At 36.9% G+C, this 72089-nt stretch overlaps 1 protein-coding gene across 1 annotated transcript; it reads right to left on the reverse strand.

The window, feature by feature from the left end:
- Positions 1–4297: 4297 nt before the first annotated feature.
- LOC148938446 (uncharacterized) lies at positions 4298–53723 on the reverse strand (the record flags this gene model as incomplete). The annotated part of the gene is made up of 4 exons (XM_089107785.1): positions 53682–53723; positions 19588–20433; positions 10300–10419; positions 4298–4478 (listed from the first exon to the last, which is right to left on the reverse strand). Coding segments are annotated over exons 2-4 (1135 nt in total), but the record flags the coding sequence as incomplete, so codon positions are not given.
- Between the last annotated feature and the right edge of the window lie 18366 nt (positions 53724–72089).

Here is a 72089-nt window from a genome sequence, read left to right on the forward strand (position 1 = left end):
CTAAGAAATAGTATTTATACACCTTAGCTATAAAAACCCAGGCTATATATTACGGGATACAGGCGATAATTTGAATGACGTTGCTAGCAGTATTAATTTTTAGCCTTGAAATAAACCATAAAGTTTTATTAACATATAATTGCAATTTTTGAAAGTAAACCATAGAATCAAAGGTTTAAATTCAATTATGATATAAATTAAATATATGTAAAATTCGCGGTTGCGAAACCGCTCGCTGTTAAACCACAAAATCATAATATTCCTGAGTGACAAATGTAATTAGCTGTTTCTCCTTTTTTAATTTATAGTCTCCTTTGTATGTTTATACTACAGTTATTTTACATTATAATCTCTTCTTTATAAGTTAATAAATTAAAAGTTTGAGCTGAACTATTCCTGGTAGCTTACAAATTAATAATGGGATAATGATGACTCTAAGAAAAGAATACAGCTTTGGGTCTATCATAAACTTTTTTACCGTGAATGTATTATTGTACTTTTAGTGATGGGGCAAAACAACTGAACTTTGGATCTATCGTATGCTTTTCGGCCCTGAAAGTATCATTCTTCTACTGAATGAAACAATTAAGACCGTATCCCCAGGGGGGGGGGGGGTCAGAGTTTGAACCCCTCTCCGAAATTTCTGTCCGACTTTTAAAAACATAACAAAAATACATATAATCAAATTTTTTATGTGTGTTTTTTTTTATTATAAGCCCCCCCCTCTCCCCGTTGTCACTGCGGACAACCCTTACTATGGACAACCTTACAATGATGAGTATAATCACGAATATCCAAATAATAGGCCCTTTGGGGCAAATCAGGGAAATTTCCTTGATTCTGATTTAAGTTTCTAAAGTAGGTATCTCCCCCTCCCAATTAAAATCCAAAAAACAATAGTTTAAATATCTTAATCGCAATGAGAACTACTCTTTGCATTCCAATTCTTAATAGTGGTGCCTTAAAATAACCAGTCTGGCGGGTATCTATCCCGGTATCTGCAGCATCTCCAGTTTGAAATTCCATATTCAGTATATAAAAGAGTTTTAATGCACCTGTACACCTGTTTTTCCTGATTTTTTTCAGAGTTCGAGAATTTCTAGATTTTTATATTGGAGTAAATGCATCCATCAAAATTAATTTAAATATCTACTTTAGGGTCAATACCCAGAGTTATTCCTGGAGGAGGGGCCTAGACTGGCAGAAAACCTTATCTTTATCCAGTTTCTAAAAAAATTCCCCACTTTTCTTAGAATTTAGAACTGCCTTATGTTGAATATAGCCTCTCCGAAATGTTATGACCCTCTCCTTTAAATAAAGGCCCATGTACGTGCCTCAGAAGAGGATTGCATTTCGGGATTCTAGGATTCCATCGAAAGATATCCTAGATTTTAGCCCCTTTTCCGTATATCAAGTTTAGCTTTTTTCACCTTTGATAGAACAAAAAAAAAAAAAAAAAAAAAACAATCCCAATTATTGAAAATTGACGAGCAGAGTAAACCCTTGGACGACAGGAATAAAAAGGGAAAGCCGCAGCATATACTATCTTGTGAGGACGGAAGTCTACTAGTTTTATAATGAGAAATGGTCGTTTGGCTTCAGGTACCCGTCGTATAACATCACATGGTGGTTTTCAGATTAGTCATTGGCTAGGAATTAGGAATACTTGCTATATAAAGAAGGATATTGCATTAGATCAGATAAATTTTTCAGACTTTTTCCTTTAAGTATGCCGATGAGGGTTGCTAACCCTAGTGATTTATCGCTATTTATAGTGATTTTTTACGTTGCATAAACAAAAAATCACTAAATATGCCCATAAATCATTAGACTATTGAAGAAAATTATTAAATCAACCAGAAAATCACTAAAATCTAGTGATTTTTTTGTCACTCGGGGGCAACCCTAACGCCAATTATCTCGTCTCCGCTATAAGGCTGCTTCCTGCCCAAATATATCCTCTACCGACATACCGTTTCCTGACAACATCTTAATATTGTCTATATCCTTTTAACTTTAATCTGTTCCGCTATACAATGCTGCCTGTAGCTGAATTGTCATTAGTACTTTTACATCTTTTAATTATATTGACGATTTAAGTTCATGAAATTCAGTTCCAGCTCAACTGACAACAGTGCGGAAATTGCAGTTAAACACTGTTGCCATGAATCCATCTTTTTTCTCACCATCGTAACTGGTTAAGCTCTTTAATAATTAATTCATATGACCAAAGACAGACTTTACGTAAAAAACATAAACCTTCAATTTTTAATAGATAGATACTTCAACTATTATGCAGGGGTTTGGAAACGCCACTGCAATTTCGTTCCTACCAGATTTCTACTTCTCTTGATGAATAACAAAGAAGACCAGTTTCCAGCCAACAACTTGTGAAGTTTTGAACTCATGAATAGGCTCGAATCTGTTGTAAATTTAAGCTGTGATTTGAGAAAGACTGGTGAAAACATTAATGTATGCGGTCAATATTGATCACGCCGGCGGCACGCCGCCGACATCTTACCGGCGGCGCAGCGCGCTGTTTTTGGCCTTGCCGCCGCCGGTGTTTCCTCATCGGCACGGCACCGGGGTCTAGTCATAAGGCATCGTAAATTGAAACTTGTTTTTTTTCTACAAACTCAACCTTTATTGCCTGAATATCTGGAGAATTGCTGGTCTTAACGTGGCCATCGGTGATTGGAAGAACTTGTGATGTCTCACTGCGAGTATTTGTACCTTTATTCATATACTCCTTGAGTTCGGAGAGATATTTTGGAAGCATTTCTAATTACTGTAACAAATAAAACTTGAACACGTCTCTTTGATTCTGGAAAAAAGTCAAATGTTATTTTTGAAAAATCACACGAGAGTTCTAAAGCAATTCAGTAATCTTAAGAACAGAAATAATTCCTCAAAGTGTTAAATTAAACGCTCGTTTTGTTACATTTTATGTTATTGAATATTATTTATCCAAATATTTTAGTCCCTTTCTTGACACGTTAGAGATTGTGATTAGTCAAGCTGTTGTGTTTTGTTTGCGACACATAAGAGTTTTGTGACGCTATTATAAACATTATTAAGGACGACAGTGAGGTAAGATCATAGTCAAACACAGGGGCATATATATATATATATATATATATATATATATATATATATATATATATATATATATATATATATATATATATATATATATATATATATATATATATATATATATATATATATATATATATATATATATATATATATATATATATATATATATATATATATATATATATATATATATATATATATATATATATATATATATATATATATATATATATATATATATTATATATATATATATATATATATATATATATATATATATATATATATATATATATATATATATATATATATATATATATATATATATATATATATATATATATACCTCAAGGTATAAAAAACATCAATCCAGAAATGATCCTAACTTCAACAACTGTAACTTATTCACGGTTAGAGTGAAGCCCTATTTACAGCTTGCACATAAATCCACGCTTAGTAGACTTCAATGATAGGCTTAGGAGAGGACACTGGCTTCTCAAAGGTGTACCTGGGGTTCCCCAAGGTATAAAATTCATTAATCCAGAATTGATCCTAACTTCAACAACTTTAACTTATTCACGGTTAAAGTAAAGCCCAATTTCAACTATAGTTTTTTCCAACGAAGTCAGCCGAGTGGAAACTGCTTTTCGTTGACAAGATTTTACATTACCTGAAAAAAGGCAACTACAAATAAATCTGATTTGCTTCTGATCCTTAAAAAGCACGAAATGGTACCGGAAGTGCCAGAAAAAGTAAAAAAGCATGGATGACTTCGGTTGAAAAAGCCATGATGGTGACATGGCTTCACTGTAACTATAAAGCTTCAATTTTAACAGGCTCAATTTCAATTTAATAAATTAACACTCCTTTGCCACAGGTTTCATGCATAAACTCGCGGGGCTGCATTTTTTAGGCTTTTCGAATATCCTGGTGAAAACTACCTCACAATCCTGCCAGATGCCATACAGGGCCTCAGAGCATCAGAGTGCCCAGCCACACGGAGGGTAGCTGGGAACTCTGATCCATTTTCTTTACTTAAAATGGACGCTAATTCTTACTTTCTACGATGGCCCTCGCTCAACTTTCCACGATCATCATCCATTCTACTTAATAAAGCTAAATAAAAAGTAATATCTAGTAGGCCCTGCTCTTTATTAGGTCTCAGTCATTGCCTTAATGGAAAGAAGCTGCAACTTACCCGACATTTTTGAGTTAAGAAAAGCTTGGTAAAGGTCAAATAACGACAAGCCGATCTCTTGAGATAGCGAGGGTGTTATTGATTCAGTCACTTCGTTGATCAAATCCTCCAGCCTTAATTTATGAGCCTCGCCCAGTCCAAGTCTAGGCAATACCGCCAAAGTAACATCCCGTATGGCTTTCTAGAAAAAAAAAACTCCAAAATAAATTTAAATAGGGTCAGAAAAACCGACCCCTAACCCAGTATCCTCTTTACTTTATTTTTTTTTATCCTTTTCCAAAAAAAAATGTGTTCCAAAGAAAAATAGAGAGTTATATTTAAATTAAGGTTTAATATCCCGTATGGCTTTCTAAAAAAAAAACTCCGAAATGAATTCAAATAAAAGGGTCAGAAAAACCAAACCCAAACCCGGTATCCTCTTTTGTTTAATTCTCTTTTTTATCGTTTCCCCCCCCCCCAAAAAAAAAAGGTTTCCAAAGAAAAATAGAGAGTTATATTGAAACTAAGGTGTAATATCCCGTATGGCTCTCTAGAAAAAAAAGCACTCCAAAATGAATTCAAACAGAAGAATCAGAAAAACCAACCCCCAACCCGGTATCCTCTTTTCTTTAATTCTCTTTTTTATCGTTCCCCCCCCCCAAAAAAAAAACGGTTTCCAAAGAAAAATAGAGTTATATTGAAACTAAGGTGTAATATCCCGTGTGGCTTTCTAGAAAAAAACTCCGAAATGAATTCAAACAGAAAGGCCAGAAAAACCCACCCCCAACCCAGTATCCTCTTTTCTTCAATTTTTTCTTTTTTGTTTTCCAAAAAAACGTGTTCCAATGAAAAAAGAGAGTTATATTTAAACTAAGGACGCGCAGTAAAAGAAAATTGTATAATAACTCAATCTTAAAACGAACATAAATTTACTATGAACGAATAAATGAGAGACAAAACCGAACAGAAATTAAGATGAACAATCAAGTCAAACTTAAAACGAACAGAACTTACCGCAAACAGGAGTAGGTCTAATGCCCCATAATGAGCGTCATTTACGCTTTACTGAAAACAGAGTGCCTTTTAAACACGTTCTCTTCGATAATATTAATATATAAAAAATTGCTAGCTTCCAGAAATGGATATCATTCTATATTAAACAACCATTCTACTTTCATTAGTTCTTTTCAGTAATCAGTTTATTATGTTGATTTTTAATTCTTTTTTGTTGTTGTTATTTTGACTAATTTAAACCACACTGTCCAAAATATATATGGAAGTGATGATCCAGCTATTTAAAGGGCTCGAGAGGGAGATTGGGGAAGTGGGTAGCACCGCCCTTATTTGTAAACTTTGACCGGGATCATTTTTTTGTGTGTTGTTATTGATGATATGACAAATAAAAACACACTGCTTGAAATACTAATCATTTTCGGTAAAGCGTGCCTTTCCACCGTCATTATTCAACACCCACTTGCGCTCCGTCTCCTACAAGTAATATACTCCCTTAGAGTTTTGATTTGCAAAAATCAAAATCTTTTGATTTACTCAGGTATTTTGAGACCTCAAAGTTTACTCTTGAGAAATTTTGGGAGTCTTAGAAAAGCGATCAATCCTTGAGAGCTCGGTCGAAATACAATTGATCAGGAACAAAGAGCTATTTGGCACAAATTCTAGACCCCCTCCTCCCCAAAGACTGTAAAATTTCCTTGGCCCAGAGAAATATCCCTGAAAATTTTAGGCTAATCGGACACCCAGTTTCAAAATTTAACCCTTGTCCATTATACAACCTATGTGTAAACAGCTTGCATAAATTTAAGCCCTTGTCCCCAGTGGCGCCATTCGGGGGCAGGGGTAGGGGGGGGGGCATTGGACCCCCATGATTTTTTTAGGGGCCCAATTTTCAACTCTGAAGCTCTTTGTTTATTCTTCCTTTTTCAAATTTTTTTGTTCCTTCCGATTTATTCCTGACAAATCCAAAACCAGGTCATTAAAAAGCAGCAAATTGAAGACACACTAGATTTGCAGAAAAATTACCTATTTGAAGAATATCTCCTTTGGCATGGTTTTGTCTGATTCGGCCTGTCAAATTATACTGTCTCCAATAACTTATTTACCGTGTCAGCCTGTAAAGTCATTTGCAACATCCGGGAAAAGGGGGTATCCGGACTAGGGTCTTGGAGTGTCATTTCTCATTTTGTATTTAGTGCACTGTATACTGCAGTATCTTTTTTTTAGAGACACGGGGGAGACATATCTGTGTCAACCACAAACGGAGGGAACAGCTTCCAGCATAAACAGTACAGACATATCCATGAACCCATAGGATAACCCCTGTCAGCCAGTTCTGACTGATTATCCTGTCACTACCATCGGGAATCGCACAAGAAGATTAATCAGGTCCTATTTCTTGGCATATCCATGGGTCGAATATTCAATAGAACAGGACTCGGTATTCTGTTTCTGTTGCCGACACTTCAGTGGATCATCGCCAAGATCAGGCGAACGATATGGCGCAGGAGTAATCATCGACGTACGATTAAGAAAGTGGAGACATTTCAGAGCTGGTAAGGCAGCACAAAAGCAGTGACCGGCTAAAAGCATGTACCATTTCCTGAACCAAATTTAAAGATATTCAGACGGAGACGGCCGAGTCTGTTGCCTCTGGCCTCTCCAAAGAACGGGAAAAGGAAATATTAGAGAACAGACGGTATGATCTTGCCTGGTCAAAATGTGCCGTACAGTGCTATGATGGGGCGAGTATAATGAGCGGATCTTTTTCAGTAGTACAGGTCCGTCTCCGGGAAAAAGCACTGCAAGTGGTGTAGGCTCACCGTCATTCCCATAGACTTAATCTTGTTGATGTATGCAGAAAATACAAAGAATTTCGTCAGTTTTTTCAGTTTTGCAAACAGTTTATGGTTTTGCCTCCAATAGCAGCACTCGATACCAGTTGTTTGTCGAGGCCCAGAAAACTGCCAACGTGTCCGTGTTATCGCTTGAAAGGACAGTTGTGCAACGTTGGTCTTACTGGTATACATCAGTGGCTAAAATTCTGGTAAGATATGACTACATACTCGCAGTTCTGTCAGTTGTTCAAGAATCTTCTGACTGGGAGGAAGCAGCAGAAGCTACAGGCCTTAAGAATAAACTAGAGCCGAATCCCTTGATATTCAGTTTGCATGTCATTCACGAAGTACTTGCGGTGATCAACCCTCTTTCTGAACAACTGTAGGCCCCAAATCTGATCATTTCAGACGCCTGCACTTTAATCACCACAACAAAAAAAAAACAACAAGACAATGCATGATGTCGAATCATATTTTCGAGTCCTATACGGAAAGTCTAGGGAGATGGCTATTAATGTCGGAGCTGATCTGTCGGAAACAAGCGCTCTTGCTTCAAACATACCAGCAAATCAAAACGAGTTCAGAAGATATTTGGAACAATCAGGGACTATTTGACAACATGAACACATTGAAAGCATAGCACTGAATCTGAGAGCACAAGAATAGAAGAGACAAGGCGAAGAGAGTTCTACGAGGTTTTGTACAGATTGTTAAATAACTTTGAAGAGCGTTTTTCTGTCCAGATTCCAGTACTAGAAGCCAAACAACGCTTTAACCCGAATCCGAAGACTTCATGAACACAGATTTACTTCTCGGGATCGGGACATACTTTGTTAAGGATATAATGCACAAGTACCTTTATTTTCTTAGTTAATAAATAACATTGAATAGTATATATTAAATATTACATTTTTTCAAATTCAATGGGCGTTTTTTATTGAGCCAAAGCACAAACTACAATCTTGACACAAAATTAACATAAAAAATAAAAAGAAGAATATAATATCTTAAATATTATTCTATTTAAAATATTTAAACCGTGTTTTAATGTTTTTAGTATTTTAGATGTTTGTAGTATTTCAATAATATATGTTTATAGTTAAATGTTTGTAGAATAGATAATAAATATCATTTAAAAGTATATATTAAATATTACATTTTTCAAATTCAATAGACGTTTTTTATTGAACCAAAGCACAAACTACAATCTTGACACAAAATTAACATAAAAAATAAAAAGAAGAATATAATATCTTAAATATTATTCTATTTAAAATATTTAAACCGTGTTTTAATGTTTTTAGTATTTTAGATGTTTGTAGTATTTCAATAATATATGTTTATAGTTAAATGTTTGAAGAATAGATAATAAATATCATTTAAAAGTATGTATTTAATATTACATTTTTCAAATTCAATAGACGTTTTTTATTGAACCAAAGCACAAACTACAATCTTGACGCAAAATTAACATAAAACATAAAAAGAAGAATACAATATCTTAATATTATTTATTTAAAACATTCAAACCGTGTTTAAATATTTTTAGCATTTTAAACGTTTATAGTATTTTAATAGTAGGCCTATATGTTTATAGTTAAATGTTTATAGTAAAGTTAATAAATAACATTGAATAATATGTATTAAATATTTCATTTTTTCAAACTCAATAGGCATTTTTTATTGAGCCAAAGAACAAATTACTATAATGACACAAAATAACATAAAACATAAAAGGAAGAATAAAATATCTTTTCCTTTATTTTTTTTCCCCCGGTTCTCCGACGAGTTGATGTCTCCGCATTGGTTCTGTACTTTATTTGTATGAGTGGATTCATGTATTACTCCCTTGCCTAGCTTGAATTTTTTTTTGGGGGGAGGGGGTATTGTTTGGTTTGGTGATGTGAATTTATTATTTAAAAATGTTTGATAAATGTGTTTGTTTAATTTTTTTAGTTTTGTTTCTCCTGTTTTTTCCTGGCCATTGAGCCTTACGGGGGAGAATATATTGAATTATTTATTATTTGTATGTATAATTTACTGTTGATTTTGGTATTCAGTGATATATTTCTTGTTTTGTCTTTTTCAATAAATTCAATTCACTTCTTAAATATTATTTTATTTTAAATATTTAAACCATGTTTTAATATTTTTAGTATTTTAAATATTTATAGTGTATTAGTGATATATGTTTATAGTTAAATGTTTATAGTATAGTTAACAAATAACATTGAATAATATGTATATACATTTTTTCAAATTCAATAGACGTTTTTTACTGAGCTAAAGCACAAATTACTATATCGACACAAAATTAACATAAACCATAGAAAGAAGAATATAATATCTTAAATATTATTTTATTTAGAATATTTAAACTGAGTTTTAATAGTTTTATTATTTTAAATATTTATAGTATTTTAAATCATATGCTTAGATAAGAAAACTTCCAATGGAGAAATTTAAAAATACTTCTTCTAAAAAAGCACTTATTATTAACAATTTACCCCACATGGCAATGTAAAATAGTTGCCAAAGGGAAATTTGAGCTACTTTTTTAGTCATAAACAAAGGTATATAATACAAATGTCCAACTACGTAATCTCTTGGGAACCAATAAATTTGATACTTGCGCTCGTCAATCTTCAGTTTCTTCCAAAAATGTTCTCATGAATGCTGCCTGTTAAAAGCAAGCTTACTAATAATATTAGGTCTGTACAAAAATAAGATCAAGAGAAATGGATAGAACATGTAAAATGACCACAAATTTTCAAACAATTACTTATCAGTATCCAAGCTATGATAGTTTGATAAATATTGGTTAATAAACATGAATTGACCATTTGAATTAACTGGTCGTTCGATAAACAGGTCAAAACTCTTTCAAAACAAACATTAACATTCTTACGAAAAATGAAGATACATGAGGGACTCCCCACTCTAAAAAATCATGTACATCACTTGGCGCGTACCATCGTGGCGGAATTGTGCCAAGCATTCTGGGGACTGTGCCAAGCATTGTGGAATCGTACGGCATACATGACTTTCCGACACATATACCAGGTGGCGGAAAGATGGCCAATCCCTAAAAGGTACACCTAATACCCGAAACTGTTTCAAAATTGCAGGATAGTTCTGTTTTGTCTCTATCTGAACCTAGCTTTAATCACTTACCTTTTTCTGATCTCCGTGAATACGAGTAGCAATAGGAGCCTCTATTGCTTTCCTTGCGTCCCTCCCAAGTTCTACTGGCATTTGACAAAATAGGCATTTAACTTTTTTCTGCTGATTTCTCTAAAATGAGAACAATAAAGAAATTAAAAGCTAACACAAACGCTTGTAAATAATAAAGGAAACAAACTGTCGGGTCTTCACGTCCAAAACCCAAAGGCACATCAAAAAATTTTGTTTTTACTTTAAAAAAAATTGCTACAACCCTTAGTGGGTGTCTGACAAGGATGTATCCAGGATTTTGTCGGAGAGAGGGGATACAAAAACACATCAGGAAATTATTTATATGAATTTTTATCACTATTTTACAAGTCAGACAAAAATTTCGGGGGGGGGGGGGCTCAAACCTGCACCCCCTCCCCCCCCCCCCCTAGATACAGCCTTGGTGTTTGATAATCTTTTTTTTTCTCTATAAAAATTATCTTTTGAAAATATTTGTAATCAAACGATGTTTCTCTATGTCTCTGATGTTAGAAGTTAAGCTTTAAAGCTGGGTATCAGAACAGCCAACTCTCTAGAATCCTCCAGGGAGTCTTTGTTCCTTGTAGTTTAACTAATTTAAGCAATTTAGACAAGTATTTGATGTTAAGGCTGTCAGAGCCCAATTTTCAAAACTAGGCATCAAGATAGTCTACTCTTAAGAATTTTTCAGGGCATTTTTTTCACTAGAAATTCAACTAATTTTAGCGAATGAAAGAAGCGTTTGATGTCATGGTTATTAGACACAAAATTTCAAAACTGGATATCAGGATAACCTACTCTTAAGGATCCTCCAAGCGACTTTTTCCCCCGAAGTTTAGCTAATTTTAGTAATTCAAATAAGTGTTTGGTGTCACGGTTGCCAGACGCCAGCTTTCAAAATTGAGTATCAGAATAACTTACTCTTAAGAATTCTCCAGAGATCCTTTTCCCTCGAAGTTTAACTAATTTTAACAATTCAAGATATCATTCAAGTTATCACGATTCAAGGCATCAAGATAGTCTACTCTTAAGAATTTTTCAGGGCATTTTTTTCACTAGAAATTCAACTAATTTTAGCGAATGAAAGAAGCGTTTGATGTCATGGTTATTAGACACAAAATTTCAAAACTGGATATCAGGATAACCTACTCTTTAGGATCCTCCAAGCGACTTTTTCCCCCGAAGTTTAGCTAATTTTAGTAATTCAAATAAGTGTTTGGTGTCACGGTTGCCAGACGCCAGCTTTCAAAATTGAGTATCAGAATAACTTACTCTTAAGAATTCTCCAGAGATCCTTTTCCCTCGAAGTTTAACTAATTTTAACAATTCAAGATATCATTCAAGTTATCACGATTCAAGGCATCAAGATAGTCTACTCTTAAGAATTTTTCAGGGCATTTTTTTCACTAGAAATTCAACTAATTTTAGCGATTGAAAGAAGCGTTTGATGTCACGGTTATTAGACACAACATTTCAAAACTGGATGTCAGGATAACCTACTCTTAAGGATCCTCCAAGCGACTTTTCTCCCCGAAGTTTAGCTAATTTTAGCAATTCAAATAAGCTGCCCCTTCCTCAATTCTCACTCTTTACACCAAACCTTTATTTTTTGTCAAAACTCCTTAAGAAAGACTGTTCAAACACAAGTGTGGTTAAATTTGATCAAGAAGTATTTTTTAAGAACTTTAAGACTTAACGTAAAGTGCAAGGGTTGAGGAAGGGGCAGCCACCCTCGTATACTGAAGAATTTCTGTTTGTTTCAGGTTTCAATGTTGCTCCTTACTTTCAGTTGAAAAACATGTCTTTTTTATATTTAATTTTCGGTAAGAAATGACTTTTCATAGACATTTGTACCAAAGTTTAGTAATCTAGACAACTGTTTAACTACATGGTAGCAGGTCATAAACTTTCAATATTGGGCGTCCAAACGCACCCAAGATCTCTCTGGGGGAACTTATCCGCTTTTCAACATTACAGAGAGATATGGGAAGAGTCTCCATACTCGGGACAATATTTTGTGTTTGCCTCTAACTCCCTCATGCTTTGTGATGAGGAAACAAAAATTTATAAGTATCTTTTACACTAACTGAGAAACATATCCTAGAGTTTTAAAATTTAGAGCTCAATCAGTTTTTGAGGGAAGGCGTTATTTTACAACCACCCATTCTGTCCCAAGTAAGGGATGGAATCCTAGAAACGGAACAAGTGGCAACCATAATTGGGACAGACCATAATATGTCTTATTGATACAAAGCTCAGCTATTTAATAGATAATCAAGTAAAACTATAAAAACGACAAAACCAAGCACAAATTTGTAAAACAATGATTAAGACAAACGTTGTTGTTGTGTTTGGAGTATACTGAATGCTGATATATCAAGAGGAAACAGCGTCCTACCTGTTTTGTAGTCTACCCTGTAAGTTCAGGCTTTGGCAAGAGGGTTATGATATCAGTAAAACTACACCAGTATGAAGTATCAGGACGAGCTTCAAGAATGAAGCAATTCTTCTCCTGTTACGACGATGGTGGGCTTTCCAGTCGAGACTATTCAGCCCTTTTCCTATTGGCTCATTATGTGAAAAGATTTGGATTACTACAGGTGGATTCTGCTTATTTGTCTTGCGTTGGATCAGTTCTGATCAGATGTCTTGCAGAAGCTGTTTTGAGTCTAGGATCTGAAACATCAGGGGATATATTTCGAGTTCAGTACTCTGTGCAGTTATGGTCAGCTAAACTTGTAGCTGATGGTGAGACTTTTTGGTGTTGAAGCGCAATCGTTTTGAAATACTGAACTTGTACTTCCTGTTCCTCTGCAAGTTTTAAATTGATTTCATAAATAGTGTGGATTTTTTCTTTTTTCGTTTCTTTTTCAAGAACCAAAACAAAGTCGCCAACAGTTAAAGCAGAAAATGGAGGATTCCTCTGAACAAAATTTTCTTCCGTAGAATCTGTTTCAATGGCTTCCGAAATATATTCCAAGTCCGAAACCTCATCTGAGCTGCCTGCCACATTTAACAAAGAGTGATTTATTATGTTGTTTTGGATTTTTGACGAGGGTCTGTCAGAGCCTCTTTCACTTTCTTAGCTTTTCAAACCATAGCCTGCTCCTCAATTATTTTTTTTTTTTTAGACTCGTTTAGGTTGACATCTTAATGTGGCCTTTCTCAGAAGAGCTTTTGGACATAGCCTTATCATGACAAACGATATGGCCTTATCATGACAAACAAAACTGTCTAGATTGAAGTGCAGGTGACTTGTGCATCATGAGAGGCTACAGATACCCATTCTTCTGGATCCGAGGAAGTCTGGATCTGAGGAAGCTGGCGGCAAAAAATCTCCATTGACAAAAATGTCATCATTAAAAGGACATATACCTGTTGTTTGAAAACCTGCAATGATGTTCGATGGGATGATTGAAAGGGGATAAGCAACGGTAAGAAACTAGGGGGGTTCTTGACATAAATGTCATCATTAAATGGGCATATGAAAATGGCCAAGAAACTGGGGCGTTTCTTGGTGTTTCTTGACAAAAATGTCATCATTAAATATGCATATACCTGTTGCTAGAAAACCTGCAGTGATGTTCAATGTGATGAATGAAAGGGGATAAGCAACACCAAGAAACTGGAGGGGGGTTCATACGGAGGAACTGGAGTGTCTGGATTATTCAGCATCAAACTATCTCCAAATATGACAATCACTGTCATCATAAATGCATTCCAGTCCCTCTCCCAATGGGGTTAGACATAGTTCTAGGCTATATGCAAAAGTTTGTTGATCTGTTTCTAGGCTATATGCAAAATTTTGCTGATCTGTTAGGTTTGCCATTCAGCTTTCGGAACATGTCAATACGAAATAACCTTGGCTTTTTCATTTCTGTTTAGTTGCCATACACAAGACACGTCCCAAAAACCAATACTTGGGACAGTGCCAAGTATGGAACAAGACATTGTTACTGAAATAATTCAATTTTTATCTAAAATTGTAAAAACAAATCTCCAGACCGACCAATTCTATTTCACAAAGAACTAATGAATAAGGAAGTGAAGGTAAGTAGTCACTTCAAACCTATTATCTCCCTAAACATTCATAAAATATTTTTGAGTGTACCTAAAATTCAGGATCCCTCCACTTTAAGACTAAATGGCGACTTTGAATTTAAATATTCTGCAGATGCCACCTAGTGCAAAGACGTTGTTGTGCAACTTTTGGGAAATTTTTCGGCTAGATGGCATCGGTGTTTGTTAGGCTTGTCCCAAGTATGGAGTAGTTCCAAGCATAGATACTCTCCCTTCTTTCTTTCTGAATACATGTTTTAAACAATTATAACTATGTTTAGTAGGAAAGTCAAATAAATGCTTAGTGTCATGTTTGTTGGAAAATAATTTTCAAAATTGGGTATCAAAATACTGTTAAGGGTCATTTAGCAGATCTTTCAGTATAAGCCAAGGGTTTTACCAGTACATAAGGAAACATGTTAAGAAAACAATTCCTACTTTATAATATGCAGAATAATCGAAGTTAACAAATTTGCAGGGGGAGAACCTTTATCTTCTCTATTTTCGTTGTATTTCCAGTTTTTCTATCACACTTTTAAATATTTGTGTCTATTCTCCAAATCTTGAAAAAAGTTAATAAACAAACACCCAACTGCCATCTAACTAATCTAACCTAACTTAGATCAGAATTTGTCAATAAATGTCTTTGTGAGAATTATTAGATGGTACTGATGGTGTTTTATTACATATACAAATTATTTGAAAACGGAAAAATGCAGTTGAATCCACGTTTTTTTCAGAATTTTGTGAAAAAAATTGTACAACAGAAAAATAAGTGATGATAAAGGTTCTTCCCCTGCAAAATGTGTTAACTAGGCTTATTCTGCACATTATGATTAACATGTTTCTTTATGTACTGGAAAACGCTAGGCTTATACCGATCTTTCTCCGTTTTTCAGATTTGCATACATATATTTGAACTTCATGCAATAGTAAAGTAATTTTATTAGCAGAAACAAACGAATATAGCAAATAGTTGTCTTTACCCTCCTTTTTTCCTATAGGAAATAAAGTTTTGTACTGATTTTTACCTACATAAATACGAAATATACACTAAATCTAATATATATTTAGTATCAGAAACCAACTGATACTCGTCAGGGTTATCAGAAACCAACTTTATAAAATGGGTACCACAGTTCTTCTCGGGAACTCTGGAATCCTCTAGGAAGGATTCTGCAGTTCATGTAATAGTAAACCAAGTATAATTTCAGACAAAGTGACAAAACGAAAAAGTCGCAAAGAAGAGAGAAACATGGACAATAACAACCAGTAAAAGAAACAGAAGAAAAAGCATGCAAATATTTGGGTTGAGACCTTTGCTCAACCGTCCTCAGTGCAGAATAATAAAAATACAGATAAAAGTCCAAAGGAAAATATAAAAACCGAACCCCAAAACAAACACTGAAACTAAAATAGGACCCTTTCCAAGCAATAATGAAAGAAAAACTTACCCTTTTAGACAAAAATGAAAGTATCATAGTGATGTTTGACCATCATTTTTATTTGTTTACATAAGATTACCTTCTGTGAATGTATATGCTGAAGTTTAGTAATCCAAACAAGGATTAGATGTGATGGCTGTCATGTACAAGCTTCCGAAAATTGGGTACTAAAATAGACCTTATTTTTATTATATATTTTTCGCCCTAAAAGAAATCATTGTACACATTCTACAAATATTCCAAAATACAGACAGAATTTGTGGTGTATATCCTGCAGTGTTTATATTCATATTTCTTTTAACTCTTTTTTGTGTTTTGAGGGTTTGATTTATCTTAGAGGAGGAGATAAAAGTTAAAGAAAATGTTTTGAAAATACAACATTGGTGGCAGCTGCAGAAGGATTGGCCTCTGACAAAAGTACACAGAAATACAAGCAGGGACTAGGAAGCAGGAAAAATTACTTCCTATCAACTTGGATTGGTACTCCAATAAGAGAGTCATGCATACTCCCGCCATTTACCCGTGGCCCAGCCATTTAAACATTTGCCTCTCAATTACTTGGTCTATCTGTCTTGGCTTTTCTCTTACTACAATTAGCCATGTCTTGATGCAACCTATGTAACCTACTGCAAAATACTTGATAACTTCAATTGAAAATTCTCATCATATGATTTTCAAATTCAAAATCAACGGATATTGAATTGAAGTTATCAAGTATTTTGCAGTAGGTTGCATAGGTTGCATCAAGACATGGCTAATTGTAGACAGAGAAAAGCCAAGACAGATAGTCCAAGTAATTGAGAGGCAAATGTTTAAATGGTTGGGCCACGGGTCATCTATACTAGACGATACCAGTTCACCCCTTACAAATGTCCTGACGAGGATAGCCTGGGTATAAAAGCTTGGAGCTGTTTCAGTGATGTGAGATGATTTGGAGTCTCCTCTGTCATAAGCTACTTCCACAATCCCTATCCTCTAGAGGAAAAACCTGCTGGTATTGCCTCATAGGGGCATCAGGGTGGACCTTTTACAAGTTTTCTAACTTGACAGCTTCACTTACCCAAGCAGTATTATTATTAAAGATGGTGAATGCAGTGAAGATGCTAAAAGTAGAATAGCCAAGGTCCTTTTTTCACAGTTGAAAAAAAAGTTTAAAAGAACAGGAAGGTAAGTATGTGGACCAAGATTAGAATATTGGAAGCTACAATGATAATACGAAAAATTTAATAATGAAAATGACAAAACTGGGTCACTGGCAAGTAAAGGAAAACAAAGAGAACAAAAAATCCAATTAATATTTCGCTCGTAGAAAACAAAGCGTCTTTATCATAGAGAAAAAAAAAGAACTAGAATCTAAAACTAAAATATATATATATATATATATATATATATATATATATATATATATATATATATATATATATATATATATATATATATATATATATATATATATATATATATATATATATAAAACTAAAAACAGACTAACTAAAATATATAATATAGAATTAATCACATATACAATTGCCAGCTACCTTCATGAAACCAGAAAGTTTTAGATCGTAAGTGTTTTTTTTTTGTTTTGTTTTTTTTTTACACTGAACACGCCTTGGTTTATAGGGGCGAAATATTCGGTGGATTTTTTGTTCTTTTCGTTTTCCTTTACTGGTCATATTTTCATATTCATTTGTTTGTTTTGTAATGGCTGGCCAGTTCGGCTTTATATCTTTTAAGCTACAATGATGACATTGGTCAAGTATAGTTCTGAAACGACGGCACTTCAAAAAAAGGAGGGGGATTGTTAGATATTTTTAGAAGGATTGCCTATGTATTCTTTTGGCTACCTGTCTGACGGATCGTATTTTAAACAGTAAGCTGTACAAAAAATGTCGTTCTATCCTGCTTTCTATGACTATAATTGGAGGAAGGCTGAGATGGCTAAAACACATTTTGCTGATGAAAGATTGCGACTATACTTAAACGTGGGTCTATCCTGCTTTCTATGACTATAATTAGTGAAAGGCAGTGATGGCTACGACACGTTTTGCTGATGAAAGGTTGCGACTATATTTAAACGTGGGTCTATCCTGCTTTCTATGAATAATTAGAGGAAGGCGGAGATGGCTAAGACACGTTTTGCTGATGAAAGATTGTGACTATATTTAAATGTGGGTCTATCCTACTTTCTATGACTATAATTAGAGAGGGGCGGAGACGGCTAAGACACGTTTTCCTGATGAAAGATTGCGACTATATTTAAACGTGGGTCTATCCTGCTTTCTATGACTATAATTAGTGAAAGGCAGTGATGGCTACGACACGTTTTGCTGATGAAAGGTTGCGACTATATTTAAACGTGGGTCTATCCTGCTTTCTATGACTATAATTAGAGGAAGGCGGAGATGGCTAAGACACGTTTTGCTGATGAAAGATTGTGACTATATTTAAATGTGGGTCTATCCTACTTTCTATGACTATAATTAGAGAGGGGCGGAGACGGCTAAGACACGTTTTCCTGATGAAAGATTGCGACTATATTTAAACGTTGGTCTATCCTGCTTTTAATGACTATAATTACAGGAAGGCGGAGATGGCTAAGACACGTTTTGCTGGTGAAAGATTGCGACTATATTTAAATGTCGGTCTATCCTGCTTTCTATGACTATAATTAGAGGAAGGCGGAGATGGCTAAGACACGTTTTGCTGATGAAAGATTGTGACTATATTTAAATGTGGGTCTATCCTACTTACTATGACTATAATTAGAGAGGGGCGGAGATGGCTAAGACACGTTTTGCTGATGAAACATTGCGACTATATTTAAACGTGGGTCTATCCTGCTTTCTATGACTATAATTAGATGAAGGCGGAGATGGCTAAGACACGTTTTGCTGATGAAAAATTGCGACTATATTTAAATGTGGGTCTATCCTGCTTTCAATGACTATAATTACAGGAAGGTGGAGATGGCTAAGACACGTTTTTCTGGTGAAAGATTGCAAAAGATCCTCCTATTTGGCCATTCAAATGCAAGTCGTCCCCAAATGCATTAGAAAAAGGTTGTAAGAAAGGATTTAAAGGCAATTGGAACTTCTTAGGTGTGTTTAAAGAGGGAAGCATTGGAAAGACAAGCACAGCTGTGTTTGACAAGCATGGTTTGGTGTAGCAGTGAGTTTTTAGGAGTGGTAGTAGTAGATAGAGAAAGCATCCACCAGTTGTATATCAGAAGGTTTTCCTATCTGAAGTAGATTCGGGAGCTTTATTTTTTTATTTCACTAATATAGAGGCTAAGTTGAAGCCAAAACCAAAAAAATTTAAGATGAACATAACTCCTTATTTCAAATAAGCAGGCAAATTATTTTCTTTAACTTTCATCTTGCTGTGCTATGATAAATCAATTTCTCGGGAAAAAGGAATTCTAGAGGGATTAGCCAGATACCCTATTTGTTTATTAGTGCCACCTCTTATGCCTGGAAAGTTAGTTCTCTCCTCCCCTCTCTTTTTGGTAGTTTTTGTTGTTGTTGTTTAATTTTTTACTTTTTCTTTCTTTTTTTCTTCTTCTTCCCTTTCTGTTTGATTTTAGTGCTATTATTTATTGTTATGTTTAGTCTCCAGTCTCCCACTTTCACAGACCAAAGAGCCTTTGTGGGAGTCTAAAATACTTGTATTTTAACTGTTTCTCTGTTTCTTTTAAATAAATTGATTGATTATGTACTGCAGACAAAAAAGAAAAAAAAATCAAAAATAAGGAGATTATACTTACACGAAGTAAACGTGGGATGACTACTATTTTTTCTGATTTAAATTCTTTCACAAGTTCAATCAAGTCACTCTTAGCATCGTTTTTACCAGATTTTGTCTTCTCTTTTTCGATTTTCTCCTTTGAGGGAATTTCTCTTTGTTCTTTTTCTCTCCTCTCCTTTGAGCCAAATTTTAGTTTATCCAAAAGCCGGTTTGTTACTTCTATGTTCTGAGCTTTTTCAGCATTCTTAATCAACAATGAATCCTTTTCTCCACTGACTTCTGCCAGTGCAATCTTCAAAAGAGGCGCTATGTCTCCATTACCTTCTACATGCTCTGGTTTTAAAACTGATTCAGTAACTTCTGGTTTCAAAACTGGCTCTATCTCTGAAGCCTTGAAAGCTGATGTTTTGTCTCTGCTAACCTCTACTTGTCCAAAATTAAAAACGTGTGCTTTTTTAGAAATAGTACTCATGTCAAAATATTGGTATGGATGAGCTTTCAAATTTTGCTTTTCAACTGGGCTTTGATCAACCTGATAAAGCTTATGAAGAGATACACCACAAGTAGCTTCTGGTGCTCTAATTTCTTCATTTGTTAAATCGGCACTTTCAGTGTGTTCACCATTCATGAAATTCTCAACTAAAGAACTAGCTGTTCCTGGCACTTGTTCCAAGGTGTAGACCTTCCTTGCAACTGATGTCATATCAAAGGATTGATATGGGTGTGGTTTGATATCTTCTTTTGATTTCAAGGTACTTGAAACTTCATATAGTCTATGAAGTATAGTATCATCTGATTGTAAAATCTGATCAATATCATCAGATGGTATTTCTCCATTTCTTTTCCCATCCATTACTAGTGAGACCTGAAAGTTAGACTCAATGAACATGCAAGTACTATCTTATTAACAAAATAAGTTAATAGCAGCAGTATTATTGAACGTATTGTAAACTGCTATGAGAGGAGGGGGGTTAGTAATTTTTTTTTTACTTGTATCTATACAGTTTTCAACTTATAGTCAATAAAAAGATCTGACAAAATGTCATAAAAATCAGCTACAGCCAATACTAGAGTACTGGTAAAAGAGGGAGAAGGCATAACTTACAGACGATTTTTTTAACTAAGACATGTAACTATACATTTAACTATATTTTAACAATATTTTTAAATATATTTAAGTTTATATAACCATATTTAACATTAACTATATTTAACTATATTTTTTAACTAAGACATTTAACGATTTTTTAACTATACAGAGATTTTTTAATTAGGTAAACAAGAGGGTGGCAGGTCAACAGTAGGTATACAGAAGTACTACACCAGTGAAACACAGAAAAAGGTATTCTTCTATATCTAGAGAGGGAACATCTGGGGAGAAATTTAGAAACACCGAAAAAAAGGTATTTTTTGTAAATCTATTGGGGAAATCGGGGGGAGGGAGTGATTTAGCAATTTAAGGGCCATATGATTAAATTTGCACTTAAAATTTCATTTATGTGCAATGTTCATTAACTTCCCTAGGTAGGAAAGGATAAAGTCCCGACTCAGATATAGGTATTTCTGGCATTTTAACTTGTGGTCTTATTTTGGAACCTCTTTCTTGTTAAAGTACACTACTTAGAAATCACTTAACATCGAACTAATCAAGAGAATAAGATTATCTTTTTGAGTCATTGAGCCAGCAATTCTGCATTTTCTATAGAGTCCAAGGAATTTTTTAATTAAATATTTTTTTTTAATTAAAACTTCGTTTTAAAGAAATTTAAATGAAATGAAAATTTTGGTATTATTTTTCAGTAAGACAATGAATAATTAACAAAAAAGAAAACCTTTTTTACTAATAATAGTTAAAGCCAAACAAAGCCAATTGTAGTTTAAAACCAACAAACCAGAAAAAAAAACTAAAAAAGAAACATGAATCAAAAATACATAGACAAGTCCCAATTAAATTGAAGTCGAATATTAAAACCTAACCAAAAATCCATGCTTTTCCATGCTATCAAAAGTAATAGGACGGTCTAACTTTAATCACTTATCTAAACAATAGGTTCCTGGAATAAAAGTGCATAACATCCAATTTAATTAAGTTATAGGTTGTGGTTGAAGTGTTCTCCATGTTTAAGAGGTCCCCACTCAAGAAAAAGGGGTCATTTCTTCTAGATGGTGAATTTGATTCTGAGGAGCCGTCCATAGTTACTACTCTGAGGTCTAACCCTTTTCTTTCAAAATAAATTAAAATGTACTATCTTGACAGGAACAAAGCAGGGTCCCAAAATACTAAAATAATGACAAACTGGTGACTTGCAATCTAATCTATAGCGAATCGTCAGTCGGTTATCAAAAGGTCGTATCTCCATAATTGTAAATTTTCAGAAGAGCAAATAAAAAAGAATAAAATGCGAACTTCATTTTCACTGTCCTTGGTACTCCAACAACAATTGTGTTTCTCTGAATTTATAGAAAGGTTCAAATGTAGGCACAAAGGTTTGATTCATATACAAATTTCGCAAAAACTCCTGTGTACAAGTTGTGTGTATTGCTTTTACATATCAATCTGTTTTTGTTTTACAAAAACAAAAACAGATTGTTTTTTTTTTGGTCTTCTGAAAATTTACAATTATAGAGATGCGACCTTTTGATACCCAAATGACGAAATACATCTTGAGATTTCGACGTCTCATGTTGTCAACAACTTTTGATCACTGCCTTTAATGTCTCCCCTTTTCATCAGAACTTCAATATTTTTGGTTCGTCTGTTTAGGAACTAGGCACAATGACAGTTGAAAAAGGGACTCTATAAATCTTCAAAGTTAGAACGTAAATGAAACTAATACCAATGACTGCCTGTGGTGAAGCTGCGTCTTTCTTCCTGCCCAATAGGCATTCCACTTCACACAAATAGGGAGTCTAGCAACATAGCTACATCTCCAACTGACCTTTTATTGCTGGGGGATTTTCAAGCTACTCATGCACCTTTGCACCATAATATGGATAAAAAGTTCTTCTTGCACCGTAATATGGAGAAAATGAAGAATAACAGGTTCTAAATATTTTATTGGAGCACATGTTATGTTTGTCACAGCTTCCTCAATTGGTCTAAGATACAGTAGAAATTCAAAACCACATATCAGCATGACATCCCATTAATGGGATGTCATGCAAATTACTAAAGGCATTAAGCACTACCCTAGGATTAGGTTCAGGGTAGCTTTTTTTTGGTGATACAAATTTAAAAAAAAAAAACTGCAAAAGCAGTTTTTGGCTCCATGACACAATTAAACAGATCAATAACTCTGCCACTACTTTACAGAAATCATTCAAATTATTTAATTAGACAAATTATTCACATTTACTTTATATGATTTAAAATTATAATTACGCCAATGAAAATATAAAAATCATTACTCCTGTCTCTGTTGAAAGATGACAAAAGAATAATGGAATACATTATTGAATTTACATTATCTTTAATTCAGAAATAAATGAAATAGTAAAACCTTCAGAAATAACTTTTTTTTTATATTATGAGAAACAAAAACACATAGCTCAAAGTAAGGATTGTTTTCAGTGATACAAATTATGTTCGAATTATGTGCAAATTATGACCTTCAGAAGACACGGGGTGTCAACCCTACTCAAACTATGGTAATTATTTAGCTTTGGCCCCCTCATAAGTAGACATGTTAAGAAAACAATTCTTACTTTAAAATATGTATAATGATCCTAGTTCTTATATTATCCAAGGGGAGAACCTTTATCATCAAGTCTTTCCTCTAAAAATCCTCAAAACTGAAAAAGTTTCCAAATATCATCACGCTTTCAATTCAATGCTTAAGTCTTTTTAAATTGCCGCTTTAAATTGCCACCTAATAAATTCTTTTATAGATAGCGTTCATGCAGGTCTTTTTATTTTACTATTATTTATAAATAGCAGTGGCGCAGGGCGAATAGCAGTGACGATGAGAGAATAGCAGTGGAGTAAATACAAAATATTAATAGCAGTGGCGAAAGGCGAATAGCAGTGGCGACGGGAAAATAGCAGTGGCGTAAATACAAAATATTAATAGCAGTTAGGTTAGGTTAGGTTAGAAATTCACAATTTCTATAATCTCAATATACCACTACTTTTTCCTTAAACACGTTTTTCGACACATGTGTTAAACACGTGCTAAACGCTATCTATAAAACAACTTATTTGGCAGGAGTTTACAGTGGCAATTTCAAAAGACTTAAGCATTGAATTAAGAACCTGGTGATATTTGGAAAATTTTTCAGTTTTCAGGATTTTTAGAGGAAAGACTTGATGATAAAGGTTCTCCCCTTGGATAATATAAGAACTAGGATCATTATACATATTTTAAAGTAAGAATTGTTTTCTTAACATGTCTACTTATGAGGGGGCCAAAGCTAAATAATTACCCAAACTTTTTTGGCAATTGCCTTGCCATTCTTTTCTATTAGACATCTGCTTTAGTTCACTGCACAACAGATTGTCATGAATTTTGGGAAATGATATCTCAACCAATGCATCATTAGCTCTATAACACAATAGTTCCAAAGTCTTTAGCATAAAGACTTTAGGATGTGACCTTTGATTTTATTAAGCAGGCCCTTAAAGAAGGTAAACATCGATATCTACCAATATATACTAGCAGACAGTTTTCCAAAAATAGACAGATCTTTCCTCGGTATATTGTACAAACGCTATATTGAGGAAGTATGTAAGAAGAAATTGGGTTTCATAATCCCCATCATCCACTTCCTTTACAGATCCTGAAACTCTTTCACAAATAGATGATAATTATGTAAAAACACAACTTTTCAATAAGGAATTTGGTTCAGTTTTTACACAAACACACACCAAAACACATGCTCAGTTTACTCCTCCAGATTTAACAAAAGAATTTAACGATTTAGATTTTACGGTCCAGCAGGTTTATCAAACACTCCGAAATCTTGATCCTGGAAAGGCACCGGATATTGATGGATTTTCAAATATGATGTTGTGAATTTGCATCAGTGCTTGCTGGATGATTCACATATCTCTTTAATCTTTGTCTCTTGTCTGGTGAATGTCCTTCCGCTTGGAAAAGAACAATCATTAGGCCATTGTATAAGAACGGTTCAAAGTCCCATTTCAATAATTACAGACCAATTTCAAATACATCTATCTTTTCCCATATAATGGAGAAAATTGTGATGAGCAGAATTCAGGCACATGTTGAGGAGAATAATTTATGGAATTCTGCTCAGCATGGTTTCCGTAAACGGCGATCTTGTAACAAGCAACTTCTGGAGGTGATTCATGATCTTCAATTGATCAATAATGGTATTTTGTTTGATTGTATTTATATTGACTTTTCCAAAGCATTTGACAAAATTTCCATCCCACTTCTGATAAATGTCAATTATATGGTATTGGCCCACAAACTAAAGCATGGATAACGGATTATTGTGCAAACGACCGAATGATAGTGGACTGATTTTGAATTACGAAATAGATTTGATGCATCTGTATTTGGCGCCTGAAAAAGTCTGTACGATAGTGGACTGATTTTGGATTACGGAAAAGGCTTTGACGCGCAAGTGACTTTTGCGTTAGGAAAGAAGAATCGTATGAGAGAGTGAGTGATTGATTATGTCAATATACAATACGATAAATTAAAGATAACAACGGCAAACAAACTATAACTTTCAGATAGTCTACTAGAACTTTATTGACCTAGCTGAATCAACTGAATTGATCTCAGGCAACTATAGAAAACATTCCACAAAATTATTGTTTATCATTTGTTTTATTACATTAACCCCTGCGAACTACCACGTCTATTGTGATTTAAGTGATTTTTTTGTTAAGCAGAAATTTGAAAGAATATTCATTCAGCACTCAAGCAGTGAACATCAAAGAGAGTATAGTTATTGCAATAGCCTCAAGGTAGGACAGTAATTTTGGTTTGAAACGACCGAAAGATAGTGGATTGATTTTGGATTACGAAAAAGACTCATTCAGTGCCGAGCTTGTACGCTTGCAGTGGATTCCTTTCAAGGGTTGCTGATTTTGTGCTGTTTGAAAGCGGGCCCCTCTGGATAATAATTAGTAATACGGGGCCATTGCTAGTAAGTCTTCGTTTCATGGAATTTCGATTTAATTTAATAAGCAATTGCGGGAGATTATTGATTAGGGTTGAGATGTCTCACACGTTGGCGCATTTCGACCAAGAGCACAGAGAACTCATGGATAAAATTCCCAGCCTTGAGAATGGAATTTCTGCTCTACGTAAGGAAAACTCGGATCTAAAGCAAGAGAATTCTGTACTTAAATCAGAAGTGATTAACTTGAAAAAGTTGTGTCTTCAAGTGGAATTAGTTTCAGAGGCAGAACATTATTTTACACGGTATACCAATTGTTCAAGGTGTAGATCCTGAGACTGCTGCTCGTAAACTGTTCACTGAGATTGGAGTAGCAAATGCAAATTCATTACAGATTGTTAAGTGCTACCGATGCAATGCAAATAAGCAATCTGGTGTTAACACTAGAGCAACCAAACCTGCGAGCAAACTGGGGTCAATTTTCGTGTCATTAGCGAACTTGTTGGATAAAGATGAGATTATGAAAAACTGTGGAAAACTGAAAGGTTCCGGAAAGAGTGTTAGTTCTGACCTTCCGCGAGATTTGGCACGACGCCGAAAAGGGCTCCGTGCCTTCGGCTATAGTCTCCGTACCGCGTCTGACCATTCAGTGAAGGTTGCTGGAATCCGAATAATGGTGAAATGCATTAATGTGTAGTTTGAAGTGAAAAAGACGCCTAAATCTAAGAAATGGTCCCCTCTTAACGATTTGTGCTATGATCCCTTTAGTTTGTCGGTTTCTATCTCTAGTGATTTACCTCTGTCTGTGGTGCCATTTGGTGATGATGACGAATAATTATTTGTTTTTCTTTTCATCTTGATTTTGTCTTGTGATCGTTTTTTTTTTTTATTCTCCCGTAATTGTTCTTCTGTCATTATGTTTTCTCTTTTTTTCGTCATTTTTGTTTTTCTTGAGTTTCATTATTTTTGGCCTTTGTTTCTTTTTCAGTTTTCGCAAGCTGAAAAGTTGAGTTCGTTCAGTTTGCCAAGCTACTGTCCACTTATCATTGTTTCGCCGATTCCGGGCTAGGGGAGTTGTTGCACAGGTTTGATTAAACATCTCTGTAAGTATTATGAATTTTTCTAACTCAGGCTCTGGGGATGTCTGCTCCCTTGATAGGCGTTTACTTCAATTGCAAAGTAACCCAATTGATGTTTTGAGCATTGTTAATAATTCTGTAGGTCAGGATAAAAGAAATTCTGTAAATTTTTCGCCTTCTGTTAGTAGTAAGTATGTTTCTAAATTAAAGGAGGACTCCAAACGAGATGATCATTTTTCGGTGCTTCATCTCAACACTCAGGTTTTATGTTCGTCAATTGATCAGTTGAGACAGATAGTTTCTGATGGGCGACCAGATATTATTGGATTATGTGAGACTTTCTTGGACTCACATAATGAAATGCTTCTAGATATACCTGGTTATAAAATGGAGCGACTTAATCGTCAAAGGTTAGAAAAAGGTGGTCTCGCATTGTATATATCTGATGATCTTCCCCATTCCATTTGATCTGATTTTTCAAGGAATGAAGAAGGCGTCTTTGAATCCTTGTTTATTGATATTAAATGACATGGCAAGGATCTGATCGTAGGTAATGTTTATCGATATCCGAGTGGATTCATCCCTTCTTTTCTTCAGATCCGTGATGAACTTTTGGATTTAATACGGAGACTTCAACACGAACTTATATTAATGGGACACTTCAACCTAGTCCTGAATTATATGGCGTCCTCTACGACGGTGGATTTTCTTTCAACAATGCTTGCTGCCGGAACTCTTCCAACAGCCTGCATCCCGACACGTCTAACTGAGACTACAGCATCTTTGATCGATAATATTTTCTCTTCTCTCAATTTGATTTCCTGTGTTTTCTACTTTCGGTTTTGTAGAGATGATGAGTAGGAATACCCCAGCTTCTGGTTCGTCTTTTTTTAGGTTTGGTCCAAATGAGCTGACCCTCTTCAGATCTCGTTTAGCTGATAACTCATGGAATATTATTGATGAGGAGATAGATTTTTGTTCACAGTTTGATTCTTTTTATGAGTTTGTTAAAGTGTCTATTATTGATGTATGTGCTGCGTCCCCTTCTACTTCTAGGTCAAAAAGATCTATTCCTCTAAACCCATGGATGACCCCTGGCCTTCTTAGGAAATGGAGAAGAAAAATAATCTTTGAAAACTTACAAGTCACCAAAGCCATCTTCGAGTGCTGCACGTCTTAAGCGATTCAAACTCTAAAGGACCGTTTTTAACTCTTTGTGCCGGAAGGCCAAATTCTTTTATTATTCAAATAAATTTTCGGAATGTGGGAAGGATATTCGAAAAACCTGGCAGGTGATCAATTCTGTCCTTAAGCCTTCTTCTTGTACTTCTTCTGTCCCTTCAAGTCTTTTGGTTGATGGTGTCGTTGTTGAGGGTGAGCTGTCTATTCAAGAAGCGTTTACTTCATACTTTGCTAATATTGGAAAAACTACTGCTTCTTCAGTTAGTTCTTCGCTGTCACAACCCGATTATAAATCTTATCTTGGTCCGCCTTGTCTCAAGTCATTGGTGTTGGATCCTGTTTCTGAGGTTGAATTAACAAGGATTGTTAATAGGTTGAAAGGCTCATCGTCATCTGGCCCTGATTGCATTTCTACGAAGGTAGTCAAGTTCATTTTTCCTTCGATTATTTCTCCTTTGACAAGGCTTGTGAATCTATCTTTTGAAAATGGGGTTTTCCCCAGTTCTCTCAAGCGAGCTAGAGTCATCGTTTTATATAAAGGCGGACCAAGGAATGATCCAGCTAATTATCGGCCTATATCGTTGCTATCTGTTTTTAGCAAGATTTTTGAAAAGGCCATGCTGTCCCGTCTACTTACTTTTTTAGAGGCAAAAAATTTCTTTCATGATTTTCAGTTTGGTTTCCGAGCGAAGCATGCAACCGAGTTTGCATGTGCAACTCTTTTAAACTTTCTCCACTCGGCCCTTGACTCTTGTTTGATTCCTGGTGCTATATTTCTTAACGTCCGTAAAGCTTTCGATTCTTTAACCCATGGGATTCTGCTTTTCAAGCTATCATATTATGGTGTAAGAGGCCATACTCATGCCTGGTTTGATTCTTACTTGTCAGGTAGAACTATTTCTGTAGATTCTTTTTTCCGTTCTTCGTCTGAAGTTGAGTTTGGTGTCCCTCAAGGTTCTGTTCTTGGGCTGCTTCTATTTTTGATTATGTTCATTACCTTATAGTGGCGGTTACAAGACAGAAACCTACAGTCTGCTGTCGGCTATGTCATCCTGAATTTTTTAATGATCAACAGTCAAAATCGCCTTCACAGGATGAGGACACTCTCGTCGCATTCTCGGATGACAGTACCCTTGGTACTGCAGTAAGAACGGAGCCTGTTATGCATCCCAAACTAGTGGACCTTTTTGATAGAGTTGTACTTTGGTTTGATGCTAACTGCCTGGCCCTAAATGTTGCTAAGTCGAGTTTTCTAATTTTCTCACGTATTTCTCAGGCTTGCCCTCAGTTATCTGAAATCCATCTGTCTAGGGGTTTTCTTAGTAGACCTAAGGATCGGTCCGTCCGATTTCTAGGTATTCTTCTGGATGAAAATCTTTCTTTTAAGAATCATATTGGTCTAATTAAAATGAAGATCTCCAGGAGTCTTGGAATATTGAGGAAGCTTAAACATATATTCCCTGAATCGATTCTAAGAATTCTGTTTCATTGCTTAGTTCAATCTTTCGTCTCTTATTGCCCTACGATATTGATGTCAACTTTTTATTATCTTTTGAAACCACAGTTTAAGATATATGATAAAGCAAGAAGCCTTATACAGGAAACAAATTGTTCTGCACCTAAGCCTTTACTTGATTTGCAGTCACTTTACATTTTGTCGTGTGCGTCTTTCACTTTTCTTCAACTCCATGGGGATGTTCCTGCGGTCCTAAGAGCTACTCCATCTTTCGTCACTGATCAGTCTACGTATCATCTTCGTAATTCAAGCAACATTACCATTCCATTTACTCCATCAGTGAGGTCAGATTAATCCGCTGATCACATGTCATATGGTATGGAATATCCTACCTGAATCAGCTCGAAAATATCACTCGTTTGGTACCTTCAGAAGAACTGTAAAATATATTTTAATGTCTAGATGAATTGTTTAACATTGTTTTTTTTTTAATTTGTTTACAGTAATATTATTATTATTATTATTATGTTATGATCTTTCGGTTTTTTTTTTTTTTTTTTTTTTTTTAGTTATTATGGGGTGGACGTCTCTGGGCCGAGTTGGATATTTTGTTTTGAGTGGTTTTTAGCATGTGTGCAGCATCTCGCCGGGCTTGGTTTCGGCAGATTTTGAGTGGTGGGCGACAGTTTGTCATCAGTATTACTGATATTTAGGTATGTTTTTTTTTCTTTTTTTCTCTGTGCTTTTTCGGGCCATGGAGCCCTGCGGGGGAAATATGTTGTAGCGTTTTTTTTCCTTTCTTCTCTTTATTGTGTTTAATTATATGTGGAAGGTTTCTTTCCTTTTATTGTGTTTGTTTATTGTTTAATAAAATGAACTCTGAACTCTCTGAACTAAACACAACCCAAGAGGTTGGAGTAGGTGATGCTCTGTCATCACCTATGTCTGTCATAATTGGAGTTCCACAAGGCAGTTGTCTTGGGCCAGAACTCTCCTGCCTTTTTATCAATGACTTGCCAGGTGTTGTTAGGATTTCGACCTTAAAAATGTTTGCAGATGATGTGAAAGTCTATAGGGCAGTCATGAGTGAACATGAAATTTCTTTACTTCAAGAGGATTTGGTTGCTCTGGGCCAGTGGTTTACTGCAAACTCTACGTTCATTAATGAAACCAAGTGCAATGCTGTGCACTATTTGCATAGACTCCCTCAACATTATCATTACTTTGTTGATGATAAATCAATTTCAAGTGTGGAATATGTTTGAGACCTTGGGGTTTGCTATGATTCAAGTCTCAAATTTGATAAACATGTATCAGATATATAATTACCAATTACCAATAAGGCAAATTACCAATTACTACATCTAAAGCGTACATTTTCTAAGTTTGATCTTCGTTCATTGATTTCACTTTATGTATCCACTGTATGTCCAATACTGGAGTATTGCTCATCAGTATGGTATCCCCTTAATAAGAGAGGTACAGAAAAAGTTGAGAGAGTGCAACGTAGGGCCACCAAACTCATACCTTACCTGAGACATCTACCTTACCACCAGAGAATGCAGAGAATACAGTTGCCTAGTCTTCAGTTCCGACGTGATAGAGCCGACCTTATAAATACATTCCACATTGTTAGGAACATTGATAATACCACTCCAACCCACTTTTTCACTTTTAAAAAATGCAGTAGTGCCCGTCAACACAAAATTTACCCACCATGTTCACAGAAAAGATTAGGCCAAAACTCTTTGTCTAGCCGAGGGTTGAAGACTTGGAACTCAGTTCCTTCGGAAATAGTTGCAAGTACCACGGTCCAGTCTTTCAAAAGTAGTTTAGCCTCTACAGATCTCTATACTAGGTCTTTTCACAATCCGTTTTGAGAATATTTTCACTTTTGTATTAGCTGATTTGTGACCAATATGTTTTCAGTTATTTTGTAGGCTTACTTTTCGGTATGTTTCAATTAATATCAGATATGTTTCAGTTAGTTTGGTATGCTACTGTATGTTTCACTTATTACGTTTTCAGAGTGTATATTTACTGTATGTTTCAGTTACTGTATGTTTATGTTATGTCGTCAACATTGTCACAGTCTTTTTTATAGTTAATTAAAAAAAAGCTTTTTCCACAAAATAAGTATTTCAAAGAAAAGTAAAGAACTCCATTAAACAAAAAATGAGCAAAAATATAATCAAATAATCTACCCAGCGTGAAACTACCACAAATCAGCATAGATAAATAAATGAAAGCGGAAACGACCAGAAATTACAATAAATAACCGAGTCAAACTCAAAACGAGCAGAAACTAACATAAGTTGGGTGCAAAACCCCTATGCCTTCCCAAGGCCAGAACAAAATTTGCACTTTACTGAAAAAAATTTAAATGTTTTTACTTTTATAACTTTAATAAATCAAATAATATTAACATTTTGATTACTAATTATAAGTATATGTATATTAAGCTGACAATGCACATTGATTTGTATTTTTTTCAGTAAAGTGTAAATTTTGTTCTGACCATGGGAAGGCATAGGGGTTTTGCGCCCAACTTATGTTAATTTCTGCTCGTTTTGAGTTTGACTCGGTTAATTATTGTAATTTCTGTTCGTTTAAAAACTTATTTTGTGGGAAAAGTTTTTTTTAATTAATTTCTGTTCGTTTTATATTGACAGTCTTTTCAGGGAAAAAGAAAATAATACTTTTAATCTTTTCGTTTTTTAATACTTTATAGTTTGGCCTGCTATTTGTATGCTGGAGAAAAATTGTCAGCAATTTTTAACAAAATACACCCTTTTAAAATATGGACAAAAATAGTACTGTTTAATTTAGTTTCATACCTCCTCTAGTTGACCTGAAATGGAAAACTTGATACCATTCGCAAAAAAATCTGTTTACTTTCTTTGATAGCTTGGATACACTTCCGCTCTTTTGATTTGGTTAAATTTTAAGAGCTGGATTGGGAGGCTTGGGGTGGGAGGGTGGGCGTGGGAGTGTGGGATTGGAAGGGGGATTAGTTGCCGTCAAATCATTTTCGACTATTAAAAAGGGCATCAGCCCTTTCTATTTTCAATCGAATCAGCCCTTTTCGAAGTTCCCACGACAACTCCTTCGATACGAAGTGCCCTGGTCTAAACAACAACAACAACAAAAAATAATAGATTATACCCGCATCAATCTTTACTATAAAAATGTCAAGCCTTCCAATCACTTTCGAATATTAAAAAGGGCACAAGGCCTTTCGATTTGCTGTAAAATGAGACCTTTGTGAAACGAAAACGCTTTCTGGAAATAACACCCTATATGCGCCCAGGATAAAAACTACAATCCTTATACAATAGTCTGTTACGCTGGTCGTCACCCTGCAAAACCAAATTTCCAGAACTTTCAGCTAAGTTAAACAACATGGCTATCTAAAATATTTGATTGGCTGTGTTTGGGGAAATGGTGGGCGTGAGAGGGGTGTTAGTCGCCTTCTAATCACTTTCAACTATTAAAAAGGGCACAAGCCACTCCAGTTTCCAATTGAATGAGCGCTTTTCTAAGTTTCTACGACAACTTCTTCGATATGAAGTGCCCTGCTCTAAAGGAAAAAATTAATAAATAATACATTTTGCCAACATTGTTCTTATGTGCCCCCAGGGCATAACTTAAAACTCTTGCCCTGAGGGTTGTGGGGGAGTGTCGTCCTCTTTACTTAGTCCTCGTTTCTTGTCTCGTTCTCAAGTGTCCCCGTTCTTTACTTAGGAGGCGCGATCGTGCTGCCTATAATTTATACAACAACTTTCTATATAAACCTTATATGCCCCCAGGGCATAACTTACAACCCTTGCACTGAGGGCTCTGAGGGGGTTATCATCCTAAAAGACCTAATTTCAAAAACATTCAACTACGTTGAACAAAATGGATATCTCAAAATTTTGAATGGATGTGTTTTGGAAAATGATGGGCGTGAGAGGAGCGTTAGTCACTATCCAATCACTTTCAACTATTAAAAAAGGCACTAGCCCTTTCAATTTACAATTGAATGATATGAGCCCTTTTGAAGTTTGTACACCGACGCTTTCAATAAAAACTTTCTAGGCCCCAGGGCATAACTTACAACCCTTGCCCTGAGGGCTGTGGGGGGGGGGTTGTCATCCTTAAAGATGTAATTTCCAAAACTTTCAACTACGTTGAATAAAATAGCTATCTAAAAATTTTGATTGGATGTGTTTGGGGAAATGATGGGCGTGGGGGGGGGGGGCTAGTTGCCCTCCAATCACTTTTGACTATTAAAAAGGACACTAGCCCTTTGAATTTTCAATCAAATGAGCATTTTTTGAAGTTCTACGACAACGCCTTCTATAAAAACCTTATGTGCCACCAGGGAATAACTTAAAACCCTTGCCCTGAGGATTCTGGGGGAGTATCCTCCTCAAAAACATATTTTCTATCAGGAAATCAACTATGCTGAACAAAATGGCTATCTCAAAATTTTGATTAGACGTGTTTGGGGGATTGATGGGCGTGGGGTGGAGGGGGGCTAGTTTCCCTCCAATCACTTTCGACTATTAAAAATGGCACTAGAACTCTCAATTTGAAATCGATTGAGTCGCTTTTGAAGTTTCTACTACGACCCCTTCCATATGAAGTGCCCAGCTCTAAAAGAAAAAAAATAGTAAATAGTACATTGTGCCAACATTGTTCTTATATGCCCTCAGGGCAGAACTTAAAACCCTTGCCCCGAGGGCTGTAGGGGAGTGTCCTCCTCAAAAACATATTTTCTATCTGGAAATCAACTGTACTAAACAAAAGGTATATATTACGATTTGGATTGGATGAGTTTGGGGAAATGAGGGGTGGGGGGGGGCTATCAGCCCTCCAATCAGTTTCGACAATTAAAAAGAGCGCTAGCCCTCTTAATTTCCAATCCAATGAGCCTTTTTTTGAAATTTCTACAACAACGCCTTCAATAAAAACCTTATGTGCCACCAGGGAATAACTTAAAACCCTTGCCCTGAGGATTGTGGGGGAGTGTCCTCCTCAAAAACATATTTTCTATCAGGAAATCAACTATGCTGAACAAAATGGTTATCTCAAAATTTTGATTAGATGTGTTTGGGGGCGGGGGCTAGTTGCCCTCCAATCACTTTCGACTATTAAAAAGGGCACTAGAACTCTCAATTTCCAATCGAATGAGCCCCTTTTGAAGTTTCTAAGACAACCTCTTCCATATGAAGTGCCCAGCTCTAAAGGAAAAAAAATAATAAATAGTACATTGTGCCAACATTGTTCTTATATGCCCTTGCGGCATAACTTAAAACCCTTGCCCCGAGGTTTGTGGGGGAGTGTCCTCCTCAAAAACATATTTTCTATCTGGAAATCAACTACTCTGAACAAAATGGCTATCTCAAAATTTTGATTGGATTTGTTTGGGGAAATGATGGGCATAGGGGGGGGGGGCTAGTTGCCCTCCAATCACTTTTGACTATTAAAAAGGGCACTAGCCCTTTGAATTTCCAATCGAATGAGCTTTTTTGAAGCTTCTACAACAATACTTTTATTAAAAACCGTATATGCCCCCAGGGCATAACTTAAAACCCTTGCCCTGAGGGTTGTGGGGGAGTGTCCTCCTCAAAAACAGATTTTCTATCTGGAAATCAACTACGCTGAACAAAATGGCTATCTCAAAATTTTGATTGGATGTGTAATGATGGGCGTGGATTGGGGGGGGGGCTAGTTGCCCTCCAATCACTTTCGACTATTAAAAAGGGCACAAGCCCTTTGAATTTACATTAGAATGAGCCATTTTTGAAGATTCTATGACAACTCTTTCTATAAAAACCGTATATGCCCCCAGGGCATAACTTAAAACCCTTGCCCTGGGGGTTGTGGGGGAGTGTCCTCCTCAAAAAAATATTTTCTATCTGTAAATCAACTACCCTGTAAAAATTGGCTATATCAATTTTTTTTTGGGATTTTTTTGGGGTTTTGTTGGGGGGGGGGGGGGGGGGGGCTAGTGACCCTCCAATCGCTTTCGACTATTAAAAAGGGCACTAGAACTCTCAATTTCCAATCAAATGAGCCCCTTTTGAAGTTTCTACGACGACCTTTTCCATATGAAGTGCCCAGCTCTAAAGGAAAAAAATAATAAACAGTACTTGATCCTAACATCGTTAAAATGTGCCCCCAGGGCATAACTTAAAACGCTTACCGCAAGGGTTGTGGGAACTTGAACATGTATAAATAGTAAGACCTTTAAAGAATATAATTAGAATTTACATGTTTATTTTTATGAAAAGCATAAATGCTGTTTTGCAATCAGAAAATCGGAATGAGAAAGACACTTAGCAAACAATTGATGGCAAAGTTCTCTTTTCTTTCTTTTATTAGTAATTGATACTACAAAACCCAAAACCCTACAGAACCGGCCAACCACTAAACTGACACCCAATTCTTTCTTCAATTCTCTTTTTCAAACTCCTTTAATATGGTCTCCAAACACTGGCGAATCCAGGGGCTAGATACCCTCCAATCGCTTTTGACTATTAAATCAACTACGTTCTTATGCCCCCAGGGCATAACTTATTGTTGACAAAGCGAAGGGCTCTAATTCAAAGATTAATATCAATTAAAAACATAGGTGGCCCAAGAAAAGACTCTGAAGGGATTTCCTTTGTCACAGGATGAGTGTCCTAAGTTAAAGGCCAAGTAAGGCCATATTTTACAAATGTTCTTAGGATTAGATTCACAAAAGTACTGAGAACTCCCAATAATTCTTGGGAAGTTTTCATAGGTTGCATTTAAGCTTTTAATTTATAGGAAAAACAAGGGAAAACAAAACAAGGACAGGGGGTCAAAATAACAGTGCAAAATCATTTAAAGTCACCCCATCTTCCAGTTAAAGCAAACCTCAAAAACTATGTTCTAAATGTTTTAAGAAGTGTTTCGGTCATTTAACAATGCTGAATGTCATTTAAAATGTTTTTCCTTGTTATAAAAATATAATTGTTTTTACTTTTATGAGTAAACTAAATCAAATATTATCAACATTTTGATTACTAAATATCATCATAGGTATGTTAAACTGAAAATGCATTTTCGTTTGTATTTTTTCAGCAAATGACAAATTTTGTTCTGACCTTGTGAAGGCATAGGCGTTTTGCGCCCAACTTATGTTAATTTCTGCTCGTTTTGAGTTTGACTTGGTTAATGATTGTAATTTCTGTTTGTTTTGGGTTTCATTTATTTATCAACGCTGATTTGGGATAGTTTCACACTACGTGGGCTATTTTATGATATTTTTACTCATTTTTTGTTTAATCGAGTTTCTTTAATTTTCTTTGAAAAACTTATTTTGTGGAACAAGTTTTTTTCATTAATTTCTATCTCATTTGTATTTACAAAGTCTATTAAGGGAAAATAAAATAATACCTTAAATTTTTTTCGTTTTATAAGACTTTATAGTTTGACCTGCTATTTGTATGCTGGAGAAAAATTTTCAGCAATTTTTAACAGCATACACCCTTTTAAAATCTGGACACAAATAGTACTGTTTAATTTAGTTTCATAACTCCTCTAGCTGACTTGTAATGGAAAACTTGATACCATTCGCAATGAAAGCTGTACGCTTTCTTTAATAGGTTTTACACATCTTTAGTTTTTGGATGTTGTTAAATTTAAAAGGCAATGACGTCTCAAAAAATCTGAACAATACGCTTTTAGCTGTTCTTGGGATATAATTCAGAAGCCTTATTGAGAATTGGCAGTAAAACAGTGCATTTTGATATAATCTTAAGTAAACATTTAGCTTTTAAACATATAAAAATTTGATTTGAGGAAGACTAAAATCTATTCTATAAATCATATACAACAACTTTCTATATAAACCTTATTTGCCCCCAGGGCATAACTTACAACCCTTGCACTGAGGGCTCAGAGGGGTTTATCATCCTAAAAGACCTAATTTCCAGAACTTTCAACTATGTTGAACAAAATAGATATCTCAAAATTTTGATTGGATGTGTTTGGGAAAATGGTAGGCGTGAGAGGTGCGTCAGTCGCTATCCATCACTTTCAACTATTAAAAAAGGCACTAGCCCATTCAATTTCCAATTGAATGAGCCCTTTTGAAGTTACTACAAGAACGCTTTCAATAAAAACTTTATATGCCCCCAGGGCATAACTTAAAACCTCTGCCCTGAAGGCTGTGGGGGGAGGGGTTGTCATCCTTAAAGACCTAATTTCCAAAACTTTTAACTACGTTGAATAAAACGGATATCTAAAAATTTTGATTGGATATGGTTTGGGAAAAGGTGGGCGATAGGAGGGGGTTATTTGCCCTCAAATCACTTTAACCACTAAAAAGGGTACTAGTCCTTTGAATTTCAAATTAAATGAGTCTTTTTTGAAGTTTCTACAACAAAGATTTCAATAAAAACCTTATATGCCCCCATGGCATAACTTATAATCCTTGCCCTGAGGGTTGTGGGTGATTGTCCTCCTTAAATATATGTTTTCTATCTGGAAATCAACTACCCTGAACAAAATGGCTATCTCAAAATTTTTATTGGATGTGTTTGGGGGAATAATGGACGTGGGGGGGGGGCTAGATCCAATCACTTTCGACTATTAAAAAGGGCACTAGCCCTTTGAATTTCCAGTCGAATGCACTTTTATTGAAGTTTTTAAGACAACGCCTTCTTTAAAAACCTTATATACCTCCAGGGCATAACTTAAAACACTTGCCTTGAGGGAGGTGGGGGAGTGTCCTCCTCAAAAAACATATTTTCTATCTGGAAATCAACTACGCTGAACAAAATGGCTATCTCAAAATTTTGATTGGATGTGTTTGGGGGAATGAAGCGCGTGAGGGGGGGGAGGGGCTAGTTGCACTCAAATCACTTTTGACTATTAAAGAGGGTACTAGCCCTTTGAATTTCCAATCGAATGAGCCTGTTTTGAAGTTTCTACAACAACTCCTGCTATAAAAACCTTATATGCCCCCAGGGCATAACTTAAAACCCTTGCCCTGAGGGTTGTGGGGGAGTGTCCACCTCAAAAACAAATTTTCTATCTGGAAATCAACTATGCTGAACAAAATAGATATCTCAAAATTTTGATTGGATGTGTTTGGGGGAATGATGGGCATGGGTGTGGGGGCTAGTTGCCCTCCAATCATTTTCAACTATTAAAAAGGGTACTAGCGCTTTGAATTTCCAATCAAACGAGCCTGTTTTGAAGTTTCTACAACAACGCCTTCTACAAAAACCTCATATGCCCCCAGGGCATAACACAAAACCCTTGCCCTGAGGGTTGTGGGGGAGTGTCCTCCTCAAAAACATATTTTCTATCTGGAAATCAACTATGCTAAACGAAATGGCTATCTAAAAATTTTGATTGGATGTGTTTGGGGGAATGATGAGCATAGGGGGGGGGGCTAGTTGCCATCCAATCACTTTCAACTATTAAAAAGGGTACTAGCCCTTTGAATTTCCAAACGAATGAGCCTTTTTTGAAGTTTCTCCGACAACGCCTTCTATAAAAACTTTATATGCCCCCAGGGCATAACTTAAAACCCTTGCCCTGAGGGTTGTAGGGGAGTGTCCTCCTCTAAAACATATTTTCTAACAGGAAATCAAGTATGCTGAACAAAATGGCTATCAAAATTTTGATTGGATGTGTTTGGGGGAATGATGGGCGTGGGGGGGGGCTAGTTGCTGTCCAATCACTTTCGACTATTATAAAAGTGTAGAAGCCCTTTGAATTTCAAATCGAATGAACCTTTCTTGAAGTTTCTACAACAACGCCTTCTATAAAAACCTTATATACCCCCAGGGCATAACTTAAAGCCCTTACCCTGAGGGTTGTGGGGAAGTGTCCTCCTCAAAAACATATTTTCTATCTGGAAATCAACTATGCTGGACAAAATGTCAATCTCAAAATTTAGATTGGATGTGTTGGGGGGAATTATGGGCGCGGGGGGGGGGGGGGGGCTAGTTGCCCTCCAATCACTTTTGACTATTAAAAAGGGAACTAGCCCTTTGAATTTCCAACTGAATGAGCCTTTTTTGAAGTTTCTACAACAATGCCTTCTATAAAAACCTTATATGCCCCCAGGGCATAACTTAAAACCCTTGCCCCGAGGGTTGTGGGGCACTGTCCTCCTCAAAAAGATATTTTCTATCTGGAAATCAACTATGCTGAACAAAATGGCTATATCAATATTTTGTTTGGATGTGTTTGGAGGAATGATGGGCGTGGGGGGGGGGGGGCTAGTTAACCGCCAATCACTTTCAACTATTAAAAAATGCACTAGGCCTTTGAATTTCCAATTGAATGAGCCTTTTTTGAAGTTTCTATGACAACGCCTTCTAAAAAAACCTTATATGCCCCCAGGGCATAACTTAAAACCCTTGCCCTGAGGGTTGTGGGGGAGTGTCCTCCAGAAAAAGATGTTTTCTATCTGGAAATCAACTGCACTGAGTAAAATGGCTATCTCAAAATTCTGATTGGATGTGTTTGGGAGAATAATGGGCGTAGAGGGTAGGGCTAGTTGCCCTCCAATCACTTTCGACTATTAAAAAGGGCACTAGTCACTCCAATTTCCAATCAAATGAGCCCTTTTCGAACTTTCTATGACAACTCCTTCTATACAAAGTGCCCGGGTATGAAGAAAAAACAAAAAAACAACACATTGTGCCCACATTGTTCTTTACTTAGGCAGCACTAGCGCGCTGCCTATGAAATGTCAAGCCTTCCAATTGCTTTTGACTATTAAAAATGGCACTCGGCCTTTCGATTTCCAATTGAATGAGCCCTTTTGGAAACAATAACACTTTCTATAAACACCTTATATGCCCCCAGGGCATAAATTATAACCCTTAACCTAAGGTCTGTTAGGGTGGTTGTCATCCTCTAAGACCAAATTTCCAGAACTTTCAACTATTTTAAACAAATTGGCTATATCAAAATTTTGATTGGATGTGTTTCTACAACAAAACTTAATAAAATCTTATATGCCCCCAGGGCATAATTTACCACCTTTGCCAGGAGTGCTGGGGGGGTGTCATTCTTGAAGACTTAATGTTCAGAACTTTCTACTATGTTGAACAAAATAATTATCTGAAAATTTTTTATGGATGTGTGTGGAGGAATTGTGGGCGTAAGAGGGGGGGGGGTTAGTTACCCTCCAATCACTTTTGACTATTAAAAAATGCACTAGCCCTTTGAATTTCCAATCAAATGCCTTTTTTGAAGTTTCTAAGACAACGCCTTCTATAAAAACCTTATATGCCCCCAGGGCATAACTTAAAACCCTTGCCCTGAGGGTTGTTGGGGAGTGTCCTCCACAAAAAGATATTTTCTATTTGGAAATCAATTGTGCTGAACAAAATGACTATCTAAAAATTTTTATGAGATGTATTTGGGGGAATGATGGGCGTGGGGGGATCTATTTGCCCTCCAATCACTTTAGACTATTAAAAAGGGCACTAGCCCTTTGAATTTCCAATCTATTGAGCCATTTTAGAAGTTTCTAAGACAATGCCTTCTATAAAAACCTTATATGCCATTAGGGCATAGTTTAAAACCCTTGCCCCGTGGGTTGTGGGGGAGTGTCCTCCTCAAAAAGATATTTTCTAAATGGAAATCAACTACGCTGAACAAAATGGCTATCTCAAAATTTTGATTGGATGTATTTGGGGGACTGATGGGTGTTGAGGGTGGGGCTAGTTGCCCTCCAATCACTTTCGACTATAAAAAAGGGCAATAGGCACTCCAAATTCCAATCAGATGACCCCTTTTCGAACTTTCTATGACAACACCTTCTATACACAGTGCCCGGGGTTGGAGAAAAAACAAAAAAAAACAACACATTTTTCCCACAGCGTTCTTTACTTAGGCAGCACTCGCATGCTGCCTATGAAATGTCAAGCCTTCCAAGCGCTTTCGACTATTAAAAAGGGTACTAGGCCTTTCGATTTCCAGTCGAATGAGCCCTTTTGGAAACAACAACACTTTCTATAAACACCTTATATGCCTCCAGGGCATAAATTACAACCCTTAACCTAAGGTCTGTTAGGGTGGTTGTCATCCATTAAGACCAAATTTCCAGAACTTTCAACTATGTTAAACAAAATGGCTATATCAAAATTTTGATTGGATGTATTTCTACAACAAAACTTAATAAAATCTTATATGCCCCCAGGGCATAATTTACAACCTTTGCCAGGAGTGCTGGGGGGGGGGTGTCATTCTTGAAGACTTAATTTTCAGAACTTTCTACTATGTTGAACAAAATAATTATATGAAAATTTTGATTGGATGTGTTGGGAGGAAGGGTGGGCGTAAGAGGGGGGGTTAGTTACCCTCCAATCACTTTTGACTATTAAAAAATGCACTAGCCCTTTGAATTTCCAATCAAATGCCTTTTTTGAAGTTTCTATGACAACGCCTTCTATAAAAACCTTATATGCCCCCAGGGCATAACTTAAAACCCTTGCCCTGAGGGTTGTTGGGGAGTGTCCTCCACAAAAAGATATTTTCTATTTGGAAATCAACTGTGCTGAACAAAATGACTATCTCAAAATTTTTATTAGATTTATTTGGGGGAATGATGGGCGTGGGGGATCTATTTGCCCTCCAATCACTTTTGACTATTAAAAAGGGCACTAGCCCTTTGAATTTCCAATCAAATGAGCCTTTTTTGAAGTTTCTATGACAATGCCTTCTATAAAAACCTTATATGCCCTCGGGGCATAGTTTAAAACCCTTGCCCCGTGGGTTGTAGGGGAGTATCCTCCTCAAAAAAACATTTTCTATATGGAAATCAACTATGCTGAACGCCATCTCAAAATTTTGACTGGGTGTGTTTGGGAAAATAATGGGCGAGAGGGTGGGGCTGGTTGACCTCAAATCACTGTCATCAATAAAAAAGGGCAATAGGCCCTCCAAATTCCAATCAAATGAGCCCTTTTCGAACTTTCTATGACAACTCCTTCTATACAAAGTGCCCGGGTATGGAGAAAAAACAACAAAAAAACAACACATTGTGCCCACATTGTTCTTTACTTAGGCAGCACTAGCGCGCTGCCTATGAAATGTCAAGCCTTCCAATTGCTTTTGACTATTAAAAAGGGCACTTGGCCTTTCGATTTCCAATTGAATGAGCCCTTATGGAAACAATAGCACTTTCTATTAGCACCTTATATGCCTCCAGGGCATAAATTACAACCCTTAACCTAAGGTCTGTTAGGGTGATTTGTCATCCATTAAGACCGAATTTCCAGAACTTTCAACTATGTTAAACAAATTGGCTATATCAAAATTTTGATTGGATGTGTTTGGAGGAATTGTGGGCGTAAGAGGGGGGTTAGTTACCCTCCAATCACTTTTGACTATTAAAAAATGCACTAGCCCTTTGAATTTCCAATCAAATGCCTTTTTTGAAGTTTCTATGACAACGCCTTCTATAAAAACCTTATATGCCCACAGGGCATAACTTAAAACCCTTGCCCCGAGGGTTGTTGGGGAGTGTCCTCCACAAAAAGATATTTTCTATCTGGAAATCAATTGTGCTGAACAAAATGGCTATCTCAAAATTTTTATTGGATGTATTTGGGGGAATGATGGGCGTGGGGGGAACTATTTGCCCTCCCATCACTTTTGACTATTAAAAAGGGCACTAGCCCTTTGAATTTCCAATCAAATGAGCCTTTTTTGAAGTTTCTATGACAATGCCTTCTATAAAAACCTTATATGCCCTCGGGGCATAGTTTAAAACCCTTGCCCCATGGGTTGTGGGGGAGTTTCCTCCTCAAAAAGATATTTTCTAAATGGAAATCAACTATGCTGAACAAAATGGCTATCTCAAAATTTTGATTGGATGTGTTTGGGGGAATAATGGGTGTAAGGGGGGGGGGGGGCAAGTTGCCCTCCAATCACTTTCGACTATTAAAAAGGGCACTAGCCACTCCAATTTTCAATCAGATGAGCCCTTTTAGAACTTTCTATGACAACTCCTTCTATACAAAGTGCCCGGGTATGGAGAAAAAACAAAAAAAAAACACATTGTGCCCACATTGTTCTTTACTTAGGCAGCGCTAGCATGCTGCCTATGAAATGTCAAGCCTTCCAATTGCTTTTGACTATTAAAAAGGGCACTTGGCCTTTCGATTTCCAATTGAATGAGCCCTTTTGGAAACAACAGCACTTTCTATTAGCACCTTATATGCCCCCAGGGCATAAATTATAACCCTTAACCTAAGGTCTGTTAGGGTGGCTGTCATCCTCTAAGACCAAATTTCCAGAACTTTCAACTATTTTAAACAAAATGGCTATATCAAAATTTTGATTGGATGTGTTTCTACAACAAAACTTTCAATAAAAATCTTATATGCCCCCAGGGCATAACTTACCACCTTTGCCCTGAGTGCTGGGTGGGGGGGGGTGTTATTCTTGAAGACTCAGTTTTCAGAACTTTCTACTATGTTGAACAAAATAATTATCTGAAAATTTTGATTGCATGTGTTTGGAGGAAATGTGGGCGTAGGAGGGGGGTTAGTTACCCTCCAATCATTTTTGACTATTACAAAAGCACTAGCCCTATAAATTTCCAATTGAATGAGCCCCTTTTGAAGTTTTACAGCAACTCTATCCATAAAAACCTTATATGCCCCCAGGGCAGAACTTACAACCTTTGCCCATGGGGCTCTGGGGGGTTTGTCATCCTTAAACACATAATTTCAAGAACTTTCAACTACATTGAACAGAATCGCTATCTCTAAAGTTTGATTGAATGTTTTTGGGGAAATGGTGGGCATAAGAGGGGAGTTGATTACTCTCCACTCACTTTCAACTATTAAAAAGGGCAATTTCAATTTCCAATCAAATGGGCCTTTTTTGAAATTTCTATAACAACTTTCTATGCCCCCAGGGCATAACTTACAACCCTTGCACTGAGGGGTTTATCATCCTAAAAGACCTAATTTCAAGAACTTTCAACTATGTTGAACAAAATGGATATCTCAAAATTTTGATTGGATGTGTTTGGGATAATGGTGGGCGTGAGAGGCACAATAGTTGCTCTCTAATCACTTTCAACTATTAAAAAAGGCACTAGCCCTTTCAATTTTCAGTTGAATGAGCACGTTTGAAGTTTCTTCGCTGTCAATAACAAACTTATATGCCCTCACGGCATAACTTACAACCCTTGCCCTGAGGGCCGTGTGGGGGGGGATGGGTTGTCATCCTTAAAGACCTAAATTCCAAAACTTTCAACTATATTGAATAAAATGGCTATCTAAAATATTTATTGGATGTGTTTGGGGAAAAGATGGACATGAGAGGGGGGTTACTTACCCCCAATCACATTCGACTATTAAAAAGGGCACTAGCCCTTTGAATTTATTATCAAATGAGCCCTACAACAAAGAATTTGAAGAAGTTTCTACAACAAAGAATTCAATACAAACCTTGTATGCCCCCAGGGCATAACTTATAACCCTTGCCCTGAAGACCATTGAGAGAGTGTCCTGCTCAAAGGTATAATTTCCTGAACTTTGAACTACATGGAACAAAATGGCTATCTCAAAATCTTTATTGGATGTGTTTGGGGAAATGGTGGGCGTGGAAGGGGTGTTGAATGTTTTCCAATCACTTTTGACTATTAAAAAGGGCACTGGCCATTTCAATTTCCAATCAAAAGAGCACTTTTTGAAGTTTCTATGACAACAGTTTATATAAAAACCTTATATGCCCCCTAGACATAATTTACTCCTCAAAGACCTAATTTCCAGAACTTAAAGCTGTGTTGAATAAAATGGCTATCTAAAAGTTTTGATTAGATGTGTTTGGGGAAAAGGTGGGCATGAGAGGCAGGTTAGTTGCCCTCTAATCACTTTCAACTATTAAAAAGGGCACTAGCCCTTTGAATTTCCAATCAAATGAGCCTTTTTTGAAGTTTCTACAACAATGCATTCTATAAAAAAAAAACCTTTGGTTGATACCTGGTAACCTTTGGTTGATACATTCTCTACTCTTCCTAAAGCACAAATATTCTTTTCTTAAAAACTTATCCATGCCATCTCCAAGTCTAAAATGCATCATTGTTTTAAGTAATTTGCTATCTACAGATACCAGCTTAATACCTCTATAATCACCACACTGACTCTTGCCATCTTTGTTTTACAGGGGTTTAATTAGTTTTCTAAAATTGCTAGGTACTCCCCCCTTTTTAAAAACTACTCAATAATCTTCAGTAACTTATCTCTAACCTCATCACCACCATATTAAAAAAAAACTCATTTACCACACAATCAGCACCTATAGACTTATTTTTTTTATCTTTTTTAGTACAATGACTAAGTCTTCTGAACAAAATAAATCTTCCTTGATATCCTAAGTGAACTTTTTCATTCTTTTCTATATTAGCAGATTCTCAAAATATTTGCCCATCTCTCTTTTACCCTGTCCTTATTGCTAATTGTGGCCCTGTTCCTATTTTTAATAGGGACAAGTCCAGATTGACTATTCTCTCTCAACTTATCAACATGTAAATACAACATTTTACTATAATGCTATTCTGCCTATCTCTCTTTAAAATTTTCTTTTCATGTCTCTTTAACTCAATCCTTATTACTAAGTGTAGCCCTGTTCTATTTTTTAACTGGAAAAACTCAAGACAGACTATTCCCTTTCAATTTATTAACATTCCAGTAAAATATTTTACTGTCTGGCTGCATCTTCCAGATTTTCAGCAATTTTAAGTAAATTTGTAATTCACAATATAATTTAGCTAAGATTAAAGTAAACACATAACTTGAGCCCTTTTTTTATGCTCTTTGTATAACTCAATGATTGTTTCAGGGATATGCTATATTTTGAGGTCTTTAAGGGATAAAAGGGCTCAAAACAGCCAATAATAATCAAAAGTTTTAAAATGTCATTCTAAAAAACTGGTTAGTGAGAAGAAATTGTTGCTGATTCAGAAATGGCAATTACTATTATTAGGATTCAATGGATATATTGGCTGGCCAATATTATTATCAGCTATTAGGAAAAAAATTGGGCAATATTTTTTTATGTGCAACTTATCCAGAAGACAGCACCTGATTTTCTCAGGTAATTTTGCTTGTCCAGTTCTTGGGCATGGAGCCACCAGCTCAGTATGACCATGTGGGAGAGAGCAGCAGAGGTGATTCAAATGAAGTCAAAGTATATTTGCTGTCAATACTAAGCTTAACTGTTAAATAAGCAATAACATAAATGTGTCCCTGCCCCCCTGTTTTATTTAGCATAAGCTTTAGGTGTACCTTATGATCATGCAACTCCTGAACTGTATTTATGAAAAAAAATATAAAACAAAATGAAAACAACAGAAGGCTACTGACAACAAATCAGTAGTTGCAGAGTGCATAACTTAATAGACTCCTAGAGTGCACCAAGATAACATGAGACTGCCAATCATACCAAAAATAGGTATGTTGGTTTTGTGCAATCTTTTCTAAATAAATCTTTTCTGCATTATTTAGAATACACAGTAAACTATTGAGACTGTTCTTTGAACAATTATGTTGGCTATCAGCCTTTGCTTTTGTTTTATATTGGTACCCTAAAATATATATTGGACCCCAAAAATCTATATTAGCCAGGCCTTAATTATTATTTTCATTAATCTAAAAACTAAAATGTTAATATGGAAACAAATTTGCAGAAGTTTTTAAAAAGAGCCAGAAACCCTCAAAAACAATATCAGTTTTTTCTGTGATGTCAGTTTCAAGAGATTATAGGCTTTCCTTAAAAGTTCTTTGAATTTGAATTCAAATAACATTTAACTTTTTAGCCAAAAGGAAAATAACAATGATCATTCCTGGATCAGCTACAAACGGCAATTTTTTCTCACTAGACAGTTTTTTATAAACATGTTTTAAACTGTTGGTTAGTACAGACTGTTTTATCTTTTGGGACCCTATCAAGGGCTCAAAATGTAATTTATCCTATTAAAAAATATTACCTTAAATTACCTTAAATCGCACTTGCTAGCGATATGGACGAGTCCAGTGTACGCCAGTTAGTGATGATAGGGCCGCGGGACATCAGCTTCATCCCATTGCGTGAGCCATAGTTTAGTTTTCCATTCCTTATCGAGATTGGCTTTGAAACTGTCAATGGATGGTGAACTCACTGTCGTTTTTCTAAGATAGGTCCAGAGGCTTATGATGCGGTTGGAGAATAAATGGTTACTCTTACTTGTATTATCACACTTCCAAAAAATCTTAGTTGAATGACCCCTGGTTCTTGACAACTGGGCAGGCTAAAAGAGGTCCTTGTTGTCAGACTTGAGCAGTTTGTAGGTCATTATCATATCACCTCTTTGCCGACAGTATATCAGAGTTGGTAGCTTGAGGCTCTGCAGTCGGCATTCATACTCTTTGTCTCTGAGCCCCTTTATGCATTTTGACACCTGTCTTTGGACAGACTCGAGAGCCATCTGGTCTGTTTTATTAATTGGCGTGGCAACACACATTCCAAATTCTAATCTCGGTCTCACCAGGCTCTTGTAAAGTTTTGTGATTATTGCAGGGGATCTACTTGTCATTGTACGTTTGATGAGACCAAGAGTTTGGTTTGCCTTTGCTACTGCAGCTCGGGTGTGGCAGTTGAAATTAAGGTCTTTGTCAACAACAACCCCCAGATCTCTTTCAGAGGGACTCTCAGAGAGTGACTGTCTCACACCGGCATTTGCTCACATCGAGTATTGCCATCAGGGGTTATTTCTTCCAAAATGGAGAACCTTGCACTTTTCGACATTAAACTTGAGCCTCCATATCTTGGCCCATTCGCCAAAGCTGTCAAGATCTGACGGTATTGAGGTCACACCTTGCTGAGTTCCGACAGGACCAATGGGCTTCGAGTCGTCGGCGTACAGGCTAAGCTTGCTTGTAACGGTTCTTGGAGCGTCATTAATATATACATTGAAGAGTGTAGGTCCCAAAACTGTTCCTTGAGGAACCCCGCTTAAGACCTCAGCTATTTTGGAGTAGTAAGCTCTGCCACCTTCACCAAAAACTCTGACCTGCTGCTTTCTTCCCTTTAGGAAAGACGTGATCCAGTCCACCTCTCCCTCTTGAAGTCCAAGTGCCATCAGTTTCAAATGAAGCCTTTGATGGCAGACTTTATTAAAGGCTTTAGCAAAGTCTAGGAAGACTCTATCCACTGGGAGACCTTGGTCGAGGAGCTCAGTTATGTAATTATATAAGTCAATCAGATTGGTTTTGACTGATCTGCCTGATTGGAAACCATTTTGTTGTTTTGATAGATGGTTATTTGTGATCAAATGTCTAAGAATGGCAGTGTTGACAATACCCTCTAGGATTTTCCCAACAGCAGACATAATACTGATTGGCCGATAACTGCAAGCTTTGCTCTTATCTCCTCCTTTATGTATTGGCGAGATATGGGCTACTTTCCAGTCCATTGGTATGACTTTAGTGTCAATAGATTTCTGGAAGAGTCTTGAGAGGGGTATTGCTAGTTGGGAATGAGCTTCCTTTAAGAGTCGTGGATGTATGCCATCAGGCCCAACAGACTTATTTGGATTAAGCTTTTTAAGCCGACATTCGAGCTCAGCCTGATCCACTCTTATTGGTTATATTTGAGTGGTGATTTCGTAGCATGGTGGGGTTGGCAGGGGGGCTTTGTCTGCGGGTGTGAAGACTGATGTAAACTGGTGGTTCAAGGCATCAGCAATTTCTTGGGGGTCGTTTGACTGGGCTCCATTACAAACCAGCTCCGAAACCGTGTGTCTACCAGGCTTATGTGCTGAGGCATATTTCCAGAACTTCTTGGGATTGGTTTTTGAGGTTGCTGCGATGGCCTCCTTGTATTTATCTATCAGTTCTCTGGACAGGGCTCGAACTTTGTTCCTTGCGGCTTTGAACTTTACCAGGTTGTCCATTCTGTGGGGGTCCTGATTTATGAGCTTCAACAGTTTCTTCTTCTTGTTCCTTGCACTTTTCATTTCTCTGGTCATAAAGGGAAGAGTTTTCGGTTTTCGTCTCCACGTGGTAGTTGTATTTCTACTGACGGTGTCTAACAACATATTGTTCATTTTCTCCCACGTGTCCTCTACCTCCATCGTTTTGACAAATGACCAATCGCACTGACAGAGTTCACGCCTGATTTCATTATAGTTTGTATACACATGTCTGGTTAGATTTGATGTCTGTGGGTACAATCAAAATCTGCTTTTTATAGCTATGTGATCACTATTTCCAAATGGGGGTTGCAATTCTATATCAATGAGTGACTCAGGATCATTTACCAAAACGAGATCAAGGAGTGAAGGATTCTGTCCCTCTCGATATCTGGTCGGGAATGTCACTGCCAGGAACAGCGAGTTTGCTTCTAAGCAGTCAAGAAAAGACTGCGTAACTGCGTTACTTGTGTGGCCGTACCCCTCAGTCCACTCAATCATAGGTAAGTTACAGTCGCCGACTATGACTAGATTCTTACACTTTTGAGCAGCACCATCAATAGACCGGCACATAGCCGAGAGTGAGTTCTCCAGACTTGTTAGGGTGGGACTTCTGTAAAAACAACCAAGTATAATGGGACCCCCAGGTAGGTTAATAGATATCAAAATTTGTTCTACAAATGGCTCATATTCTGACTTGATATCAATAGTGCCTACCTGAATCATTTCTCGTACATATATGGCTATTCTTCTGCCACCATCCGTTAATAAGTTTGTCATCAGTCTGTATCCGGAAATCTGTATCTGGGATTCTGTCAGGGGTAGGGAGGTTCGCTTTGGTTTAATCTCACAGAACGCATAAATATCAGCCTCATTTGCGGAGAGGACACATCTGACCTCCTGAAATTTCGAGGTTAGGCAATCAATATTGCTAAACACCACACTAAGTCCAGTAATTTTCTTGCAATGACTGTTGCCTGCATCTGTACTAAGTCCATAAGAAGACATAGAAGTCTCTGGGTTTGCATCACTATAATTATCACTTGTATACACTGTATTTTGAAAATCACTACCATCTAACTGACTATTTACATAAGTTACTTCACTTGGTATATCTTCTAGAGTTCCAGTGCAGCCGGCGGGACTACACGAGTCAGCACGTTTTTTGGCACTATAGCGTTGCCTCGGATAACCAAATTGGTTTCGCCTTGTGCTCGTTTAGCCCACAACTCCTCGTATAATTTTGCTCTTTTCTCGCAGTCAGTCTTTGAGACATCATTATGGAACTGGATCGTATCTGACCTTTTTCTTTCATAAGACTTTTGAAGGATTTGTTTCTTAGTCTTAAAATCAGGGACCAAGAACATTATAGGAACAGGCTTGTTTCCGGTGCTGGTGGTTGCAGCTTGTCCTTGGGTTTGCACATTACTCAGACGACAGACATTTGAGATGCTCACATTTGGCAGCCCATAATCACTCGCAAGGTATCTCTTGATGTACAGTTCATCACTTGTCTGAGGGGGGACACCAAAGACAACAATATTAAGCTTTTGGCGCTGCCGGTCCCTTTCGTCTGCAATCACGTGTCTAACTTTAGTTTCAAGCTGCACCTCAAGATCATTTTTCAATGTCTAAATCTCCGACTCGACCAATCTCTGAACTGCTGCCTGGTCAAATGAGGTGCACTGTTCGATAGTAGCCAACCAACTTTCAACACCACTAAAGTGGTTATCGATATCAGTGGTTAGCTGGTCTCTTAGTTCGGCAAACGCTTCTTTCACTGCATCCTTAACTTTAGTGTCCAGTTCCTTTACAGCACTAAGAGCAGACCGGAATGGTTCGAGATTCTTATCCATGTTCTTCTGAATATCGTTCAAAGATGCCCCACTTGCCACTTGAGGATTACTTTTGCAAAGTGGGCATTTCCACTCACAGCCAACTCGTCGCATCATTATAGTCAGTAGATAGTACTCTGCCTCTGACATTTCTAGATAGTCAATGCATATCCAGAGGCCACAGCCATCACAGTTCATAGCACATGAATCCTCATGCAAGTTCTCATCACATGTTGCGCACGTATTGGTCCCTTTTTTTGGGCTCTCGCAACGTCTCTTTGGCCGCATCGCGCTGGCAACGCTGTTCTAATTTGTTATGAGTCGGCAACACTGCTTCACGCAAGCTAGATATTTATGATGTTTAAAATGTCCAGAAATACTTTGATGGTGAGTTTAACTTTTAAATTAACCTTAGTCTATCCTTGAATGTCACTTTTTGATGGAGTAGGCTCACTTCGTCCGTGTTAATTTTTCACTTGACAATATTCAAGGTAGACAGAATGTGGGAAGTGCAATACTCAAATCACCTATTCCCAGCAGTTTAAGGATTCAAATCCCGCTGGTACCAATTCGGCCTCTTGTTTGTTTTCTATTGCTCCCTTCTGCACAAATTATCCACCAAAAATACACAAAAACGGACGAGCCAACGCAATCAATGGTATTTTAGTATTTAGCTGTGATATTGAATTGTGAAAGAGCATAAAAAAGGCATCAAGTGATGTATTTACATTCATCCTTGCTAAATTATATTGTCAACTAGCCTATAATTTTACCTAATTTTATCTATGGCCTCTAGGCCATGGGCGCCCATATGGGGGGCGGGGGGGGGGGCTCCCGCCCCCCCAGGCGGAATGGTGTTGCCTTATTTTTATATTTTTGTTCTGAGATTTCTATTATATAGTATTAAAAGTGCCAATTAGACGAGGTTTGCCCCCCCTGGAATTCAGCTTATGGGCACCGATGCTCTAGGCCACTTTACACCTCCTTAACTCATATACTTTCTTTGCTTTCTTTATATTCTTCTATTTTTTATATGATTTATCACTCAAATAGTTTTTGTACAAGCCCCTCCTCCTATCTATTAAACATAAAGCATCTTCACTAACATTCATAGCAGTGTTTCTTTCCTAATACATTATCAGCAACTTCAAACACTATTGCCCTACAATTATTGCATCTATCTTCAGCATTGTCATGTTTAAAACTCTCCAGCTTAATATTCAACTAGGCCTATTCCTGGAGAGTTTCTCTCAAATTCTCATCTTGGAGTTAGGCTAGCTGGTAAATTTCTAGGTTGCCCTATAATTTAGCTAGGCTGAAAGTGAAAACATCATTTGATGCCTTTTGTATTCTCTTTCATAATTCAATAATCCCTTCTGGGGCTAGGTGCATCTTGAGCCCTTAAAGGGGCCCCAAAAGGTATTTCATTTTTGTAACCATGGAAAGAAGTTATAGCCTAACCTGCAAAATACTTGATTTTTAATTCAAACCATTTTCCTACTGTTTCAAGTTTTTCAAATGCTGTCAACAAAAATAGTGTTGAATTTTGCAATTCAAAACTTTGCCACCAATAGGCTAATTCAGGGTGGCCTATGTAGGCCTATTTGCATAGGGTAAAACACCCAGTACTCGGCCATCTGCCTATTCTTGGACAGAATGTAACTAACAGGGAACCTACCTCTAGGCTAATGTGCTTAGAAAGTTTTTATACATAGCTGGTTCCCCTGTTAGTTAACTAACAGGTTATGTAGGGAAAATACTGTTTTCATCTTCTTTGTTATAATTTCTTAGATCACACTGCCTTTCCATTAGCAATTGAAGTAAAATTTAAATATAAAATAACAGGGAAAACTTGTATATCTAACTGTGTAACTAACAGGTTCCCTGTTAGTTACATTCTGCCTGAGAATAGGAAGGTGGCCGACTACTGGGTGTCTTACCCTATTAATGGGGTGGAGGGGTAAAGTTCATGGTAAATATGCAGTGGGCCATATAATTTAGCTAGGATGAAAGTGAAAACATCATTTGATGCTTTTTATGCTCTTTCATATTTCATATGAAATAGGCTACCTTTGGGGCCCTTATAAGGGCTCAAGATGCAATTAGTCCCATCAGCAATTACTGAATTATGAAAGAGTATAAAAAAGCAATCAAAAAATGTTTTCACTTTCATAAAAGCTAGCCTAAATTATTAACCTAGAAATTTACCAGCTAGCTTAGCCTAGTTACCCTTTCTAAATTTCATCACACTATTAAATTATGATTTTATTCAGAATAAGAAGTTAAAGACACACTGAGCGGTAAGTTCATCTTTTATCTAGGGAATTAGTTGAGGAAGGAACAATTATAGGCTAGCCTGCAAAATACATATAACATAGGCCTAGCATAATAGCCTATGCATACCTAAGCCAATATTTTTCAGTCTTATAATATTGTCAGTTTACTCCTCTTTGGGGGATATGAAGACAATTAACGACCTCCAAATAGTAAATTTACATCCTAGTCTAGTCTTGCCTGAGAATTTTTTGCTTGCTATTTTTGGTTCGTCTACTGCTTCCATACAAGCAAGTTGCGAAAAATAGGATAACATTGCATGCAATAACGCAGCTCAAGTATCAACAGCGTTGCCTATATTAGTAGAATTAAACTCGCCGACAGTTGTGTTAATTTCTTTTGCTTAGAACTGGGAAAGAGTTTTATACACAGATAAAATGTATGTAAAACTAATGTCTAACTGAATTTTTTTTTAGTAATAATCAAGTTGGTGCTTTTTCTTGCCTATCCTCAGTTTCTCAGGCTTTTATCACGCTGTAACGTCATCATATATAGCCAAACGGCACCCCGATACCCAACCCTTTTTACAATTTGAAGATAGGGTACGTACATATCTGTGTCATATACTTTTTGACTATGGCTCTGTAGCAAGACCGACTTAAATTGACCCAATATAAAGCAAAAGCATCTCCCAAGATGTATTACAGAATAGCTGTTTTACATATATTCTAAATAGTTGCCCTTTTCCAAAAGTTTCTCCTCACTACTAAACGCACGCCATCTCCAGTAGATTCCGACATCGTGCCGATTTATTAGTGGTATGCCGTTGATAAAAGACCCATATGCATGTAGAAAACTTTCGGTGGCATGCCGGCAACCCACTCTGGCACCTTCGGCTCAGTGACGCGCCGCCTATCTATTTACATTTAGCCTAATGTTTTATAGTAATTTGTTGATTTTGTTGCGCTAAGTAAGCTAATGTGCCAGATTTCTTTGAAAAAGTCTATGCACAGTAAGTTCTAACCAGAAAATGAGGTTAAGAGCTAACAGACAGAGTAGGCAGAGATAATTCAAAGGAGAATAGGGGGACTAGGCAGCAGTCCTCTTGATTTCCATCACTGGCAGCAGTCTTCTTAATTTTTTGCACCATAGTTTGAAATATTATTTTGAAAAAGACTTACTTTTTCCTGATTCAAAGCATATAAAATTCGGGAAGTTTAATCTTACCCATCAAAAGCTGCGAGCCCTAGAAAATTTTGTGATTTTCGAAACAGGGAGAAAACATCCCAATAAAATAAAAGTACCTCAATAAAAATCACACCGTCAAGTTCACCGTATCTCACTGAAGAGTTCTCGATCTCCAGAAAAATTACAGCGAAAATTTCGAATTTTGTACATTGTTGCAAGAAGAATCATCACGGATTCGTGTTTACTGCTTTTTTCCCAAGGGATAATTTTATCAATCTAATGGCCCTAAAAGATTAGGAAAGGCCTCATTTAAGCTTATATTAGAATTTCTTAAATGACAAAAAGAAAGGAGGGCTACAATCCCCCTTTGCGAAGAATATTTCAATCGGAGAAGATGAATTTACGGTAAAAATTTCCATGGAGGGGGATTTCTAGCATGATTTCCGAAACAATCAGAAATAAAAAAATGAGTATTTTTCAAATAAAAGTAGGCTAGGGAAAACTTCCAGGCAGAACTGTCCAAAGAAATTTCCCTGTGCAGTTTTCAGCGAGGCTAGAATTATCTGGAGGAGTTTCACAAAGGGAATTTTACACGGGAGTCGCTATCCATTGAGAAATTTTTCACCAGGGAGTGGGCTTTCCATATAGAGGGAAGTAGATTTCCTGTCATTATTTGAAAAACAATCAGAATTAGGTTGTTTTTATCAACTGAAAGTAGGAAGCAACATTAAAACTTGAAACAAACATTAATTATTCCGTATTGGCAAGCTATCTCCTCCTTAATACATTGCTCTTTTTGCAAAAGTTTGACTTTTTGTCCTATTTCTTTAAGAACGACTCCTGGAAAACAGAAGCTTGTCAATTAGAATAAGAAACATTTTTAAAGTAGTAAAATCTTTAGTGTGAAGAGCGAGGGATTGAGGAGGAGGGATAGACCTACTCACATACGGAACAATTTCTGTTTATTTTAAGCTATAACGTTGCTTCTAACTTACAGCTGAAAAAACTTGTCAATTAGAATAAGAAACATTTTTAAAGTATTAAAATCTTTAGTGTGAAGAGTGAGGGATTGAGGGGGGGGATAGACCTACTCACATACGGAACAATTTCTGTTTATTTTAAGCTATAACGTTGCTTCTAACTTACAGCTGAAAAAACTTGTTTTTTGTTTATTTACTTTTAGTATTTATCTTATGTCATTACCCGAAATTTATCATTGCATATTTAAACATTTGAAATTAAAAAGATTACATAGTTCTTTTTCCATAAACTTTATCTTGCCTCACAATAATATAAAACGACTTCACAATGTCATGTATTAACAAAATACTTTAAGTGATTATAACTACGACTGTATTGAATGAGCCACAACATTCTTACTTTGTCTCAAACGGTATATTAAAACCTGTAGGGGGGGGGGGTGGTTAATAACTCCAATCGTTACTTATTTTTTTGCAGATGTAAATTTTAGCTCAGATCAACATTTCTGAGTTAAAAATATTTCTAAGAAGCCGCGAGTTGAAAGTATGTTCATGTTTTACCAGAGTTGAAGAACAGTAAATGCGAGCTTACAGAGTACTGAATAGGATGTCAAGAGGCTGTCCAAATTTACAGAGAGTATTATTCAAACAAAAAGTGGTATATATTAAGGGAAGAAAATTTTGTTTCATGATATTTTGGGACTTTATCTCCGGGCTTGATTAAACCCTTTGGTACAACCCCGTCAGCACTGCCAAATTGTTACAATAGATCCGCTACAACCAGTGTACATAGCTTGATATGTTGATGTCCAATTACTATATACAGGATATCAACGTCTTATCAGTCACGTAAAACCCAGATTTTTAGGATTGGTAACAAACTTGGCCTACATTATAGGTAAAAAAAGAAACAAATGATGAAAAAAAAAGAAACAAAGCAAAAGAAACAACAAAGAAACGAAAAAATACTGAAAACGAATTGTATTAAAGATATTTTCTTTTGTACTTAATACTGAAAATAAACATTAAAATTACAGTAAAGTTTTGAACTGATGAGATTTCAGCAATTAATATCATTACACATCAAATATTCAGTTTAATTTATTAGTTCTTTCTAAAATTGTTCAAGACCCCTAAAATTGTCCCCTTCCTTAACTCTAAAAACCTAAAGCCAACTGCGTCATTGGCGCTTCACTGAAAAAGAATTATATTACAAATATTTTCTTTTCCAGTTCTTACACTATTGAAAATGAAAATGAAATTACAGTGAAATAAATTCTTGAATTGATGGATCTTTCAATAATTAATGCCATTATATATCAAATATTCAATTTCATTTTGTTTATACTTTCCAAAACTGTTAAAGACACATATAGTTTTCAGTAAAGTGCCATGACGCAGTAGGTTTTACACTTTTACAGTGAGAGGAGGCGATACCCAAACTTTTGCTTGTATTGATTTTTGTTCGTTTCAAGCTTGATTTTCATATTCAATTTAAAATTCACTCGTTTTAAGATATATTTATCCGTTTACATTAGTATCTATTGTAAATTTGTTTGCATTGATTCTTTATTTAATTTCTGTTCGTTTTGAGTTTCATTTATACTTCAATAGCAAAATATTGTTTTTCGTTTTAAGCTTAATTTGCATATTCCGATTTAAGCATTACTCGCCTTAAGTTTATTTATTCGTTTACTTGTTTGTATGATTTTTTGTTATGAACGTTCGTCTAACTTCTTTTCGTTTTGTGTTTCATTTAATCTTTAACAGTAATTTCTGGTCGTTTTGAGTTGGAATTTTTAAAGGTATTTTTATATGCTGATCTTAGGTTTAAAATTGCCATTACTTTTCTTTGAAAAACTTCTTTTTTGGAAAGTTTTTTTTTAATTAGGCCTAATTTTTGTTTGTTTTTGATTGCAAAAAGTTTCAAGTTTTTCAAAATATATTATTTCAGAATAAATTTTTTTTTCAAAATCAAATGTTCATCAAAGTTTCAAAACTAGTATCAAAGTAACAATATCAAAGTAGAAAAAAATGGGTTTGTACCCACCTCGGGGTTTTTATTATCTGATACTTGAACTATTTTTAACAAAATGGCTATCTCAAAATTTGTATCGCATGGGTTTAGGGGAAGAGGGCGTGGGGGGAGCACTAATTGCTCCTAGATCTCCTTTGACTCTTAAAAAGTCAATTACAACTTTCCATTTTCAATTAAATGAGCCGTCTATGAAGTTTATACGAGCATCCCTTCTATAAGAACCATATATGCACCCAGGGCATAACTTACAACCCCTATCCGCGGACCCGGGTGGGGGGGGGAGGAGGGGGTTGTCGACCCCGGAGTTTTTGTTTTCTGAACTTTTAACTATTTTTAACAAATCTCAAAGTTTTTATATGATGCATTTAGGGCGTGGAGGGGGGGGGGCTAGTTGCCCTCCGATCTCTTTTGAGTCTTAAAAACTCAGCTAGAACTTTCAAGCTCCAATGAAATGTGCCCTCTCTGAAGTTTATACGAGCAGCCCTTCAATAACAACTATATATGCCCCCAATACTTACAAAGCGTGCCTCCGGGTCCTGGGGGTCGCGTCGACACAGGAGTTTTTCTTATCTGACGTCTGAACTATTTTTAATGAAATGGGTATTTTAAAATATTTATCGGATAGGCTTCGGGAAAAAAGGGTGGTTGGGGGGGCTAGTGTCCCTGGGATATTTTCTGACTCTTAAAAAGTGAACTAGAACTTTCAATTTCTATTTAAATGAGCCCTATCTGAAGTTTATAAGAGCATCCCTTTCGTTAGAACCATAGACGGGCCCAGGACAACACTTACAATGCCTAACCCCCGGGCCTGGGGGGTTTTGTTGATACCAGAGGTTTTGTTATCAAATTTTTGAACAATTTTAAATAACTGGCTATCTCAAAATTTGTAGCGGATGGGTTTGGGGGCGTGGGGTGAGGCTACTTGTCCTTAAATCTTTTCACTCTCAAAAAGTGAACTAGAACTTTCAATTTCCAATCAAATGATCCCTCTTTGGAGTTCAGACGAACATCCCTTTCATAAGAACCATACAAGCCTTTAGGGCATAACATAGAACGCCTTTCCCTGGGCCCTGGAGGGTTGTATTGGAACCGAAGTTTTTCTTATCCGACCTTTGAACTATTTTTTTTAAACAAAAAGTCTATCTCAAAGTTATCATCAGATGGGTTTGGAAAAAGAAGGCGATGGGGGGGGGCTAGCTGCCCTCGGATCTCTTTTGACCACTGAAAAGTGAACTCGAACTTTCGATTTTCAATCAAATAAGCCCTCTCTGAAGTTTATACGAGCATCCCTTTCATAAGAACCATATTTGCCCCAGGGTATAACTTACAACGCCGGCCCCTGGACCCTGGGGGGGGTGGGGTTGTGTTGACACCTGAGTTTTTGTAATCTGACTTTTGAACAATTTTTAACTTAATGGCTAGTTTTTTATAGGATGCATTTGGAAAAACAGGGGAGTGGGGGGAGGGGCTTCTAGTTGCCCTCCAATCTCTTTTGAGTCTCGAAAACTGAACTAGAACTTTCAATTTCCAATCACATAAGGCCTCTCTGAAGTTTTTACGAGCATCCCTTCCATAAGAACCATATATTCCCCCAGGGCATAACTTACACCGCCTGCCAACGGGCCCTGGGGGATTGTGTCAATACCGGGGTTTTCGTTATATGGTCCTTGAACTTTTTAAAAAAAAAATGTGCAATCTCAAAGTTCTTATCAGATGGGTTTGAGAAAAAAAAGCGCGGAGGGGGGGACTAGTTGCCCTCCAATCTCTTTTGACTCTCAAAAACTGAACTAGAACTTTCAATTTCCGATCAAATGAGGCCTCTCTGAATTTTTTACGAGCATCCCTTCCATGAGAACCATGTATTCTTCCAGGGCATAACTTACACCACCTGCCCCCAGGCCCTGGGGGATTGTGTTGACTCAAGAGTTTTTGTTATATGATCTTTGAACTATTTTTAACATCTAACAATTTTATCAGACTCATTTGGGAAAAAAGGCATGGGAGGGGACTGGTTACCCTACGATATCTTTTGACGCTTAAAAAGTGAGCTAGAACTTTCAATCATAGAAAGTGCGCTAGCGCTGCCTAATTAAAGAACGATGTGGGCACAATATGTTTTTTTTTCTCCGCCCGGGCACTTCGTATCGAATGAGTTGTCGTAGAAACTTTGAAAAGGACTCATTCGATTGGAAATTGGAGTGGCTAGTCCCCTTTTTAATAGTCGAAAGTGATTGGAGGGCAACTAGCCCCCCCCCCCCACGCCCCTCAGTGCCCCAGACACAACCAATCAACATTTTGATATTGCCCTTTTGTTAAGCGTAATTGAATTCCAGAAAGAAAATATCTTTTTGAGGATGACACTCCCTCACAAACCTCGAGGCCAGGGTTTTAAGTTATGCCCTGGGGGCATATAAGGTTTTTATAGAAGGCGTTGTCGTAAAAACTTCAAAAAAGGCTCATTCGATCACAAATTCAAAGGGATAGTGCCCTTTTTAATAGTCGAAAGTGACTGGAGGGCAACTAGCCCCCCCCCCACGTCCATCATTCCCCAAAACACATCCAATCAAAATTTTGAGATAATCATTTTGTTCAGCGTAGCTGATTTCCAGGTAGATAATATCTTTTTGAGGAGGACACTCCACCACAACCCTAGGGGCAAGGGTTTTAAGTTATGCCCTGAGGGCATATAAGGCTTTTATAGAAGGCGTTGTCGTAGAAACTTCAAAAAAGGCTCATTCGATTGGACATTCAAAGGGTTAGTACCCTTTTTAATAGTCAAAATTTATTGGAGGGCAACTAGCCCCCCCCCCCTCACGCCCATGATTCCCCCAAACACATCCAATCAACATTTTGAGATAGCCATTTTGATCAGCGTACTTGATTTCCAGATAGAAAAAATCTTTTTGAGGAGGACACTCCCACACAACCTTCGAGGCACGGGTTTTAAGTTATGCCCTGGGGGCATATAAGGTTTTTATAGAAGGCGTTGTCGTAGAAACTTAAAAAACGGCTCATTCGATTGGAAATTCAAACGGCTAGTGCCCGTTTTAATAGTCAAAAGTGAATAGAGGGCAACTAGCCCCCCCCCACCACGCACATCATTGCCCCAGACACATCCAATCAAAATTTGGAGATAGCCATTTTGTTCAGCGTAGTTGAATTCCATATAGAAAATATCTTTTTGAGGAGGACACTCCCTCACAACCCTCGAGGCAAGGGTTTTAAGTTATGCCCTGGGGGCATATAAGGTTTTTATAGAAGGCGTTGTCGTAAAAACTTAAAAAAAGGCTCATTCGATCAAAAATTCAAAGGGATAGTGCCCTTTTTAAAAGTCGAAAGTGACTGGAGGGCAAATAGCCCCCCCCCCACATCATTCCCCAAAACACATCCAATCAAAATTTTGAGATAATCATTTTGTTCAGCGTAGTTGATTTCCAGATAGAAAATATCTTTTTGAGGAGGACACTCCCCCACAACCCTTGAGACAAGGGTTTTAAGTTATGCCCTGGGGGCATATAAGGTTTTTATAGAAGGCGTTGTCGTAGAAACTTAAAAAAAGGCTCTTTCGATTGGAAATTAAAAGGGTTATTACCCTTTTTGATAGTCGAAATTTATTGGAGGGAAACTAGCCCCCCCCCCTCACGCCCATCAGTCCCCCAAACACATGCAATCAACATTTTGAGATAGCCATTTTGATCAGCGTACTTGATTTCCAGATAGAAAATGTCTTTTTGAGGAGGAAACTCCCCCACAACCCTAAGGGCAAGGGTTTTAAGTTATGCCCTGGGGGCATATAAGGTTTTTATAGAAGGCGTTGTCGTAGAAACTTCAAAACACGCTCATTCGATTGGAAATTCAAAGGGCTAGTACCATTTTTAATAGTCGAAAGTGATTGGAGGGCAACTAGCCCCCCCCTCCATTCCCATCATTCTCCAAAACACATCCAATCAAAATTTTGAGATACCCATTTTGTTCAGCGTATTTCGAGATGGAAAATATGTTTTTGAGGAGGACACTCCCCCACAACCCTCAGGGTAAGGGTTTTAAGTTATGCCCTGGGGGAATATAAGGTTTTTATAGAAGGCGTTGTCGTAGAACTTCGAAAAAGCTCATTCGATTGGAAATTTAAAGGGCTAGTGCCCTCTTTAATAGTCGAAAGTGATTGGAGGGCAACTAGCCCCCCCCCCACACCCATCATTCCCCAAAACACATCCAATCAAAATTTTGAGATAGCCATTTTGTTCAGCGGAGTTGATTTGCAGATAGAAAATATATTTTTGAGGAGGACACTCCCCCACAACCCTCAGGGCAAGGGTTTTAAGTTATGCCATGGGGGCATATAAGGTTTTTATAGAAGGCGTTGTCGTAGAAACTTCAAAAGAGGCTCATTCGATGGGAAATTCAAATGGATAGTGCCCCTTTTAATAGTCGAAAGTGATTGGAGGGCAACTAGCCCCTCCCCCCATTCCCATCATTCCCCCAACCACATCCACACAAAATTTTGAGATCTCCATTTTGTTCAGCGTAGTTGATTTCTATATAGAAAATATCTTTTTGAGGAGGACACTCCCCCACAACTCTCGAGGCAAGGCTTTTAAGTTATGCCCTGGGGGCGTATAAGGTTTTTATAGAAGGCGTTGTCGTAGAAACTTCAAAACAGACTCATTCGATTGGAAATTCAAAGGGTTAGTGGTCTTTTTAATAGTCGAAATGTATTGGAGGGCAACTAGCCCCCCCTCCGCCCGCCCAGCATTCCCCCAAACACATCCAATCACAATTTTGAGATAGCAATTCTGTTCAGCGTGCTTGCTTTCCAGATAAAAAATATGTTTTTGAGGAGGACACTCCCCCACAACCCTCGGGGCAAGGGTTTTAAATTATGCCCTGAGGGCATATAAGGTTTTTATAGAAAGCGTTGTCGTAGAAACTTCAAAAAGGGCTCTTTCGATGGGAAATTCAAAGGGCTAGTGCCCATTTTAATAGTCGAAAGTGATTGGATGGCAACTAGCCCCCCCTCCCCGCGCCCATCAGTCCCCCAAACACATAAAAACAAAATTTTGAGATAGCCCTTTTGTTCAGTGGTGTTGATTTCGAGTTAGAAAATATGTTTTTGAGGAGGAAACTCCCCTAAAACTCTCGGGGCAAGGAATTAAAGTTATGCCCTGGGGGCATATAAGGTTTTTACAGAAGGCATTGTCGTAGAAACTTCAAGAAAGGCTCATTCGATTGGAAATTCAAAGGACTAGTGCCCTTTTTAATAGTCGAAAGTGATTTTAGGGAAACTAGCACCCCCCCCACGCCCATCATTCCCCCAAACACATCCAATAAAAATTTAGAGATAGCCATTTTGTTCAGAGTAGTTGTTTTCCAGATAGAAAATATATAGATAGAAATTTTTAGGAGGACATATGTCAAATATGTCAGTCTATTGGAAATTCAAAGGGTTAGCACCCTTTTTAAATGTCGAAATTTATTGGAGGGCAACTAGCCCCCTCCCCCTCCTCACGCCCATCATTCCCCCAAACACATCCAATCAAAATTTTGAGATAGCCATTCTGTTCAGCGTGCTTGATATCCAGATAAAAAATATCTTTTTGAGGAGGACACTCCCCCACAACCCTCGGGGCAAGGGTTTTATGTTATGCCGTGGGGGCATATAAGGTTTTTATAGTAGGCGTTGTCGGAGAAACTTCAAAATAGGCTCATTCAATTGTAAATTCAAACGGCTAGTGCCAGTTTTAATAGTCGAAAGTGATTAGAGGGCAACTAGCCCCCCCCTCGCGCCCATCATTCCCTAAAACACATCAAATCAAAATTTTGAGATAGCCATGCTGTTCAGCGTAGTTGATTTCTTGTTAGAAAATATGTTTTTGAGGAGGACACTCCCCTAAAACCCTCGGGGCAAGGGTTTTAAAATTTGCACTTTACTGAAAAAAATATAAATAGTTTTACTTTTATAACTTTAATAAATCAAATAATTTTAACATTTTGATTACTAAATATCAGTATATGTATATTAAACTGACAATGCACATTCATTTGTATTTTTTTTCCGTAAAGTGCAAATTTTTTTTCTGGCCTTGGGAAGGCATAGGGGTTTTGCGCCCAACTTATGTTAATTTCTGCTCGTTTTGTGTTTGACTCGGTTATTTATTTTAATTTCTTTTCGTTTTGGGTTTCATTTATTTATCTATGCTGGTTTGTGGTAGTTTCGAGCTTGGTAGATTATTTTATTTTATTTTTGCTCATTTTTTGTTTAATGGAGTTCCTTACTTTTCTTTGAAAAACTTATTTTGTGGAAAAAGTTTTTTTAATTAATTTCCAACCAAATGAGCCCTCTCTGAAGTTTATACGTGTATTCCTTCCGTAAGAAAACAATACATGAACCCAGGGCATAACTTAAAACTCTTGCCCTGAAGACTCCAGGGGGAGTGTCCTACTCAAAGACATAATTTCCAGAACTTTCAACTACTATGAACAAAATGGCTATCTCAAAATTTTGATTGGATGTGTTTGGTGAGATGGTGGGCGTGGAAGGGGTGTTAGTTGCCTTCCAATCATTTTTGACTATTAGAAACGGTACTAGCCATTAAAATTTCCAATCGAATGAGCCCTTTTTGAAGTTTCTACGACAACACTTTCTATAAAAACTTTATATGCCCCCAAGGCACAACTCACAGCCCTTGCCCTTAAATCCTCAAAAACCTAATTTCCAGAATTTTCAAACGACTATCTCTAAATCTTGATTGGATGTGTTTCGGAAAAAAGTGTGCGTGACAGGGGAGTTAGTTGCCCTCTAATCACTTTCGAATATTAAAAAGGGCACTAGCCCTTTGAATTTCTATCGAATGAGCCGTTTTTGAAGTTTTTACGACAGAGCTTTCTATAAAAACCTTATATGCCCCCGGGGCATAACTTACAACCCTTGCCTTGAGGGCTGTGGGGGAGTGTCCTCCTTATGACCCCTTCCATATTAAGACCTCTGGGAAAAAAATAGTAAATAATAATAAATTATAGGCAGTGCAATCGCGCTGCCTAAGAAAAGAACGATGTTGGCACAATATATTATTTATTTTTTTCCCTTTAGACCAGGGCACTTCGTATCGAAGAAGTTGTCGTAGAAACTTGAAAAAGGGCTCATTCGATTGGAAATTTGAATGGCTATTGGCCTTTTTAATAGTCGAAAGTGATTGAAGGCAACTAAAGCCCCTTCCATGCCCACCATTTCCCCAAACACACCCAATCAAAATTTTGAGAGAGCCATTTTGTTCAGCGCAGTTGATTTCCAAATAGAAATCATGTTTTTCTCCCCAACAATGACAGGAGGACACTCCCCGACAACCCTCACGGCAAGGGTTGTAAGTTATGCCCTGGGGACATATAAGAATTTTATAGAAAGCTTTATCGTAGAAACTTCAAAAAGGGCTCATTCGATTGGAAATTCAAAGGGTTAGTGCCCTTTTTAATAGTCGAAAGTGACTGGAGGGCAACTAACCCCCCCTATCACGCCTAATTTTCCCCCAAACACATCCAATCAAAATTTTGAGATAGCCAGTTTGTTCAAAGTAGTTAAAAATTCTGGAAATTAGGTCTTTGAGGATGACAACACCCCACAGTCTTCAGGGTAAGGGTTGTAAGTTATGCCCTGGGGGCTCTGGTTTTTTTTTATAGAAAGCGATATCGTAGAAACTTCAAGAAGGGCTCATTTGATTGGAAATTGAAATGGCTAGTGCCCTTTTTAATAGTCGAAAGTGACTGGAAGGCAACTAAAACCTCTTACACGTCCCCCATTTATCCAAACACATTCAATCAAAATTTGGAGATTTTTTTTCAAAGTAGTTGAAAAGTCCGGAAATAATATTTTTGAGAATTACACTCCCCCACCGCCCTCAGGGTAAGGGTTGTAAGTTATGCCCTGGGGGCACCTAAGGTTTTTATTGAAAGCTTTGTCGTAGAAACTTGAAAAAGGGCTCATTCGATTGGAAATTCAAAAGGCTATTGCCATTTTTAATAGTCGAAAGTGATTGGAGGGCAAATAATCCCCCTCTAACGCCGACCTTTTCCCCAAACACATCCAATCAAAATTTTTAGATAGCCAATGTGTTCAACGTAGTTAAACGTTTTAGAAATTTAGTCTTTGAGAATGATAACCCCCTCAGAGCCCTCAGGGCCAGGGTCGTAAGTTATGCCATGGGTGCATATAAGTTTTTTATAGATGTGATGTTGTAGCAACTTCAAAAAGGGCTCATTCGATTGGAAATTAGAAGGGATTTTGCCCATTTTAATAGTCGAAAGTGATTGGAAGATAACTAACACCCCTCTCACACCCTCCATTTCCCCAAACACGTCCAATCAAAATTTTGAGATAGCTATTTTGTTCGTAGTAGTCAAAAAGTCCGGAAATTATGTTTTTGAGGATGACACTCCCCCCACAGCCCTCAGGACAAGGGTTGTAAGTTATGCCCTGGGGGCATATAAGTTTTTTGTAGAATGCGTTGTCGTAAAAACTTCAAAAAGGAATCATTTGATTGGAAATTGAAACAGCTAGTGCCCTTTTTAATAGTCGAAAGTGATTGGAGGTCAAGTAAACCCCCTCTCACGCTCACCATTTCCCCAAACACATCCAATCGAAATCTTGAGAGAGCCATTTTGTTCAACGCAGTTGAAAGATCAGGAAACTATGCCTTTGAGGATGACAACCCCCTCACAGCCCTCAGGGCAAGGGTTGTAAGTTATGCCCTGGGGGCATATAAGGTTTTTATAGAAAATGTTGTCGTATAAACTTCAAAATGGGCTCATTCGATTGGAAATTGAAAGGGCTAGTCCCCTTTTTAATAGTCGGAAGTGATTGGAGGACAACTAACCCTCCTCTTACGCCCACCATTTCCCCCAACACATCCAATCAAAATTTTGAGGTAGCAATTTTGTTCAAAATAGATTTAAAGTTCTGGAAAACAGGTCTTTGAGGATGAACCCCCCCCCCTCCAGCCCTCAGGGCAAGAGTTGTAAGTTACGCCCAGGGGGCAAATAAGGTCTTTATTGAAAGCGTTGTCGTAGAAACTTCAAAAGGGTTCATTCAGTTGGAAATTGAAAGGGCTAGTGCCCTTTTTAATAGTCAAAAGTTATTGGAAGGCTTGACACTTTCAAACAGTTCGTGGTAACGAACTGTAAGTAAGGAGCGACCCGGCTCAATGGTAACCGAAACTCTAAAAGACGGAATTTTGATACAAATCGATACATCAAAAGAATCAGATTTTAATTCTGATTTCAAAAATATAAGTTTCATCAAGTTTAATCTTATCCATCAAAAGTTACGCGCCTGTGAAAATTTGGCTGATTTTCGAAAAAAGGGGGAAAGACCCCCTAAAAGTTATAGAACCTTAATGAAAACCAAATCATCATATTCAGCGTATCAGAGAACCCTAATGTAGAGGTTTCAAGCTCCTATAGATAGATAGATAGATATTTATGGCAAAACAACTGCCTCTTTGGGCCATGGCAAAAACAAACACAGTTGCATATATAGTTAAAACACATGATAATAACATATATAACAATAACTAAACATAGCCCATAGCAAATAAAAATAAAATAACATAACAATTGCAGCACAAAAGCACACATAATACTATAAAACCAACTCACATAATTACACACAATGTCACAAACATAATAATAATAATAATAATCGTGTATTCAAAAGCCTTTATACAGGGCCATATACACTATACATCAAATATAAAAGGAAAACAAAAGTAAAACTACCTTTAGCCTTCTTTTTCCAAACCATAACAAATCTTCATCACAATAGTTCCTGTCTTATCTTTAATGCCTGATCCACAAATCTACATAATCTACACTTGAGGCTAGGTACCGTCAGAGACAACATGTCCCGAAGTGAAAAATTACTTTTCCCCAAAATACCCTCCCTCAAATCAGTAAGCCCCTGACACCGGCACAGAAAATGGTCCAGATTTTCCTCTTCAATATTACAAATAGTACACGTGGACCTAGAAGCTGGGAACCCCATACCTCTCTCAAATACTTTACTCCTCCATCTTAAAGGCAAACAGTTGACCCGCAGCTGCAACCAATATGACAAATACTTACTTGGCAAATTAGATTTAAAGTAAATTTCCGGGCCGAACACCTTTTTCACTTCCTTATAAACACTTAATGTCTCGGATCTCTCAATTTAATTCCCCCATGTCTGTATCTCCTGATCTTCTAATCTTTGTTTAACTATTCCTATTATATCAATCTGACTATTAGCGGGGCCTCTACCATCATTCCATATATATTACAATCCTAATCTGTCTAATAAGCATTTAACCTTAAAGGGCCACGACCTCTTACGCCCTGAAGCAAGTAGCTCTTCATAGGCCTCTCTAGTAAGTTTACCTCGTGGTACCTGCACTAACTTCATCCAAAATCTAACTACCTGAACTAGCCTATGTTTACGGAGCGAAAAAAGCCCTAGCTCCCCTTTCAAAAGGTGGGTATGCGTAGCTCTATGGAGGCCGAAAAGCTATTTGTAATAATTTACCTGAAGGGTCTCCAGCTGTTCTGCCGCTTCCATCCCCCAGAATTCCCCACCATAAAGAATAACTGGCATAATCTTCGTTAAAAATATCTTCTTATGCATTGCTAGACTTTTAATGCCTATAACTGTACCTTTCCTCAAAACCGTCGATATAGCCGCTTTCCCCCTTTATACTGACTCTTTAATTTGGGCACACCAACTACCATTATTTTGAAATACAAAACCTAAATATTTTGAATTTTCAACTATATTTATTTCATCACCTTTAAACATAAACTTACCATTATTTTCTTTATCTTTTCTTTTACCAAAAATAACTATTTCTGTCTTCTTAACATTAAGCTGGAGCTTCTTCAGATCTAAGTAATCTGCAACAAGATCTAACAAAATCTGTAATTCCTGGGCAGACTTAGCAACATGTACGCTATCATCAGCGAAAAGCAAAAACTGAAAATAATTTTGAGCCAAGACCCACTGTCAGAGCCCACCTTCCTTCCAAAAACTGAACTAAATCATTTATAAATATAGAAAACAAATGGGGAGAGAGAGCACTACCTTGTTTTACCCCTATATGGTTTCTATATACTCTGGAAAATTCCTGATCTATTACCTTTACTACCGCCTTAGTTCTGCAATACATGCTAGTAACTAACCTCACGAAAATACTAGGTAATCCTATACTTCTAAGGATATCTACCAAAAGCACCCTCTCAACATTATCAAAAGCTTTTCTTAGGTCTAAAAAAGCTACATGTAGACGGCTAGTCCCTGTTCCATACTTATCGAATAAAGTTCTAAGCACAAATACCCTTTCTGCTGTACTGTAGCCTTTCCTAAATCCTTCTTGCTCTTCATTTATAATCTTATTTTTATCTAACCACCTATCTAGCCTCCTATCTAAAATTTTCTCTAACACTTTACTAAAAACTGGTGCTAGAGCTATGGGTCTATAGTTATCATTCGAGCTAGGGTCCCCCTTCTTAAAAAGTGCTATAACAACTGAAGTCTTCTACACTTCTGGCCACTTACCTGTAGATACAATACTAATAAATGCTATAACTAATATCGACAAAAACACCGAAAAAAATTTCTTAACCACCCAGGCTGGTATCCCATCCAAACCCGGTGCGGACCCTACTTTCATCTTACTAACTACTTCTCTAACCTCCTCTCTTGTTTCTTCCCCTACTAATTCATAATCATTCTCCTGCAGCGGGAAAATACTTTCACCTGAACATGATGACTCTTTATCCTCATCTAGCCCTTCACAATTTCCTTCTAAATTCTCAAAATAACCAGGCCATGACTCCGGTGAAGGAGTTTGATCTGAAGTACTAGCTCTTTCCTTTTTCATTCTACTCCAAAATTCTTTAACATTCCTTAGTGTAAGCTCCTCCATCATCTTTTTCATTTCTAAACTATCCCATTCCCGACTTTGCCTCTTCAGCAATTTCTTATATTCCCTATTCTTAACTCTATAAAATTCAACGCTTCTAACCGCAATTCTTCATCCTGGCACTGCCTAAAAATTTCTAATTCTGTTTCTACCTCCTGCTTTAACCTTCTACATTCCTCATCATAATATCCTTTATCTCCTGATTTAACTTTCCTTTCTACCGCTTTACTAGACCACTCGGCAAAAACTTTCACCTTGACCGCTTTGCTCACATAACTCGGCAAGGACTTCCTCAGCACCGCAATCTAGATTTCTAATCTCCTCTAATCTATCCATTACTTCCGGTCTCGATATCATCTCATTCATGTTATCAATTTCCTTATTATTCCAATATCTTTTTAACTGTTTTCAAACTCTAATCTTCTACTGACCGACTGTCTCACACCTCTTTCAATACAGCTCCTCTCACCTTCATCCTATAAAACCAACTCTAGCCTAACTGGTCAGGGGCCTGAATCAACTGACTGAAGTGCCCCAACGTCAACTGATTGAGCTGCAAGTCCTCAGTCAACCACCACAAAATCAATCAGACTCGGACGAGCTCCCGAAATACAGGTAAACTCCCCTACTCCCCTGTCAGTTCCAAATCTCCCATTCCCAATTATTAGACCATTCTCCGAGCAGAGCTCCAAGAGCCTTCTCCCTCAACAATTCACCTTCCTATCCATATCTCTGCTATTTCTAGGCATTCCATACTCAGATGGAACCATGTCTGGCACTTTTCAGAACGAGACCCTCTCCATTTCTAATACAGCACCCGCATAAGCGTTGAAATCTCCTATAACAACAAAAAAATCCTCTGTAAAATCCCTTCTTAGTCTACATAACTCTTCAGCTAACACATCCCATGTTTCCTCTCTATTATAGGAGCTATTCTGAGGCGCTATATACACAGATCCCAAAGTCATCAATTTGTTTCTCACTAACTCCAATCGTACCCAAAGAATGTTCTCTGAATTACTAGCAATTCTATGATATCTCCGGAAACGAGCTTTACTTAGTATCACGGTTATCCCTCCATAGTAGCGCATGTTTCCAGCTGGCTTTCGCGCAACATGCTCAACACTAAAACCGTCGAATATCGGAGGGTCACTTGCGCTATGCCATGTTTCAACTAACCCTATAATATCGATTGACTTATCTTCACTAAATCTTCACTATTGACTATTGACTATTGACTATATCACTATTGACTTATTGACTAAATCTTCACTAATCTGTTTCACTTTATTTTTCACACCTTGTACGTTCCAGGTTACTAAACTTATTCGATGTATATGGCCGAGTTTTTCCTAGTCCCTGCATACCTGTTGCTCTTCGGTACTAGCTGCGTCAAAATCTGACACTTCCTGAATAATATGTTAATAGTCACAATATCTGTTACTATAAGGGGTATCACCACGGGGGCTCCTTGGCACGTATCAACCAACTCTATTTGGCCAACCACCTGTGGGCGAGTACCGTAAGCAAAATGCGATATATTTAAAATACAAAGATTCTTTCCTTCTAAAGATGATTCTGACAGAAATTAAAACGTCCCCTAATTGAGTTCAAAATACCGCTTCCAAGAGTCTAAATTCTTAATCAGCAAAAAGAGAAATTGCATTCTAGCTTCAGTCAAACAACGACGCTAGTCGGTTTGAATTTCGCTAAGATAATTAGTAATAAAAAAGATGCTACGCACAATATTTCTAAGGAAGTTTAAACTATAAGAGCCGTGTGAACGTTCGAATAATCAGAAATATTTAAAACAATTTATTGGACGAAGGGTTCGCATCCTCGGGCCACTTAAGCCAATCGTGTAGCGATAGAAATTGTTTATTTGTAGCGATGGAAAAATTGGTATTTAAATCAAACGTATTCTTACTAGTAAATAACAAAACCTGGCTTTCTCAATAAATCAGATATGAATGGCATAGGTTTATTTCCCTATTATTATTTCTTATATTTGAACCGGATGCTGTAATTTCTCCAACATACATATTAATCGAATTGTATTTTAATGCTGATCTTGAATATCTTTGAATTATTTCATTTAATTTAATCCATCAAAAGTTATGAGGAATTAAGAATTATTGAACTAGAAATTCTGACGTCTCAGAACTTTGTTTCCACGGCACGATTAGATCTGACTTCAGAGACACGAATACTTATAGGCTACAGGGGTTAGAAACGTTATAAGCCGTAGCGATGACAACTTTTGGTATTTGTAGGGAAGAAAAAATGTGGCCTCTTCTTTCTCGAGCTATCTGGAGATCAGATTCCTTTGGGAGCGTTTACCTTGGAGACATACGAACTAATTACCTATTATCAGACTGGATGCAGACATATAAGATGAAATAAACACAGATAAAAAAGTCAATAGATTTATTGAACTTACATACTTAGATGCACAGCAATGGGTCACTTCAAATGACAATAACGGTGACAACGATGGAAGAAT

This window comes from Artemia sp. Qi Xiang Cuo, unplaced genomic scaffold (genome assembly GCF_049724085.1).
Source record: "Artemia sp. Qi Xiang Cuo unplaced genomic scaffold, ASM4972408v1 HiC_scaffold_3279, whole genome shotgun sequence".
Classification (NCBI taxonomy): Eukaryota; Metazoa; Arthropoda; class Branchiopoda; order Anostraca; family Artemiidae; genus Artemia; species Artemia sp. Qi Xiang Cuo.